Here is a 72089-nt window from a genome sequence, read left to right on the forward strand (position 1 = left end):
CCTTCAGATGCAGGAAGGCGGAGATGTCTTGGGTCACATCCAAAGGTTCGACCAGATGTGCAACGAGTTGCTGAACATCGGGGTGAAGATGGAGGAGAAAGATAGATCTCTATTATTGCTATGCTCGCTGCCCCCTTCCTATGATCCATTGGTGACGACGCTATTATATGGCAAAGAGACTCTGGAGTATGAAGACATGGTCTCAGTGCTACGCTCCAATGAACAGCAGAAAAAGATGACCAAGGATGGAGCTCCCTAGGAGGGCTTGGTCGTGGGAGAGAGGTCAGAAAGAGGAATAGAAAGAGGAAAGTCAAAGGAACAATCAAAGTCTCAGAAGAGCAAAAGCAAGAAAGAGGCTCGGTGCTATAAGTGCAATGAGATCGGACACTTCAAGCGAGATTGCTCGCAGTGGAAGAGCAAGAAAGGAGATAAATGATGATCTAATACGCTGAGTACGGTGGCTGATCAGGAGGTGGAGGATGACCTCTTGGCGATATCTGATGGTCACAGGTGATACACCGATGTATGGATCCTGGATTCAGCCTGTTCACATCACTATACCCCAAACCGGTCTTGGTTTGTGATATACACCAAGATTGATGAGGGGACCATGACACTTGGAGATGATCACCTATGCAAGGTTGCTGGTATAGGAAGCATTCGGGTGAGGATGTTTGATAGGATGGTGCAGACTCTCACAAATGTGAAGCACGCCCCAGATTTGAAGAAGAATCTGGTGTCACTGGACTATTTGGAGCGGAGCGGCTTCAACTTCAGTAGTCGTGCCAGAAGTAGAGTCTTGAACATCTCAAATGGAGCCATGATGGTGATGAGAGGTAGAAGGATGGAGAATAACCTCTATAGGTTGAAAGAATCTGTGGTGACTGGAGAATCTGATGCAGCAGCTGCAGCATAGGATCAGTAGGAGGCTCATCGATTGTGACACTACCACCTAGGCCACATGGATGATCATGGGATGAAGGAGCTGAGCAATTATGATCTGATTTCAGATCTGAATGGAGGTATTTCAGAGGTATGTGAGCCATGTCAGATGAAAAAATAGAGGAGAGTATAGTTTGCCAGCAGTTTAGCCCACAGTGCAGCTCCACTGGAACTAGTTCACACTGATGTATGGGGATCGGTCCTGATTTCAGTCAGAAATGGAGTAAGATACTTCTTGACCTTTATAGATAATTTCTTAAGGAAGGTATGGGTTTACTTCATGAAAAAAAAATCAGAAGTCTTTACCAAATTCAAGGTGTGGAAAGTTGAGGTAGAGAAGGAGACAGGTTGGAGCTTGAAGTATCTACGGTCCGACAATGGCAGAGAGTACACCAGCAAAGAGTTTCATATTTTTTGTGAGGAGTGTGGTATCAAAAAGTATTTTTTTATGAGAGGGACTCCTCAGCAAAATGGGATGGCTAAGAGGATCAACAAAACCCTTTTAGAAAAGGCACGGTGCATAAAGCTGCAGGCAAGGCTTCTTAAGGCATTCTGGATTGATACAGTGGATGCAGCCTGCTATTTGATGAATCAATCACCCCACACAAGATTAGATGATGGCATTCTAGAGAAGAAATGGTCTGGAAGGAGGATTGCACTGAGTCATCTAAGGGCGATTGGGTGCACAGCATATGTGCACATCGGTGCTGGTGAGCGGACCAAGTTGGATGCCAGGTCATGAAAGATGGTGTTCTTGGAGTATCCATGAGGAATTAAGGGATATTAGTTGTGGGATCCCTTGGAGAAGAAGGTCGTCATCAATAGGGATGTCACATTTGATAAAAATTTAGTTCTCCAAAGGCGAGATAGCATGGAGGAGCAGCAAGAGCAGTAGGAGGTCCAACAGGACAGCACTGGATAATTTACATCCTATTCTCTTTTGCCTCTTGCAGGTGCATCAAGAGAACTTGGTATTCAAGTGGAGCACTCTTCAGATGTGTCTCCACAGGTGGAGAGAGCTCGGACAGGTGATAGAAGCCAAGAGGTCCAGCAGGAGCAAGCTGGACCTAGGATGGACATTGGGGTTGCACTGCACAAGCCCAAAAGAAACGTCAGGCAATCGAAACGATATGGATTCGAGAAGACATTGTCATATACCCTGGTGACAGTGAATGGGGACCCCTACACCTATGAGGAGGCCATGGAGTGCCATGACAGAGAGAGGTAGGTCCAAGCAATGTTCGAGGAGATGCAGTCTCTCCACAAGAATGAGATGTGGTGATTGGTGTAGTTGCCACAAGGGAAGAAATCCATTGGTTGCAAATGGGTTTACCAATGTAAGAAGAGGCCTTCGGAGTAGGAAGATATCAGGTACAAGATGAGGCTAGTGGCCAAAGAATACTCCCAAAATGAAGGCATCGACTTCAACAAGGTTTTCTCTCCTATCGTCAGACATACTTCCATCAGGATGTTGCTGAGCATCGTAGCAGCTCAGGACTTGGAGCTGGAGTAGATGGATGTTAAGATGGTGTTCCTCCATGGGCATCTAGAGGAGAGCATCTATATGGAGCAGCCATCGGAGCTTTAAGAGTCAGGAGCAAAAGGGAAGGTCTGGTTGCTGCAAAAATCGCTGTACAGGCTGAAGCAGTCATCGAGGCAATGGTACAAGTGATTTGATTCCTATGTGAAAAGCATCGAGCTTTTCAGGTACGAGTATGACTTTTGTATTTATGTTTGATCTTTAGAGGATGGGTCTAGGATGTTTCTACTCTTGTATGTGGATGACATGCTTATAGCATGTAAAAGTAGAAAGGTTGTGCAGGAACTGAAGGCAGCCTTATCTCGAGAGTTCGAGATGAAGGATTTGGAGCCTGCGAGGAAGATCTTAGGCATAAAAATTTTCAGATATCAAGCCAAGAAAGTATTGTATTTATCTCAAGGAGGCTACATCAAGGTCTTGGAGAGGTTCAGGATGAAGGAAGTAAAATCGATGGAGCTGCCACTTACCGAGTACTTCAGACTCTCGAAGATGATGTCGCCACAGACTGAGATGGAGGCTCAGGAGATAGAGAGAGTACTGTATGCCTCTAGTATGAAAATTTTTATGTATGTCATGGTGTGTTGTAGGTCGGATATCGCCCACGCAGTGAGCCAAGTCAGTAGGTTTGTGGCACAGCCTGGCAGGGAGCATTGGCGAGCACTGAAGAGGATTTTCAGGTACTTGGTGGGTACTATTGGAGTCAGCATCTACTACGGATAGTGAGGAGGTGCTGAAGGACTCTCCAACATGTCCAAGGAGGCTCGAGGGCTGATAGGAGGGTTTGTAGATGCTGATTTTGGTGGAGATGTGGACACTCGACGATCTACGACAGATTTTGTATTCAACCTGTTTGGAAGTCCAGTTTCGTAGAGATCATGCTTGTAGCCCATCACAGCCTTATCAACCACTAAGGCGGAGTATATTGGCATTACGAAAGTAGTGAAAGAGACTCTATGGCTGAAGGATTTGGCATTAGAGATGGACCTTGCACAGGAGGCCGTCAGGATGCACTATGACAGTCAGAGTGCACTATTATTTGCATAAAACTCTGTCTACCATACGAGGATGAAGCACATCGATATTAGATATCATCATATCAGAGAGCTTATGGAAGAAGGTGAGGTGGAGTTGGTGAAGGTCCATACCAAGGAGAATCCAGCGGATGCACTGACGAAGGTTTTTCCATAGGACAGCTTTTAAAGATGTGTGACACTGATATGCTTGATGGACAGGATGGAGTTGGCTGAGGCCTTGAGGCATCAAGGTAAAGATTGTTAGGCCTCATGTGGTGCTCTCAAGGCTCAGGAGACCAAGGCTAAGGCCAAGGTCCAAAGTCCATGAGGTGCTCATGAGGTTTCTAGGACTAGTTTGGGTCCTAAGATGAAAGGCTATCAGTCTTTCAAGTCTTGAGATTCAGGAGACTTGAGCCTTGATAAGTGGTAATTTTTATATTTATTATAGATATTTTTAATAATTTATGGTGTTAACATCTTCTTAAAAACCTAATTTCATGAATTTATTAATTTTTTTAAAAAAATAAATAATTTTAGAAAAAAAATATGAAATTAGATATATTTATGAAAAAAAGATGTTAATTTAATTGAGCAATTTAAGCATCAAAATGAAGAAAAATTTTTGATAAATTTAATGTATATTTTTTTTAATTTTTTAGGTAAAAATCGAAGCAAAAACAGAGCCAAAATATCTAAAAAAAAACCTAAAAATAGCCTCCGATGCATAGTGGACCGACCGATCGGTCCACAGAGTCAAGGTGCGGTCCACCAGAAATAATACGTGATCCACAAGCATGGTTTACGGGCGGTGGAAGCCTCTTTTGCGTGATCTAACAGCTGACATCCATCTCGATCCAGATCCGACGGTCCACGTTTGCTGTCAGTTTATAAGAGAAGATATATGGCGCGATCCGATAGCCCAGAACTAATCTAAATCCAAATCGAACGGTTAGAATCGAATCCGACCCTGATAAGGAGTAAAAGATTGATTTTTGGACTGATCTGAGCAGTCCAATCCAGATCCGACGGCCAGGAATATTTCTAGGAGATCAATATATTTTCTAAGTATTTTAGGACTCCTTTTGTGATCAGAAAAATATGAAAAAATCATCTATAAATAGGAGGTCTAGGAATAAGCTTGACGAGGAGAAAAAAATAAAAAAAAAGCAAGAAAAAAATAGAAAAAAAAAATCAAAGAGCTTTAGGGATCAATTATTGGGAGATTATGGAGCTAGAGAGCTTGATGCGAGGCTAAATCCCTTCAATCCAGAAATATGATGAAGCTTGTAAATGGATTTTTATTTTTTTTTTATATTTAATTTTTATGTAATAAAATCTTGCTTTTATTTTATATCTTTTTACTTTTTTCTGAGGTATTGATCCAGCCTACACGGTCTATACCTTCTCTTGACGTACCATGATCTCTAGATACGGTACGTGCTTAGAAAAGATAGATCGTGATATGTTAGATTAAATCTTAGATCTTGTAATTGAATTTAGATAGTTTATACTCCAACAGGACGAGCTGTGATCTACAAATACAGTTCGTATCCCTTAGAGATAAACTATACTAATACCATAATTATAAGAATTAAATATTATAATATAAAAAAAAATCTCTTTGCATGGTGGATTCAAAATTTTTGAGTTATTTCTTTAAATTATTTTCTTTCATAATTTAATTTATACTTTTGATTTCTTGCTATTCTATTTCTTGTTAATCCTTCTACAATCAATTTTATTTTTATTTTTTCTTAAAAAAAAAATGATAATCGCCCTAGATCTTCATAGAAATGATCCCTACTCATCCTATCTATATAGTTTGAGTTGATTTTTATTCTTGACCGCCTACGACAGCGATCAAGCCTCAAGGGGCTAACTTATTTTGGACTAGATTTAAGTCCTAAGTAGATGAGATTTGTTCAAATCATGGGTGTACATGGGTTTGGATTAGTACAAATCTCATATCAAGTTAGCCAAGGAAGTTTTGTGGTTGGGTCACATTGACCTGTATAAATACCTTTGTATTTAGGTTTTGTATGAAGGGGTTCAATAAATCAAATCATCTTCTCTCAGAATTCTCTCTCTTTTCCTTTCTTTTCCCCTCTCTCTCTGGTCTTCTCCATGCCCTAGAACCAAGAAACCTAGGGTTTCTTGGCCGCCAATCCAGAAAGGAAAAAAAGGAACCAGCATTGCCTCTTTTGCACGTCCCTATTTTGAGCACCCCCTCTTAGCCACCCAAGAGGAGTTTCAAGTCCTAATTTTTTTGATTTTGGAGGCTTCATCAAGTGTGCTTCCAGATCCTAAAAGATGGATTTCAGATCTGGTAGAGAAGGGATTCAAATCGAAAAAAAAAATTCTACCAACAGGATTTACAAGGCTGCTGCAATTAGAAAGGCTGTCCTTCTTCAACGTGTTTCATCCCCTTCCAGAGAGTTTTCTTTATTGATCTCCTGGTGAGAGGTACTCTACACATCTGAAAATATGACATAATACTAACAACCACCTGCACTCTCGCTCCAGTATTACTACACCGCAGACTCGAGACTCATCTGTCCGAAGGAAGCGATCCGTGCACCAGTCTATCCGGATCATTCACCATCCCCATAATGATCCTATGATTAGAAGTAATTTAGAAATTAACCATCAATGACACATGTCTCAAATTCTCAACTTTTTGAAAATATGTGTCATCATCTTGTTAATCCCTTGGATGATTCATGGACACATAAAATATGAATGGTAATATAAGTACCCATTAAGTACAAAAATATGCCCTAGTAATATGATATGCATCAGTTAAGATTGATTTCTAGAACATACATCTAACACCTTCGACACTGGACAAAACGATACCACCACAACATTATGGAAGATGATCGAGTCAAAAGGCCAACTAGTGCAAACATCACCAAGAAGCAAAAGGCATCATATGAAAGGTAAACATTATGAAAATATATTTTTCATTAACTAAAGAGTTTATTAAGAATTCTGTCAAAAAGAAGGCACCAAAAATAAATACAAAAAGGGAGAAAAGCTAGTCTTCATCTGAAAAAAAATCCTGACTTCTTCATCACTATTCTTGAGGCAAAAGAAGTCTCAAGTCCAGCTTCGGGACCATGCGCTACAAGTGTGCCTTGTAGCCCTAGAAGCCTAGGATGAAAGCGATCGAAGATACATCGACAATCTCATCCTCAAAATCCGCCAAAGCCTTATATAATTATACTCCTCAGTGCATTGGAGCCTGACCTTGGTGAGAATATCTACTACAGTCTCAGCAAACCCCTCTCTACCTCTGGGCAGAGAAAGATTCACTCCGAGCCTCACTGATCCACTTGACATTTTGGAGGGAGGCAGGGTCTGACCCGAAAACAAAGGAGCCCAAAGTGACCCTGACACAATCGATTCATCCCCGCTTCCCACCAAGTATTGCAACAAACTAGGAGCAGGAAGCTTTGGCTAGATGCTCCTCACCCTCTTGGATGAGGACTCTCCACTCGAGGAGCTCATCTTCTTCTCTACAGCCAACTTAATTGATGACAGTAATAGCTTCATTACTTTAGGACAAGAAAAAAAGAATCTTCTTCCAATGACTACGGTGACAAAAGAGTAACTAGTAGTTGGATGGAAAAAAATCCTACTAAATGGGTGGTCCATTTATACAAACCATCAATAGTGTGGATTTGGTCATCAAATCATCAGATCTTCTTCATCGCATCCTTATCTAATCGAGCCGCATGAGATAACTCACAAAGCATACCTCAAAACTTATCATGACTTGCCACATGGTAGGTCAAGGCAAGTTCATGGGCAATCTTTGGATTTCTTCTCTCAAAAGCATTGTCTTGCGACCCGTCTAGCTCTCCCAAATAAAGATAAGACAGGTTGGTAAATAACGTATCATTAATCCCCAAGAGTTTTTCTCCCAAGAGCAGTAATGCGAATGCATCCAAGAGGGAACCAGGTTGGTGGTTCAATTACCAAGACAATTACTTCCTTCGCTCGAAGCAAAAAAATCACTTTGATCTTGGAAGTGGGGGCACATGTTACGAGAGAAACCTATGGATCGAAATCAATCCTCTATTAGAGTGCATCTAAGATGACATGATGAAGCCACTCCAGCTGTGGATTTAGGCCCGCCAATTCGACTAGCCACTGCACCTGACATCTATGATTAACAACCTCGATTTAGAGAAAGTGGGAGAGATTCCTTCCTCAACAAAAGGTTAGAATATAGCCTAACGACCTGTAGAGCTAGATCTCACAAACCTACAGATTTTGACTAATAGCCAATGGGCTCAACTTCCATACAAAAGAGATACGAAGGGGATTCTTAAGTAAAAAAGCAAGCAAACATAAGCAGCCGAGAGAAAGGCAAGCCCAAAAGGGAGCAGGAAGGAGAACTCTCTCCGTTCTTTCGGTTCTCACTTTCTTTTGTCTCTACTATTCTCAAAGCTCTAACTAACTTAAGCATTACAGAGTCCTCTGCTGGAATATCCTTGGTGAGTATGAACTTTATTTGCAAGTATTCTTCGACATTGTGGATTTTAGACAGCGTCCGGCTCCAGCCACATCAACTCCTCCCTAGAGTATTGTGGCAACACTAGGTGTTGCGGATTATAACTAACAAATTTGCCTCTATGGCATACAAATAGTTTAGTAGCACAAAAGACAATTCAAATTATTTCCATCAATTTTTATGTTATTAATTAAGGTTATATCAAGGATTTGACTCAATCATCAATCATAGGAGGGCATGCATTTAGAAAAGTTGTTTTTTAACAAATATAGGATGCATTCCTTCTACATTCTCCATAATGATGCTGTTACATTTAGTAAAACCAATGGACGTTGAAGTCTTCACAATATGGAATTGAAATTTCTAATCTATCCAAACTTTGTTTAAATTCCAAAAGTAGAATCCTTTATTTCTAATCTAAGCCAAAGATCAAAAACTGCAAAAGATCTTTCTTTCTATACAAAATTTTTGACGTCGGTTTCATGATCCTTTTATATTTTATAGATTTTCCCATTAATTCTTTTACTACTAAATAATGATGAGACACCAAAAATGTAGTAGGCCAACCTATCATATAATAAATATATGTTAGGTATTTTTTTTTTTAGTTTTAAGCTATAATTTCAGTATGTCCCAAGTTTTGAATTTAGTTAATTGTTGGTTAGAAAAAAAGAATTTATCCTATTTTCTTTTTTTCTATTTTGAGTTTGATTTTCAGAAGTCTAGACTTCACAAGAACTCTATGGACCGAATTGCGCAAGGCTAATGGAGGATTCTAGAGTTATCTATAAGAATTGAAGATATCGACCATTCTAGATATTTATCCAAATTATTATGGGACTTAGATACTTTATCAACCAAACTTTCTCTTTTAGATTAGTTAGATTACAAGCTTTAGAAATACGGCTTATATATGAATCAGGTTAGGTTTAAAACAAGATTTGTCTGGAGTGGTTTCACACATTTAAAGTAACTAATTGTGTGTAGATGGCCCTACCATGGATGGATCCAAATAAAGTTCGATAAAGAATGTTACACATATTCAACATATAAAAGAATTACACTAACATATCTTGGCTCATAACCCAGCTCTACCTAGTCCCAAGTATGACAACTATTTTGATGAATCAATGATTTGAATTCAATTCAATTGATTGATGCAGAAGTACATATTGTAATTAAACCTTGAGAGATGATTATACTGTCTTGCCATTAGGATATTTTGATTTTGAAGTTGAGCCCTCAAATTGGTGCCAACCAACAGAGCTAATACCTGTTGTAACTATAGAAGATAAAAATAACAAGAGACCTAAAAAAACCATATATTGCTATTATTACGAATGGAAGTATGATTTCCTATCGGCAGCAAGAACATTTGATTGAGCAAACCAAGCTTATTCTTTCTCAACAAAATCCACACCAAGCAAACTATTAAAGTTCTTTTCTGAGTCAAATTGACCTGCAGGAACCAATTCAGGGTTAAGCTGCTTAATATCTCCACCACAACATCCTCTTGGCAGGGTCTACCCTCTCGCAATGGTAATTAAATTAGCCAAGGGCATTTAAGACATTCGACTAGAAGGTGATGTGGGATTGGGTGGAGGACATACTCCACTTAATGGTTTGAAGCCGGACTGGAATGCCCATCCCAATGATATGGACCCGGAAAAAGGATTGAAAAGGGCGGGAGGGAACGTCACCTCCATAATAACGTTTCATGGTCATATTATGTGAAGAAATTTTTGGCCATGTTATGATCTATTGTTCAAGATTCAAATGGTGCTGCAACTAGTTCACTTGTTTCTAGCCGGTTATTATCCCTCATAATTGCTTTTGTCCCCCTCCCAATGATTTCCAAAGGTTCCTCTCTCTCTCTCTCTAAATTATATCCTATGCATGAACGGCTATGACTAGCGGCATTTACGATCATATGATGCATACAGTATCGGGTATAATTTCTTCACTCTATCTCAAGATTTGATCATGACATCTCATGGGTTTCAGTTTGGCAGCCCTTGTGAAAACGTGGGTACTTCATCTTTGTTGTGGGGCAATCATAGACTATGACGACAAATGCATATGTGAAGGAGAGAGATTCCTCATGAAGCCGGCGCAGTTAGCGGCAATGACGGTAGGCTGAGGCTGGGGGACAGGAAATCACGGGTAGATGAGAATTGCTGCTACCGACCTCTCCAGCCTTATCTTCTTCTAAGATCGATTGTTTTCTGGAAAATGTCCATTCTCTTTCCCAGGATCAAATGCTTGCATATGCCATCAAAGAATCATGGGATTGAAGGTGCCAAGTACTAAATTGACATGATTTTTTTTTTTTTTTGTTGATATTGCAAAATCTAGAACCAAATTTTTATTAAAAATTTATTTAAAAATTTCATCCAAAAAGAAAAAATCTAGAACCAAATCCGTGGCTCTACCCCTAATATTCAAATCTCAGTATGGTAGATTTACTTTAAAAATTAGTTTTTTAAATATATCTTTTTATCTTATTGGTTCTTCAAAAATATCTCATTTAGCAAATTCAATTTCGATTTCAGTCATAAATTAAATATTTCAAAATCGATTTTGATGTTGAATCTAGTCACGAACCAAATACACTAAGGTATATGATAATTATAATTCATTTTTCTAATCCATTACGATTCAGATTTCAGTCGTAGACCAAGTATGCCCTAGAGGGAGGATTGCCCAATTCTGTAATCTAGTGCCTATAGATCATTTCTATAAATAAAAATAATAATAAATAAATACTAATTGCAACACCACTGAACTATTGAAAGGGAAGAACATGCATCATGATGTCACACAAATTTTCCTTTCAACATCTTTTAATTTCTAAGGGGTTAAATAGAATTTCACAAAAGTTTTTGGGGCACTTATTACCCACAAACTAGATAAAATTAGTTTACCAAACAGGCAAACTATATATGCCCCTCTTTAGCCCCACTTTTTTTCTAAACCTCCATTTATTTCTCAAACCTTTTTAACCTGGACAAAACTATTCTCCAACAAAAGTCCACAGCAAATCCAACTTATGTTTTGTACTCCCATTACACATTAGGAAAAGGGATGGCTATTGTAATGCAGCTGGCATGTGATAGCAGGCACTTTGTTGTTCCACTCACGCTGAGGACAGACAAGCTTCATGGTCACATGATTTGTCCTTGCTGTGCATGCCAATGTTATTTCTACAAACCGGTTTCCTCCCTCCCTCTCTCTCTCTCTTCATTGGCTGCTGTCAGTGAGGAGAAAGGGGGAGAACAGGGTTGATCGGGGGGGCAAAAAAAAAAAAATCGAATTTAAATTCTCTAAAATATTTTCCATGCAATCTTTTTTATATGAACAAGAGAAAGGAAGAACATAGAAGAAAAATAAAATGAAAATCTTTGATCATCCAATAGATATGAATTTTAGAATGTGTGGATCATAATCAATAAAGTAGATTTAAAACTTATATTGGTCTCTGTTTGCCTATCATTTGATTTTTTTTTTTTTTTTCCTTTGGTAGATCTTGATAATTGATGCTTAGCCCTTATACTAAATGCGGTCAATACCATAAAATAAGGATAAATATAAATACCAATCGAAGATGAGCCTGCGCGCGCACACATGCTAGCATACTAACATAATCCTGTGGAGTTATCTTGAATATATATATATATATATATTCTAGATGTATTGTCTACCCAATACCATCCATTTTTGTCCGCCTTATGCGCAAATTTAAGATCTCTCTAAAATATATGAATTTTTTATTTCTAGATATTTTAAATTGTTGATCTAAATAATAGCATGAATTTTCAGTTTGAGCGACCACCCCGCATTTGTTCTGAAATGTTTAAATATTTTATCAAAGATGGACCATTTAACATTTAACCCATATATATTTAATGAAAGAGAACAAATACAAAGAAAAATGGAAGCATAGGATATGAAGCAAATATTAGTAGATTATAGACAAGGATCAATCGTAAATTCAGCATGCTAATTCTTCATATACTCCTAGTCTCATCATCCAATCACCATGCAGGTTTCGAGCATATTCATCTCTTATTAAATCCAAGTTAATTACAACAAGTCTCCACCAGTGAAAACTATCTTCTTATTTTTTAATTTGATATATTATAGGAATGTTGATCAGAAAGATTGAATACACTCAGAATATTTAGTATCAAAACAAGGCATCTTCATCCCTGGAACAACTTTAAAGAGAGAGATTATGATGGTCATTATCAGCAGAAGCAACCACCCAACATAAATAATGATTCCCTATATTTGCAGACAAGCATCATCAAAACAATCTACTCATAGATGGATCACCATTTCACTCTGCTTCTCCAAGAACTGATCCAAAATCCAAATCTGGTAAAGCATCTTGTCGGCAACTCCAACACGTAAATCCTTGATTATGTCCAGATTTCCATCACGAGCCCAAAAATCCCACAACCTAAATACCAACATAGTATAAGTCTACCATAACTAGTCTCCCTTTACCCTCTTGAGAACTTTTCCAACTCCCCAGACTTCCTTCAAGTCAGTGGGCCATGCAGAGTTTAACTCAAAACCAGAAGGAAACATTTTGAAAGTGATCACCACTATCAACTCTGTTAATCCAATTGCTCTGAAAGAGGCCCTTCCTATTGCTCTGAAAGAGGCCCTTCCTACAATACCATTGCACTCAAAGATCAGAACCAACATTGTCAGCATCATATCAATCATCATGCCTTTGAATATTGAAGGATGGAGTTTTGAAGCAGGAGCACACAGGAGACTAGGACCACTTCCATCACAACACAAAAAAGGTTAGTCAACAGGGATATGAAACATCCCTCCCAATACCTCTGGGTGCTTCAAGTGGCTTTCTTTGATGTCTTAATACACCGTTGACGTAGCTCCCATGTACTCATTGCTCCTATTGCAATGTCACAATTCATGCCTCATAAGGTCCACTCTCGCGCATTGATCCAACCGCACGCGCAAGGCATTATCTCAAGCAATCAATTACTCTCTAAGACAGGGAATGCTCCATTATCACAACAATCATCACCAATACGTAGATATCCAAGTACTCACCACTACTTGCATACCACCCTTCTCTTACGCGTTCATTGTAGACCCTGTATCACACTTTGTATAACAGCCGACTGGCATAACAAAAGATAAATAAAAGGAGATCTGCAGAGGAAAGAAAACTCAAACCACAAGAAACCAACTTCACACTCGATAAACCATATAACATGCTCATTGCATGACCAAAAGCAACATTGAACAGCTCCTGGCTTTCATAAAAATCAGAATAAAGCATTCCCCAGTCTCTGTCAAGGCAAAACCAGCTAGCAATAACTGCATACCAATATATGAAACCACTAGAGACTGTTAACCTGCAGTCTCTATGACTAACAAATAGAGTAGAAATGTCATACAGAAAGCAGCAATGTCCAATTTCATTTTGTATCTAGGTTCCACATCAAGGGGGGGAAAAACACCATCAAGGGGGAAAAAAACCTAGATACAAAAGATTCATTTTGGAGCAGCAATGTCATACAGAAAGCAGCATCAGGACAGCAACCAAGATAATTAAACTACTACATGACAAATTGCCATTGAACTGATAAAACAAGTATTCAACAATGTCAATAGTAGAAAACTATGATAAGTGCATTACTGCCAAATACTTCGACCAGAAAGTGTATGTCTAATTCTTGGTCAAAAAAAATGCAGCAACAGGATCACCAGGCTCAAAAAGATGTTCAAACAGCCACGTCAATCATATTGACAGATAGGCCATACAAAGCACTCCAAAACTGGCTTTTCCCTTGAAGGAAATGCAGCTTGCACCCCATGAGTTTTGATCCCTTTCCTCTTGCTCATAATTTGATTTCCAGCATCTTGCACTAGCACAGTCAAATGATTCGTACACATACCAGACACCCAGCCTCGTGGGCACAAACTTGGGCTGTTTTCAGTCAGTCATCTTGAAGGTGACATGGTAGAAGATGAGAAATCAAGTTATAACTTCTTAAGGATACCTGACAGATTAGTATGCCAATGCTTACTTCAAGTTTAACAACTAAACTCAACACATTTTCAATGAAGAAGTCTTTGGCCATTTCAAAACTTGAATTCATAATTAGCAAGAATTTGGTTGCATAGTAAACCATGATAAGGTACTTCAGATGGTTAAGGCCAAGTCATTGGACACCTTGAAAAAGTTTAAATAATCTCTCTCTCATGTTCATACTCGTTAAGTAATCAACCATCTAAAAACATCTGAATCGTGAAACTTCAAAAACAGTTAAATGAAAGAAAAATGACAAACATGATTATACTGAGAAATTGGTGCCTTGGCACAAAAATAAACAAATAAATAAAAAGGAAAACAAGTGAGAGAAAAAAAAAAAAGCTCCTCCCCGTCCTTTTGTCCATCTGTTATAAAAAAAAAAAAAAGGAAGTTTCCCACATACACTTCCATAGGGAAATGCTAAACTTGGGGTGAGGTTAACTAGGTAAGCATGCAATGACTTAGGTGCGTGGAGTTTAAGTATAGGAAGCTACGCCCATTTTCCAAAGCTCACTTGATGTTCTATTCTCTATCTCAGTCAAATCATTTTGGCTTGGCTCAGCTATGTCCAGTTAGGTTGTGTACTTATGGGCAGTGTGTTTTGTCAAGCCATTTTTTGGTAGCAGTAATCTAAAATACTTGAAGACCTACATATTTTTATCAGTAAAGAGATTAGTAATGGTCATCAACTATGCAGAAAACAAAAGAAAAACAGCATAACTCTCATACAATTGTTGTTTTATTGAAAGCAGATAGAGAATTGTGACAACGTGTTGAAAAAGACCTAAGAACTTTTGGAGGCTTCTTGAGATGCTTTGAATATGCGAAATGCAGCAATGCACATAGTTATGTTACCAATAACCGTTAGTGCAGCCTGAAGAGCCACCAATATCTACAAAAAAAATAATGTTCTCATGTGACCATGCATATTAAACTCAAAATGCCAACAATCACATAGAAAAAGGATAAAAGAGGTGATTATCCAAAAACCCAATCTACCTTACAAAAATGCATATGTGTGTCCATGCAAAACATGAAATTAAATCATTCAGTAAGTGTAAAGTGCTGATTAGTGCAATATTAGATGAAATCCTTTGGAGATTAAGATCTATTACTTCTCTCGCCATTTTCTTGATTTAATCAATGTTTGCTGTAATACAAAATTAACATATTTAATATTTGAGTTTTTTCTTTTTTTTGCATTTAAAAGTTTCTATTTTGATCTAGAACCAAAAATTTGAAACTTTTGCTAAAGTTGAAAACTTTGACCTTTTATTCTAAAGGAATCTAGAGTTCTATTTTTGTTGAACTTAAATGGGGAATAGTTCAGTATTTACATGTAATTTTAAAAAATCACTAGAAATAAAATCAAAATCTAAAAGAGGCATTTATCTAAACAAGTGTGTCTTGAGTAGTCCACCTTTTTCTTAGTATGCTTGCAGAATCTGAGGGTTAAACTGATCCACCATAGTAACTGACCGATCTCAACCAACGAACCTACCTGACCACCTAGAGGAAAGTGAGCTACTTAAATGAATCAATTTTCTTAACCTATAAATCTGGGCTAAGGAGAGCAAGCTATGGATGAAAATGGAAATGTGCATGGGCTTCTGAGGAAGAGGTTCAGGAAGGGAATCTTGGGAAAGGATTCATGGTTTCTTTGAAGTAAGTTTCCCATGCATCCAAATTTTAAGGTTTGCTTGGTTTTTCTAGTGAGTATCAATATTATTTGCTGCTTTGAAAGTCTACACCATAAGGTCATTTCTAAAACCTAGGGATTTCTTTGCAAAGCTTTCAATTGTGCATTATGTTTTTAACTTGTATTGTTTTGTTGAACCTATGCCATAATACTCAATTTCCAAAGCCAAGGGTTCATTATGAAATTTTGGACTCTACAATCATATTCAATTTGAAAGCTATTCTAAATTTTGAAATCTACAATTAGCTGCAAATAGATCTGCACATCCTCTGGCCGGGTCTAGGCATGGTATTGATAGTTCAGGTCCTAGCTCAAACCCAGCTGGCCTGACCTCAAGTCCAACAAACCCAGCCGAAGCTTGGGCCAATCCCTAGAACCAAGGCCAGAGATTGATCCTGGCCCAGCCAAACAAGGAGCTAGGGCATGCCCCTGGCTATGATTGAGAGAAGGGAAGAGCAGCATGGGACATTATGACCTATGGATGAGGTGCCGATGGCAAGGGGAAGAGAGGGTGGATGGAGTGAGGGAAGGATACGAGCATGTTGGGCTTAGACAAATAACAAGTTGGGAAGGTCAGACTAGGATTAAGCCAATCCAAATTACACACATAAAAGAAATACTTGCATATAAGTTATCGATGTGTAACATCGCAAAATGGGACTCCATATATATATCTCATGTGTAAGGGAATTATCAATTAATCACCTTCATCATATGATTTCAAAAATAGAATATATTCATCAAAATTTGACTTAAAGTTTGGACATGATATATGTAACATGTCTCTAGGATTTGAAATGGGCCCAAGACAAGCTGACTTCAAGTCAAGTTGACAAGGTTCGATCATGGCCGGAGAGAGTTCAAGCTTGGGTTGTAGAGTCCAAACAAAAATGCATCCAAACCACAGCCCAGCCTAAAGCCCAACCCAGCTCCACTTGCCCCCAAATATTTTAACCCCACATCCTTCCAACTTCCATGCCTCTCTCCCTTCTCCCTTCCACGCAATCTCTCTCCTCTCTCCATTGCTCTCTTCTCCTACCTCTTTCTCTCGCCCCCCTCCCAGCATTTTATTCCCAACTTCTCTCTCTCTTGATCACCTCTCTCCCGCACTCTCCTCTCCCCATCTCTCACTCAATCTTCTCCCTCTCCCTCTTGAACTCTCCCCTCTCTCTATAATCTGTCTCACTCGATCTTTATCTCCTCCCCCACTCTCTCTTAATCTCTCTAAGCTCTATTCTCTTCTTTCTCCTCTATCCTGGTGTCTCTCTCTCTCTCTCTCTCTCTCTCTCTCTTTTTGCATAATCCATAGGAAGCATGGCAAAAGGCAATGTGGCTCATAGTGGTGATTGTTTCAATGTTTTGGTAAAGGGGTTTAGGATTTGGGATTCAAGCTAGGCCAAGCCTTTTGGCCTGGTCAAGCTTGACGGGCTCAATTAAGTCAAAACCATCTAGACTTCAATCTAGGCTCGAGTTGGTTTCAAGCTAGAGCTTGGTAAAACTTTTCAGGGCTAGGCCCAACAAGAAGCTCAAAGTTCTTTTCCAAGTCAGGCTTGGGTAGCATGAAAACCTAATCCTGCTCAGCCCATTTCCAATCCTATATTCCTATTAAACATATAGTTGGACAGTTACCATGAAGTGCATAAAAGATTCCCTATTTGAAGAACACATCCCAAAGACAATTAGTCAAATTTAAATGGAAAGAAAAGGGTGTAACTTTAACGATTAGAGCTTATTATGAATAGGGTTATCCAAGTTCATAGTATCACAAAGATAAACAAGATGAAAAGAAGCTAAAATAAATAGCAGAGAATGAGTAGAAGAGAATTTTAAGTGAAAAGTTAATGGTAGAAAGAGAGTAGCTTAGCTTTATTGCTAGACGATGTTGTCTAATTATAGAGTGTTTATTTAATGTTACCTAAACACTTGACATGGACACCGAGATGGGATACCATCCCATCTGTCGAGACAAGGCCGTCTCGCTAGCATCCCAGTATTCCAATCGGAATGTCTCAGGACATCCCTTATCCCAAGTGTCAGGATGAGGTGGGATGGCAGCACGTCCTGTTCCATAAAAAAATTGGGACAGCCCCATCCCACAGAATTTAAAATCTTGTTCCAAGTGTCTAAGAGTCCTCAAGTGTTTGCTACAGCAACCTCCAAAATCTAGGCATAGGGACACAATACGCAAACATAGATATATACATATAAATAGTTTACACATCTTGTGATTACATATGTATATGTATTGTGTGCGTCTTTTGATGCTTATTCAAAAAACAATGAGACAGTTAAAAATTAACTTTAACAAATAAATTAATGAAATAGTCACAAGATTGCAAGTTGTTTAATTTATTTTGAGTTCCATTTAAGATCTATTAATATGCTTAGAATGAAAATTAACCATGATATATTAATATTTAAAACATAATGGCATTTTGCTTAAACTGCTCATATAAATATCATAATTTTATATCTAAAATATAATGATGCATTGCTTAAAATGTGCATAAAATCTTATAACTTTATATTAAAAGCATAACAACAAGTTGCTTGAAGTGTCTAGAAAAACTAAAGGACTCTTCACTACGGAGCTGTTTCAAATTCTGCAACTGGAGTTGTATGCAGCTCAACCTGCAAGTGTGGGCCAGCCCGCTTATCTGGATGCCTGTAACTCAAGTTGCATAGTAAGTTGAGTTACTCCTCAGGGTTATCCTACGGTAGGTTGAATTATGGTCAAAATGGCCGCAAAACAAGTTGGAATTGCTCGAGTAGGTATCTTAACTATAACAAGAAAGTCTCTCTCCCTTCTCCCCCCTTCCCCTCTCTTCCCCCACACTTACTCCCAAGTCCCTCCTTGTCACCACCCTTGATGCTCCCGCCAGCTCCGCCACCTCCGAGAGCCTACAACCACTTCTTTCATCTCGAACTTCACCGACGAACACCTCTTATCCTCCCCTTGCTCTCTCCTACCATGCCCTGCTCTTAAGTCTCTCATCACCGCCCTTGATGCCGCCTTCGGGAAATCCATGACCACCTTCTCCACCTCAAACTTCATCGCAGTGCACTTCTCCTCTGCTACTGTCCACCCCCTTCCCCCTCGCCTTCACCTTATCCGTCCTCCTCAAGGCTTGCGCCACCACCTACTCCCTCCCCATGGACACACAAGTCTACACCCAAGCTCTCTCCACTAGCGGCTTCAACATCAGCCCCTTCATCTAGAATACACTCATCTCCTTGTATGTTAAGTGCTCCGACCTAGCATCCAATCGTAAGCCCTCCAACAGGACATTTGCCAAAGATGCCCCTCTTTTCTTCAAACTCTCCTCCAAACACAAGTGATCTTTCATGTAAGTCAACTATCACAACTTAAGTTGAAAAGCAAATTGAGTAGCAGCTTCAACTACATGGCTCCAAACAGCCCTAGAGGTATCTAGCACTTAAAACAATATCCCCTGCATGACACTTCAACTAAAAAGTCGAATACTTTTTCAAATGTCAACAGAACATTTCAAAGTGGAGTGCATAGCCATGTCGTATCATGTCTTGCCACGTCCAAGTGTCCAGAAGTATCCACACTTCTAGAAAGCTCCAAAATGGAGGGTCCAACTAACACGATAGACCTCAAACAAGGAAAAGTGATGGCATAAATTTACAACTAATAAGTGCCTCATTAGGTACATAGTACTAGTGTTGCCATGCCACTCCAAACCACTCGGCTTAAGTGTATCATATCGTACCAAGTCAATATCAATATAACAACACTATTCAGATTGTTACAGGCCATGTATCAACATGTACCAACCCATACTGAGACATACCTAGACATATTGAGATGAATCAGGATGCTTACCAACCTCCGCCTAGTTTCTGGCAGTATCATGATAAAAAGTGAGAAAAATAGCTCAAAAGCTGTATAGCTATGTGATACATGCCATACCCAACCAATCCGTAACAAAACCAAATCGGTAATGTACTAGTACAGTACTTGATAATGAGATTGCGGATCTTGGTACATACTATATATAATCCAGTTGATATAAACTTCTATATTAGAACTTGGTTACAATCAAATATGTATGACAACGAATCAACACTCATATCCAATATATCTTGTAGAATATTCTCTAGTACTTTTATGATCCACTATATAACATAGTCTTCACAATATTTTTAAATCTTCTAACTAATCATAACTATAATATGAATGGTAATAATGCTAAAATTAATAGGAGAGATATATAGTTCATAATAGTAAGATAAAATTTGAAAACAAAACCTTGCATAAGCCTATAATTTTCAACTATACTAACATGACATCGAGAGAGAGAGAGAGAGAGAGAGAGAGAACTGTAATCTGCAATTTGTGTACATATATGCATATCTTTGTGTCCTCTTAAACGTCTACCTTTACATGCAAGTATTAAGAAAGCATTGTGTATGAACAATATGTAATCTTACCTCCAAAGACTCTGAGTTATAAAAGAAATGCCACGTGCATGCACACAATGCTCCACCAAGAAGAGGGACCTGCGATAGAAATTGAGAGAAATAAGTCATTGAAACTCAATTTTCAACACAAGTTCTAATTATAAAATTTCCTAAGCCACAAAACTTTGTGACCCATATTGGAACTCTCACTACAAGCAATAATGGATCATTATATAGCAACAAGGTTTAAAAAATAGAACTAAAATATGCTTATTTTACATATGCAAATGAAAAAATACTATGAAAAAAGATATATGAAGAAAAAATCATATAGGTATAGCCAATTGGAGGATCAAGACCCAAAATCAAGTTGCTTCTAAAAGAAAATACAATCTCATGTAGCTCATTTGAGGATACAACCAAAGCAAATTAAAATATTAAAAGGAGAAAAAAGGGACCAAGACGTACAAATAGACCATATCTCTCAATCATGAGGGCTAATTTCATGCCATAAATTCGGGATATAATACAACCATGTTACCATGGGATACCGCCCATAATAACACAAAGCCAACAACAGTAACCTGTATAAAAATCCAACTCATATGAAACATAATCTCCCATCAATTAACAAGTTGCTAGTATAGAGCCTCTAAACCCAAAGTTCAAATGTATAGAATTCTATAATTTTTTCATAAAATCATCAAATACGTCAATAATCAACTAATAAACTAAAATTCTGCTAAAAAAGTTTCTTAGAACAAGTTCCGAGCTGGATCATTCCCCACCCTTAGCAACCTTATCATCTGAAGAAGTTAGAAAATAAGATATTTGAGCTATACAGCTCAATAAGTATACCTTACCCTATCTTACTTAGATCAAGAATAAGTTTCTAGATGAATCAATGCATTATTTAGAGAAAATAACAATTATTGTAAAATAAAATAATTATTCACTGTACCATATAATAAAGCAAATCATGCATACATAAATCATAAAGATTTCATAAATATGGTTTCAACCATGGTTTGCCAAACCAGCACGAAATCGGAATGGCTCAGTCCTGACTTTCAAAACAGAGACCGAACTGCTCTGAACCAGGTTGAACCATCTGGTTCGGTACAGTTCGGCCCTGTTCTCCTTTTTTTTAGTGGTACTACAGTGTCGGTGGCTGAGGGAGTTTAAACGAAGTTACCTCCTCTTTCACCATCAAAATCCATTTTCTTTCCCTATCTACAGTGCAAACAACAAGCAAAATGAGAAAAACTCATCAATTAGAGGTATGTAAGCAAGCTTATCTCATCTTTCGTTTCTCCTCTTCCTCCCTTTTTATAAAAAATCAACTTTAAAATCCATAAAAATTGAAAACATAAAAAAAATCATGCCAAAATTTTTGATTTTGGTATTATTTCATTATATACTGTAGATCTATGGATGATCTACACAATGACACTGAAATCATTAATTTTCAATAAGTATATAATTTTTTAAATTAAAAATATATTTTAAAATAAAAAATTATTAAAATTTAAAATTTAAAAATTAATTATTAAATTAAAATATTGTTTAGGGGCATGTAAGCTACTCTCTACATAAATTTGGTATTCATTTATCAAAGTTTTGATGCATCCTATGCATAGTGGTCTTCGCCTAAATTTGAATGAAATTAAAAAATAACTAGCATTTCATACATACTCACAGCTTTAGAAAAATATATATGGCATCCATGATAAGATTTTACATAAATCTAAGGCCAAATTTATTTATTTTTCATAATTTTTAAGTTTTTTTATTTTTGTAATTTAAAAATATTTAAAAAAATAAATTAATTAAAAAATTAGGAGAATAAAATTTTACTACTTTTACATAATTATTGAACTGCAGTGATTGTTCAACCTTCAGGAATGGATCCGTCAAGAAAGAAGAAAGAGCTGGAGCGTGACATTGGTTGGGACCACAGGCATACGCTCTCAGATCGGCACCATTGGAAATATAATTGGTGCAACATAGAGTTCAAAGGAGGAGAGATAACTAGATTGAAGCAACACTTGGCTAGCAGTTATCCTGATGTAGCTATGTCGAAAGTGCCCACAAGATGTCCGTCAACTAATGAAGAAGTACTTCGCTAATTTTAAAGTAACGAAGGAGAGGACTTCGAAGAAGAAGGTGGAGATAGACTGCCAAACCACGCAGCCATCTTCATATCACTCTAGAGAGTCAAAGAAAGTGTATGCCCCAGATGAGGCATAGATTGATGCTGCCATTGATGTGAGCTTGGAAGATCAGTGACAGCTTGAGTTGGCCAAGCACAGAGCTCAGTTTGGACCTCAGTTTATGAGTCGAAGTCGGACTCTACGCACACTACAGCAGAGTTAAGAGTTTAGGAGGGCCTCAGTTAGAGAGCCCATCAATAGAGGCACAAGCCGTATTACCTCTATGTTGGAAACTTTTAACAGTAAGAGAAAATCTTCTAAAGAGATTCCAACTGGAGCCATTATCCATGACTTAGATTCATACGCTTTCTCCAACAGGGATTCCAAGCAACAGAGGGTTGATACTGTGTTGAAGAAGGATAAGAAAAAAAATGTGGCAAGCTATTGGATCATGATTTCACTTTAACCACATCCCAGCGCATGCAGCAAGCAATCCATATTATCGCTCTGCCATTACATCTATATAGACTATCAATCCAGATGTAAATCCTCCAGGATCCAAGGATATTTATAGTGAGCTTCTTGACAACAATAAGGAGAACTACCAAAATAGATTGCATCATATCAAAGTAATTGGCCGGTGTATGGAATTACGGTAATGGATGATGGTTGGATTGGTCCCACTAAACGAAGTATCATCAACTTTCTGACATATTGCGATAGAAAAATATTTTTTCAGAAGTCCATTGATGCTTCAGATCAGATGCACAATACTGCATATATTCTAAAATTAATGGATGTGATCGATCAGATCGGAAAGCAAAATATTGTGCAGATTATCACCAATAATGGGCCACAATATAGGGCCGTAGGGGAGATCCTAATCTAGAGGTTATCACCAATAATGGGCCACAATATAGGGCCGTAAGGGAGATCCTAATGTAATGGTGACTAATATATTCTGAACACCATATACTGAATCCTTACTAGGGAAGGTGTGTGAATTTAAGTCATAAATGGTGTCTCCAAGCGAAATCTTTCTAAAGGATTTCTTCCTATTGCCAAAAACCTCCAGCATAGATGTCATACAACCACCGCCCTTACCGACAGCCTCCCTAATTGAGGTCTTTCTTGTTACATATGTGCCCTAGAAGCCAATTGTTAGCCGACACATTTTGTAATTCCATGATTTAATTTTGTACTTATTATATTTTTATTATGAATTAAAGGCTTTTTCATTCCAATCGTGTTTATGTGTCCATGATTTGTCTTAAAAATTAACAAAAATAATTTTTATATATTCTCAAGATGTTGAGAATTTGAGACATACATTAATTAGTGGTTAGTTTCTAAATGCTCCCGATCAAAAGATCGACATGGAGGATAGTGATCAATCCATTCGAAATCGGTGCACAGTTCACCTCTCTTGTAGGCAAATGAGTCTCGGATCTGCAGTGTACGGACCTGAAGTAAGGGTGCGGATGGTTGTTAGAGAACTTGTACTAAATGTGACCAACACGAGAAACCACTTGGATATCTACTCATCAGTGATTGACTCGATGCTGTAGTGGTGTGAGTGATCCTTTAACCTGCAGTATCATCGGCTATTCACAGCGAGGCTACTGAGTTTGACTGTACGTTCCCTTAATCCCTAACCATTCGGACCCTTACTGTATATGTTGACTACAGTAGGTTCAGATTCACTGTTAGAAGTAGAATCCATCTAGATGAAATCTATCGACCTTGATAGAAAAAGAGAAGTCCTATATGATTTGTGAGACTAAGTTCATAAAATCTTTGACCAAAGTAAGTGTGAATACTGAAAAAGAGTTTCCACGAAATTTACAAATGAACTCGAGTCGAGCCAATCTTGCATATGACTGACAATGGGATCTGATGAGTTCTTTATGACCTCCGTCAAGTTGGAACTCATGATAGAAAGACTGAATCATACGATAACTGCACCTAGGGGTTCACACTTTCATTCTACTGGGTTGCCACTACATATTGCTAGGTATCGCTGGTAGATTGTGGGCCTCATCGAACGTCATCTTGATGATCGATGATCCTTGAAGGGTAGAGCTGGAATTGTTTCAACCTATCAAAAAGAATTTCAATAATATTGTGATGGAGATCACAATATATCTCACTACCAGATAGAATGAAATCTATGGGATCACACATTAAGATATTTAATCTTGAATTTATCAATTGGACTTGTGAAGTTCTAATTGGATTAGGATTTATTGAAATCCTATTGGGTTTAAGAGAACTTTGCTAGCACATGGTTAAATCCAATTCTTCTTTGAACTTCGATTGGATCAAGTCCATAGCCTTGAACCTAATCTAAATCCATTTGAGTTTAGCTAGGCATCTAATTGTGAGCCCAAGAGGATTAGATCATGTCAATGAGTTGACAATCTAATCTCCTCTTTTTCTCCCTTGATATTTTCTTTTGAAACGAAGAATTGATGGAAAGAAGAGAGCAGGCGCAAGCCTCCCTTTTTGGCAAGACCAAGGGGCGCCAACCCCTTAAATGGCGTGAGGATGTGAGAGGCCCCCTCTTTTTGGCTTGGCGTGGAAGGAGAGAGAGGGGCCACACCCCCTCTTGTGTCAAAAACCCTAAAAGGGGCGCCAAGGGTTGGCGCCCCAACTACCTACCTCTTTAGACGAGGGGCGCCCACTCATTCGCCTTGTTTGCTATGGGGCACCCCATCTGCTTGCCAAAAGAGGTGAAAACCCTACCAAATAAGTCTGATTTTAATGAAAAATAATCAGATTAAAAAGGTAGAAATCCTTATGAGATAAAGACTAGTCTTTTTAGGTTGATTGGTTCTTGATTTGGAATCAAGAAAGGGTCTATATAAAGAGAGTCTCTTAGGGTTTCAATTAATTATTTTATTGATTAAAAATCAGATCTTTCTCTCCTCTCCACACCTCACCCTCTCTCCCTCTTCCCTTTCCAACGCCCAAGGGTTAGGCGTCCATCATCCCACACGCCTAGTTGAGAGATATCTCTTCTACAGCAAGAAACGAGAAGAAAAAGACTACAGTTCAAGGGTTGAGGCTGCAGTCAAGATCAACTGTTGATCAAGGTTCAAAGAGGCAGAGATCCTACGTGGAGAAGAAGGATCTACTACGAGAAAAAGGATTCAAAATTGATCCCGATGGATATCTGTAGAGGCCGGACACGTGTGCGGCTCAAGGACCTTTAGATCTAAGATCATCAGTAGCAGTATATTTCAACCCGCGCAAAGGTATTGAGATTTGATCTCTTTTTTATTTTAATTTTTAGATTATATGTATATATTTATTTCTGAGCTCGGGTAGGATTAGATGAAATCTAATGTATGTAGGATTAAAGAGTTTAACCTGATTCATTTCCGCTGCTCCTCAAAAGATTTTTGAAATCTATGCATGCAACCCCACCCGATATTCTAACAGTGGTATCGAGCCACTGATTTTGAGACATGTATAATCTGATTTATGTCTTAAATCTAAAGGTTTAGATGATTTAAAATTAATCTTGTGCTGGTATAAGGTTGTCCGGGTATAGGGTTTACCCCCTATATTGAAAAGATTGTCCTAGCACAAGATTGATCGATTTTAAAAACTATTTTCGAAATGATTAAATCAATCTTTTAGATCTAAAAATTAACATATATGATATGTCTTATTTCATGTTTAGATCTAAAATTAGAATGATTAAATATTCGCATCGAACTGATATAAGATTATCCTGATATAGAGTTTACCCCCTGTATTAAAAAGATTGTCCTAGTTTGATACGAATTAATTTTTTGAAAAATATTTTTAAAATATTTTAATCATTATTTTAGATCCGATTATACATATATTTGATATATATATTTTAATTTTAGATCTGAAATTAATGTATATATATATATGATATATGTTTATAGTTTAGATCTAAAACTGCATATATGTGACATGACATTAGGTTTAGATTTGAAATTGTTTCAAGATCATAAACCACTAATGCATGCAATGAATCATAATCTAAAATTATTTTTAGAATCTAAAATTATGTTTTGCATGTGGGTCTGGGTTGAACAAATTAGATTTAGTAATCAAATTACAATTAGGGTCAAATTGATTAGATCAGGCTAGAACCCGTTGTCGATTTTGAGCAGTTGATTGAATCTGATCAATGGTTGATTAGGATTAGGTCAAAGGAGCTCAAAGTTGAGTTTAGTTGTAGTTGATCACATCGATTCACATTTTAATGTAAATTGATTGACTCAAGACCAAATGTGGCTCAGTAGTTCGGGTCCATTTCAATAGGTTAATCTGATCGATTCTAATTGACCAATTTGGTATCTAAGGAAAGTATCTAGATGGTGATTACTTAATTGGTTCCGTTGTCTGACTTGATCAATTTGATTAGTGTCTAAGGAAAGCAATGAGAGGACCCCCACTCATTTTAACTTATCTAGCCATATTTGGAATTCCGTTTCGCATTAGATTGCTTGTTGACTCGAGTTCACCCATGCCGACTAGGCTGATCAGACATGTAAATGTGCTGACCTGAATTTGATCAGCTGGATATCAGATCTGCTGATTTAGAAGAGACCTAAACCTAAATCTCCGCACTAAATATTAAGTCTAGAGGTCTTCCGTCATTGTAGAGATGAGGGTGCCTTCCTGGCATTGATCGTTCTCAACTGGTTATAATGGTTCGATTGCATCGGAAAGGTACAACCACTCCATTGGCATTTGATGCCCCGAGATAAAGATGGGATTGGACCCAACAACTGTTAGGTGAGGGTCATAATGACGGTTTTACATCTCCTGGTGAACAATGAATCTAACTTAACTAAAAAATATACCAATAACTGTTAGGTGAGGTCATAGGACTTAAAGACCAAGCCCGCTGCATCTTGCTTAATGAAGCAATGGACAAGGTGTTGTCCACTCATTGGTCTATGCTCACCAATAACTATCAGGTGAGGTGTGTATAGATTAATGGGACCGCAGTACCCACTTGAAATCGATCACGTATAGATTTTCGTTTCTCCACTCGAGGAGTGTGAAAAATTCAAGAAAATAGTGGAAGCCTTTTTGTTTATTTTTAAAAGTCCTTAGAACAAATATTTTATAAGTACAAACATCTAACTAGAAACTGCTCTCTCTGCAGATAACTATGTCGAGTGCAAATCTCTTAGCTCGTATCCTCGATACCCATAGGTTGACTGGTACAAACTACAATGACTGGCTCCAGAATTTGAGAATCATTCTTAGTTCCGAGAAACTTACCCATGTCCTTGATCAGGATGCGCCTGTATTACCAGCTCGTCCATCTTCTGATCAACGACCCATACTTGAGAAGTGGATGAACGAGGATAACAAGGCGAAATATTATATTTCAGCATCTATGTCCAATGATCTTCGGCAACAGCATGAAAATATGAGGACTGCCAAAAAGATGCTAACTCACCTGTAAGAGTTGTACGGTGAGCAGAGTCGCACAGCTCGCTTTGAGGTCTTCCGAAGACTATTTAGAGCGAAAATGCATGATGGACAGTCTGTCAATGATCATTGTTTGACAATGATCAAGGATATCGAGGAGCTTCAGAAGCTTAGCATGAACATGGACAAAGAATTGTAGGTGGATTTGATCCTCTAGTCTCTTCCTGATTTGTATGAGTAGTTCATGATGAACAACCATATGAATAAAATTGATAGTATTTTGCCCGAATTACTGAACATGATGGTAATAACAGAGGACACGTTGAAAAATTCAATGAGTACAATTTTGACTGTGGAGCGGGCTTCCTCTAAGAGAAAATCTTCTTTCAAGAAGAAAAAAAAGCCTGCGAAGAAGCAAAAGAACGAGACCAAGCCCAAATAGGTTACGAAGAAGGCTGACGACAAAAGAAGGTATTTCCATTGCAACGTCGATTGCAACATCGAAAGCCACTGGAGAAGAAACTGTCCGACCTACCTGGCGACTGTTAAGAATAGGAAGAAGGATGGACCTTCTGAAGGTACATCTGATATGCTCGTAATTGAAACTAATCTAACGGTTTCCTCTTCTTCTAGTTGGGTTCTAGATTCTGATTCAAGTACTCATTTGTGCACTTCTATGCAGGGTCTTGAAGAAGTAAGAGGGCTGAGGGAAGACGAGATCGCTCTGTGGATCGGCAATGGAGCAAGGGTTGCTGCTGTAGCCGTCGGAACCTACCTTCTGTGATTACCATTAGGGATTAGTTTAATTTTGAAAGACTGTTGTTGATGCAAAAATCCGCCGGCGTCGGAGAAGCTGGAGTCGAGGGAGTCGCAGTCGCCGCCGGGACCTGCAAAGAAAGTCTAAACCAGAGTTGGGGGTGCTCCGACAAGATCCTCCGATGCTCAAGTCAGTTCTCTGCCTCAACAAGAATGGAGTGCTCGAACGAAAATTTTAGCAGAGTTTTTAGATAGAGATTAGAGCTTAGAGAATAATATATCTGGGGATCCCCTTTTTATAGGCGGAAGGCGTAACAGATTGACAGTGACGTCTGTAACCGCATGGTGGTGGGCCATTCGAGGCCATGAGGAGTTTGTTACGGAGAGTAGTGGAGTGGAGTCGTGGCCATCGCCATGGCCTGCCACGTGGAGCCCGTTGTGGAGAGTGGAGTGATGTCCGTTGTCGTGACTTGCCAGAGCATGATGGAGCCGCATGGGATCCATTATAAGAAGTGGAGCAGAGTCGCGGCCATTACTGTGGCCTGCCAGGGAGTCCAGGCCTGTCGGCCGAAGCTCGGTTGGGGTGTTTGGTGGAGAGAGGTAGCTCTCCGTCTGAGAGGAGCTCGAATGTTGCTGGCGAGCTTTCTACCATTGGGTGCCTTGGGCGCTAGTACTGCAGGTGAAGGTCATCTACTGTAGAAGCTCGGTCAGGGACTTTTCGTGGACGAAGTTCAGTTTCACGTAGAATCCGACAGAAGATCGACCGACAGTGCATGTCGGATGGCGCTGGAGAGGTTCACCCGCTGGAGGGGTTCAGCTGCTGGAGCCCGTGCGTCGTAGGAGTTCGTCCGAAATCTGTCCGCTACAGAAGTTCGATCGGAGTCTGGTTCCCGTAGAAGTCCGGATGGGGATCATTTGTTGAGGAAGCTCGGCCGAAGCCTGCCTGCAATAGAAGTCCGGAAGAAATTCGTTCACAAGGGAAGCTCGGATGGAGGCTTACAGTAGAAATCCGACGCGGACCGCTCGTAGTAGAAATTTGAAGTAGACCGCTCGTAGTAGTAGCTCGGAGTAGATCGCTTGTAACAGAAGCTCGGAGTAGATCGCTTGTAGCAGAAGCTCGATGTAGATCGCTTGTGGTGGGGGCTCGATGTCCGGCCTTTGTAAGAATTCAGATGAGGTCTACCTGCAATGGGAGCTCAGGGCTGAAGTCCGGCTCCCGTAGGAGCTTGGACGAAGTCTACCTGCAGTAGGAGTTCGGAGAAGAAGTCCGGCTCCCGTAGGAGCCCGGATGAAACCCAGAAGGCGGTCGACCGCCGTAGAAACTTGGATGGAGCCCGTCCGTCATGGAGATCTGCTGTTGGGAAAGTTCGGCCACTGACGAACTGACGTAGTTCTGGAAGAAATTCGAATTGGAGTCGATCGAATCCTGTCGGAAAAGATCCGAACGGGGTCCGGAGAACGATTGACCCTTGTAGGAGATCGGTCGATGGTAGAATCCAGAGAGCACTTGGAGCAGCCTGATGGACAACCGAAGAAGCTTATTGCGGAGAAGCCCGGGAGATGCGGCAGGAGTTCGTCCGTCGGGAAAACCCGATCGACACTTGTGGAAGAAGCTGTGGGAGTTTATCCGTCGGCAGAACTTGGGAATATTGCGGAAGCTCGGCCGCCGGAGAGGTTCAGAAAGATGTCGCCCAAGGTTGGACGTCGGCAGAATCCCGAGAGGGTCACTCCTGGTACGAACTTCGGCTGAGGGGGTATTTTATACCCAACACCAGTCCTCCTACTTCCGAGTTCGAGTTTCGAATGAAGTATGGAGAAATTTTTACAGCCGAAGTTGCCCCCTTGAATTCTGCGCGCGACTGCCCTCAGAAATCCTGGCATTTAATGCGCGCATGCCGGAGTCTTTTTCTAATCGGGGCGATCCGAAGAGACTTTTCGGAATTTCCGCTGGGACGCAGTCCCAAGTGCCACGCCATAATGGCCCCGCCAGCAGTCAACCGTACGCCATGGTGAGTGGGACACGTGGCGGGCATTGGTCGGCCTAAGGATATCCGCCGTCATGACTGTGCCAGGCCCTGTTGTCTATTTAAACCCACTCCTTCCTTCCAGGGACTTCACTTCGCCTGAGAGTCCAGTCGGCGCCTTTCTTCTATCTGAGAGTTCTGCCGCCCATCGGCGCCCTTTTCGACCCTAAGCGTTCTTTGCGTTAATCCCCGCCATCTCCGCCGGCTCCCCGCCTACATCAGGCCAATCTAGGTTGGTCCCGAAACTTCTCTTGTCATTGCTGTTGTTCCTTTCTCTTCTTGCTTTGTTTGTTCAGCTTCCGAGGGTTTATTCGCAATCTTTCCCGATCTTTCGGGATTTCCTTCTTTCTTTTCTCTTGTTGCAGGCACGGACGTAGGAGTTGCCCGGGCGGCCCTCGCCGTCGACGTCCCTTACGACGCCGAGCCTTCAGTCCCCCGAGCCCTTTCGAGTTCTCCCGCCGGGGCTTCTGCCCCGGAGGTCCATCTCAAGGGGATGCTACGGATCGAGAGGAGGAGAAGGAAAACAGTGGCCCGTAAGTTCAGCGGCTGCCAAGCTGCCACTGAAGGCTCCCACAGTTTCGAAGGGGACTCGAGGGAGAATTCCTTTAACAACAGGGATTTAATAACGGAACTGGCCGGTGAATGCGTCCTGCCCGAGAATTTTGAAGTAGTTGAACGGGGCGACACCGGTCAAGAGGGTAGAGTTGCCATCACAAGCTGTGGCGGGCTTCTTGACGTCGTCGGGGTCGAGGGACCAAAGGCGGTCGGCGCTGACGGCGGAACAGTAGAACTTGTTGCGGGGGCGGTGGAAGTAGCGCATGCTGACCTCGTCGAAGTACCTAGGATGGTAATTGTCGGAGAGAACATGGTGGTGGTGCATGCCTCCGGCGTTACCACGGCCACCGGGGTACTTCCGGTTCTTCTTGATGCGGGTCGTCGTTGCCGCCGCCGTCGCCGCCGCCGCCCCTTGAGTTCTATCCCCCCTTTTTCCCCTTAGGGTTAGGGTTTCGGCAATGGGGCGGAACGAGGCGGAGGGTGAGAGTCGATGGGTTCATCATACGTACTGGAAAATACTGCTGAGAAAGATGGAACTGGAAGGAGAAGTCGAAAGCTTGAAGCGGTCTCTAATGTATTCTTTTCAGGTCTTGTAGTATTGTTCTTCTTTCCTTGGCCTTCAGGGCTTTGTAACGTATACCTTGTTAATCAAAAATGAAAAAGAGATTTTTTGTTACCTTGTCCGCACTTTGCGTCAAATTGTCGTCCACCAAACTTCTTTTATTTATTTTTTTTTCTTTGTCTTGTTCGATGTCGATGTTATCTGAAGGTTCCTGATCGTTGCCACGTTGGCTTGCTTTTCTTGTCATCTTTCTTTTTCGGCCTTAAGGGCTTTGTAATGCATACTTAGTTAATGAAATGAAAAGAAAATTTTTCATTACCTATTCTACTCATGTGTTGAGTTGTCGTTTGCCGAACTTCTTTCGGTTTTTGCCTTGCTCGATATCGATGTCATTCGAAGGTACCCAATCGTCGTTGCATTGACCTGTCCCTTTTGTTTATGGCCGCAGATTTGTCCGAGGCCACTCGAGTTTGACGCTTCCTTTCGGAGTTCGAGCTCGGGGGTCTAAACTTCTCGTAGCCTTGAGGAAGCCGTCTTATCCTTGGCCTGTGTTGAGAGCCCTCTTGGAGACTGGGGATTTTTGATAAGAACCCCCGTCCTCGCTGAGACGAGGTCCTCTGTATCTTTGATGTAATTTGTTTTTCATTTGTCGCTGGTGTAGTTCGTCGCTTTTCTTTTTAACTTCCCTCCTTTTTTCTTTTTCTTTTCTCGAGTGAAAATTTTCCCTCTGCTCTTAGCGGGGTCGCGGGAGCGCGGAGGGGCCGTCGAGAAGGTTTTCTTTTTCTTATCTGATCTTGAATGACTGGATCTTAGTTGGCGTCAAGACGAGGTTCTCCTCCTATTCCTGATGTAGTCGATTTCAGCTCAGGTTAGGACGAGGTTCTCCTCCTGTTCCTAACAGGGCTGTGGAGGCACATATGGGCCGTTGTGAGAGCCTCTCCCTCCATCCAGTCTGAAAATAATCGAGCCTTCGACTTTGCTCATGTTAGGACGAGATTCTCCTCCTGTCCCTAACATGGCTGTGAGGGCACATAAGGGCGTTGCAGGGCCTCTCCCCCCATCCGGTCTAAGGAGAACCGAGCCTTCGACTTTGCTCATGTTAGGCGAGGTTCTCCTCCTGTCCCTAACAGGGCTGTGGGGGCACATAAGGGCGTTGTAGGGCCTCTCGCCCCATCCGGTCTAAAAAATAACCGGACCTTCAACCTTGCTCATGTTAGGGCGAGGTTCTCCTCCTGTCCCTAACATGACTGTGGGGGCACATAAGGGCGTTGTAGGGCTTCTCCCCCCATCTGGTCTAAGGAGAACCGGGCCTTCGACTTTGCTCATGTTAGGGCGAGGTTCTCCTCCTGTCCCTAACATGGCTGTAGGGGCACATAAGGGCGTTGTAGGGCCTCTCCTCCCATCCGGTCTAAAAATAATCAGGCTTTCGACCTTGATTATGTTAGGGCGAGGTTCTCCTCCTGTCCCTAACATGGCTGTAGGGGCACATAAGGGCGTTGTAAGGCCTCTCCCCCCATCCGGTCTAAGGAGAATCGGGCCTTCGATTGTGTCGAGACGAGGTTCTCCTCCTGTTCCCGACACGGTTAGTTTCGATTGTCCTGTCGATATAAACTCATGCCAAGAGAGAAGACATGTGGATATAAAACTTTTATTTAAAGTAAAGTTATCGGTAATACATTAGTAAATTTTCCGAGCTCCGTGGTCGCGGGAGGTCTGCTCCTCCGAGTTCTCTGAGGTAGTAAGTTCCGGACCGGACTACCTTCTTGACTTCGTACGGGCCTTCCCAGTTTGGAGCAAGCTTCCCTTGATCCTGAGGTTGCGAGACAGCGGCTCGTCGAAGCACTAGGTCTTCTGCTCTAAAGACTTTGTTTTTGACCCGGGAGTTGCAGTAGCGGACGACTTTCTGTCTGTAAGCTGCCATCCGAACTTGAGCTGCCTCCCGTTTTTCTTCTAACAAATCGAGGTTGGCTTTGAGACCCTGCGAATTGTGATGCTCGTTGAATGCCACGACTCGTGCTGACGGGAGTTTGAGCTCAATTGGGATAACAGCCTCCGTTCCAAAGGCTAAAGCAAAAGGGGGTCTCCCCCGTGGGCAGTCTTTGGGTAGTTCGGTACGCCCACAACACATGATAAAGTTCGTCTGCCCAAGTTCCCTTCGCTTTTTCGAGCCTTGTCTTGATTCCTTGCAGCAGAATTCTGTTGGTCACTTCAGCTTCGCCGTTGGCCTGAGGATGGGCTACCAATGTGAAGTTATGGGAGATATTTAGGTCCTCACAAAATCCAGCAAACCTCACTCCCGCAAATTATCACCCATTATCAGTAATTAGGGTTCTTGGTAGGCCGAACCTGCAAACGATTGACTTCCAGACGAAGTCTTGCACTTTAGCTTCTGTGATTTTTGCCAACGGTTCGGCTTCAACCCACTTGGTGAAATAGTCAATTGCTATCAGGAGGAACTTCCTCTGCCCTGACGCCACGGGAAAAGGTCCAAGGATATCCATTCCCCATTGTGCGAACGGTCATGGGGCGCTCAAGGGTGTAAGTTCGGAGGCGGACTGTCTTTGGATATTAGCATATCTCTGACATCGGTCACACTTTCTGACGTATTCAATGGAGTCACGGTACATTGTCGGCCAGTAATACCTTTGTCGGAGCAACTTGTGGGATAAGGATCTAGCCCCCAGATGGCTTCCGCAGATTCCTTCGTGCACCTCCCATAAGGCGTAGTCAGCTTCCGAAGGCAGGAGACATTTTAAAAGGGGCAGAGTATGACCTCTTGTACAATGTCCTCATAAAGGATATATCGTGAGGCTTGATTTCTGAGCTTCCGAGCTTCTTTTGTATCATGAGGAAGAACCCCGTCTCTAAGATATGCCACCAGTGGGTCGATCCAACTAGGTTCATGGCCAATTTCCATCACGGGCCGCGATTCTTCCGTACTTGAGCACTTCAGAACTTCAAAGAGGACTTCCTTGGGTAGTTCAGCCGGAGCCAGTGTAACCAACTTGGAGAGGAGATCGGCCCTGGTATTTTTCGTTCTTGGAATCTGCTTGATGTTGAAGCTACTAAAGGCGGGGACGATCTCCTTTACCTTTTCAAGATATTTGGCCATGCTGTCCTCCCGTGCTTCGTAGTTTCCGCTGACTTGTCCCACTACCACTTGGGAGTCACTATAAATTTGGAGTCGATCTACTCCTAATTCTTTGGCGATCCTCAATCCTGCGATCAGAGCTTCATATTCCGCTCCATTATTCATTGCGGGGAATTCGAAGCACAGCACGTACTCCGCAACGATCCCCTCCGGACTGATCAAGATCAGGCCCGCGCCTGCGCCCGATATGTTGGAGGATCCGTCCACATAGAGGGCCCAAAAGCAATCAGGGAGGTCTGTTTCTTCTTCAGAGGAGTTCGGTCGGGACTTCAGGCCATCAGTTTCACCTTGTTCAGGTTCGGCCTCCTTCGAGATAATGCATTCCACTATAAAGTCTGCCAATATCTGGGCTATTACTGTCAGCCGAGATTGATAGTTGATGTCGAATTCTGTGAGCTCGATCGTCCATTTCGCTATCCTCCCGGAAGCATCCGTCCGGTGTAGAATCGCCTTAATCGGCTGGTCGGTGAGTAACATTACGGTGTGCCCTTGAAAGTAAGGTCGGAGCCTCCGGACTGCAATCAACGGGGCGTAAGTTAGTTTCTCTAATTTAGTATACCTGGTTTCGACGTCTCTCAATGCGCGACTGATGTAGTAGATCGACCGTTGAATTTTTGTTTCTTCCTTAACAAGAACTGTTGCGAGAGCCATAAGGGAGACCGCCAGGTACAAGAACAACTCCTCCCCGAGCTCGGGCTTCGCCAATAGCGGAGGCGAGCCGAGGTAGTTCTTTAGTTCTTCGAACGCCTGTTGACATTCAATAGTCCAACAAAAGTTCTTCGACTGCTTGAGGGTTTGGAAGAAGGGTAAGCATCGTTCGGCCGACCTCGCAACGAAGCAATTCAGGACTGCCACCCTCCCTGTAAGGCGCTGAACTTCTTTTATCGACTTCGGGGCGGCCATCTCCTGAATGGCGCGAATCTTCTCCGGATTGACTTCAATTCTGCACCCCGATACCATGAAGCCCAGGAATTTTCCCGAGGTCACTCCGAAAACACACTTAGTTGGGTTCAGCTTCATCTTATATTTCCAGAGGGCGCCGAAGGTCTCCTCGAGGTCGGCGACGTGGTTCGTTGAGGATTTGCTTTTCACAAGCATGTCGTCCACGTAGACCTCCATGTTGCGGTCGATCTGCTCTTTGAAGATTTTGTTCACCAGCCGCTGATAGGTCGCACCTGCATTTTTTAGGCCGAAAGGCATGACCCTGTAACAGTAAAGACCACGGTTAGTAATGAAAGCAGTCTTTTCTTCATCTTTTGGTGCCATTCTGATTTGATTATAGCCGGAGAATGCGTCCATGAAGGTGAGAAGCTCATGGCCCGAGGTTGCATCCACCAGTTGATCAATTCTCGGCAGAGGGTAGCTGTCCTTTGGGCAGGCTTTATTCAACTTTTTGAAGTCTATACACATCCTCCACTTGCCGTTTGCCTTTTTGACGAGGACCACGTTGGAAATCCAGTCAGGATAGTTGACTTCTCTAATGAATCCGGCCTTCAGGAGTTTATCCACTTCCTCGGCTATCGCCTTTTGCCTTTCCGGTGCATGACCTCGAATTTTTTCTTTCATCGGCCGATGCTTTGGATCAACGGCCAGACGATGTTCCATGACCTCTGCGTCGATCCCCAGCATGTCCGTCGGAACCCAAGCGAAAACATCCGCATTCTTTTGTAGGAAATCAATGAGCTGCGCCCGCACCTCTTCCCCCAGGTTGGAGCCGATCTTCACCACATGCTCTTTATTCCCATCATTCAAAGGAATCGAAACAAGATCTTCAATTGGCCCGCCCCTTTCCTCAGTGAGGTCGTCGCGGGCATCCAATCCATCAACCGGACAGAGATCAGATCGGTCACTTCTTTGCAAGGCCATGCTGTAGCAGTGTCTCGCCAAGGCTTGATCTCCTCTGACCTCTCCAACCCCGACCCGTAGGAAATTTTAACTTTAAATGGTAGGTCGACACCACAGCTCGGAGGGCGTTAAGGCCGGGCCGGCCGAGTATTGCGTTATAGGCGGACGGTGCCTTTACCACCAAGAAGTCCACTCGCGCCCTGGATTGTTTCGGAAATCGACCTGCAACCACAGTCAGGGTTATCATTCCTTCCACGGGCATGGCATCACCCGTGAACCCTACCAGTGGGGAGTTCACCGGCCCTAAATGATCATCTAGAATGGATATTTTCGAGAACGCATCGTAGAACAAAATATCGGCCGAACTTTCATTGTCGACAAGAATGCGGCGAACATCGTAATTAGCTATATTTAAAGAAACTACAACCGCATCGTTATGAGGAAATTGAACTCCCCGAGCATCTTCCTCAATAAAGGTTATGGATTCCTCAATCCTTTGTCGCTTAGGAGGTCCGGCCAATACACCGGTTGTTCCCCGCCAGGATTCCCCTGAGATGGTGTTGGTGAAACCGGTCGTAGGCCGATTATCGGGCTGCTCCATGCCGACTGCCGTCGCCGGAGGAAGAGGAGCCTGGGAATCTGGAGATGAGGCCGGGGCTTGCAGAGCTCGCTAAGATCTGGCCGCGAGGGCCGTTGACCGCCTGGTGGATGCCCTTCGGGGAGGCATCAGGTGGAGATCAGACAGGCAACCAGAGGAGGAGATGTCGGAGAAGATGACCGGAGGTGGTACCGTTGAGCGCTCCTTTAAGAACAAGGGTACTGCGAAGACACACCCCTTCCTCTAGCACCAATCCTGTTGATGCAAAAATCCACCGACGTCGGAGAAGCTGAAGTTGAGAGAGTCGCGGTCGCCGCCAGGACCTGCAAAGAAAGTCTAAACCGGAGTTGGGGGCGCTCCGGCAAGACCCTCCGACGCTCAAGTCAGTTCTCTGCCTCAACGAGAATGGAGTGCTCGAACGAAAATTTTAACAGAGTTTTTACATAGAGATTAGAGCTTAGATAATAACATATCTGGAGGTCCCCTTTTTATAGACGGAGGGCGTAACAGATTGACAGTGACGTCTGTAACTGCCTAGTGGTGGGCCGTTCGGGGCCATGAGGAGTTTGTTACGGAGAGTAGTAGAGTGGAGTCGTGGCCATCGCCGTGGCCTGCCACGTGAAGCCTGTTGTGGAGAGTGGAGTGATGTCCATTGTCGTGACTTGCCAGAGCATGATGGAGCCACGTGGGATCCGTTATAGGAAGTGGAGCAGAGTCGCGGCCATTACTGTGGCCTGCCAGGGAGTCCAGGCTTGTCGGCCGAAGCTCGGTTAGGGTGTCTGGTGGAGAGAGGTAGCTCTCCGTCTGAAAGGAGCTCGGATGTTGCTGGCGAGCTTTCTACCGTTGGGTGCCTTGGGCGCTAGTACTGCAGGTGAAGGTCATCTGCTGTAGAAGCTCGGTCAGGGGCTTTCCATGGACGAAATTCAGTTTCATGCAAAATCCGACAGAAGATCGACCGGTAATGGATGTCGGATGGCGCTGGAGAGGTTCACCCACTGGAGGGGTTCGGCTGCTGGAGCCCGTGCGTCGTAGGAGTTCGTCCGGAATCTGTCCGCTACCGAAGTTCGGTCGGAGTCTGGTTCCTGTAGAAGTCCGAATGGGGATCATTTGTTGAGGAAGCTCGGCCGAAACCTGCCTGCAATAGAAGTCCGGAAGGAATTCATTCACAAGGGAAGCTCAGGTGGAGGCTTACAGTAGAAATCCGACGCGGACCGCTCGTAGTAGAAATTTGAAGTAGACCGCTTGTAATAGTAGCTCGGAGTAGATCGCTTGTAGCAGAAGCTCGGTATAGATCGCTTCTGGTGGGGGCTCGAAGTCCAGCCTTTGTAAGAATTCGGATGAGGTCTACCTACAATGGGAGCTCAGGACTGAAGTCCGGCTCCCGTGGGAGCTCGGACGAAGTCTACCTGCAGTAGGAGTTCGGAGAAGAAGTCCGGCTCCCGTAAAAGCCCGGATGAAACCCAGAAGGCGGTCGACCGTCGTAGAAACTTGGATGGAACCCGTCCGTCGTGGAGATCTGCTATTGGGAAAGTTCGGCCACTGACGAACTGACGTAGTTCTGGAAGAAATTCGGATTGGAGTCGATCGAATCCCGTCGGAAAAGATCCGGACGGGGTCCGGAGAACGATTGACCCTTGTAGGAGATCAGCCGATGGTAGAATCCAAAGAGCACTTGGAGCAGCCTGATGGATAACCGAAGAAGCTTATCGCTGGAGAAGCCCAGGAGATGCGGCAGGAGTTCGTCCGTCGGAGAAACCCGGTCGACACTTGTGGAAGAAGCTGTGGGAGTTTATCCGTCGGCAGAACTTGAGAATATTGCGGAAGCTCGACCGTCGGAGAGGTTCGAAAAGATGTCGCCCAAGGTTGGACGTCGGTAAAGTCCCGGGAGGGTCCTCCTGGTACGAACTTCGGCTGGGGGGTATTTTATACCCAATAACTGCTATTATATACCTGAAGCCAGTAGGAATTTGATTTCCATATCTATGCTGACACAGAATAACTATAATTTTCATTTTAATAAATATATGCGTTCAATTTATTTTAAAAATAAAATTATTACACGTGCTTTCTTGATTGACGGTTTTTATCATTTACATATGGATGCGAGTGTAATATTAACGAACAAACTGTGAATGCCATAGAATCTAAGAGACTTAGAGATAAGATTAGCCAAAAGTATCTGTGGCACCTTAGGCTAGGCCCTATTGGAGAGGACAGACTCAACAAACTGGAGAAAGATGATCTTCTCAGGCCATTAACTTTCGAATCTTATCCGGTTTGTGAGTCCTATCTTCAAGAAAAAATGGCTAAACTATCTTTTATGGGACAAAAAAAAAAGCCAATGAGATACTAGCCCTGGTACACACTGACGTGTGTGGTCCATTCGATGTATAAGCCGAGGATGGGTATGTCTACTTCATAACTTTTATCGATGATTATTTACGGTATGGGTTTGTGTATTTGATGCATCGTAAGCCTGAAGCCTTTGAAAAGTTCATAGAGTTCAAACATGAAGTAGAAAAACAGACCAAAAAATCCATAACAATTCTTCGATCAAATCAAGGAGGGAAATATCTTAGTAAAAAATTTCGGACCTATCTCAAGGATAATGGCATAGTCTCACAGTGGACACCTCCAGGGACACCTCAGCTCAACAGAGTATCCGAAAGGAGGAATCAGATCCTATTAGATATGATCTGATCCATGATGAGCTTTACAGACCTTTTTGTCTTTCTTTGGAGACATGCATTACTTTCTGCGATTCATCTTTTGAATCGGATTCCCTCTAAATCTATTCCTATCACACCATTTGAGTTATGGCATGATAAGAAGCCAACTCTTGGGTACCTCGAGATCTGGAGATGTCCGACCCATGTCCAGCGACAGCAGACGGACAAGTTAGAGGCTAGGTATTTTAGGCTCGCTTCATAAAATATCCTAAAAAAATCATGAGATACTACTTCTATCTTCCTAAGGATCACAATGTGATTGTGAGCCGTCATGCCGTCTTCTTAGAAAAAGAGTTTATCCAAAATAGAGACAGTGGAAGAAAGATTGAGCTCGAAGAAAAAATCTCTAAAGAACATCGAGTCTAAAAACCTGAACCCAGTAGTGAGCCAGTAGATATGGTACCTCCACCTCGTAGATCAAGTAGGATCTCCCATCCTCCTGAACGGTACTTGATATTCTTACAAAGAATTTAGAGGAAGCATTCTTTGTGGGAGATAGGAACATTAAGAATGATCCCAAGACCTATGATGAGACAATGTTAGATATTTGACTCCGAAAAATGGATGGAAGCAATGAAGTCAGAAATTGACTCTATGCATTTCAACAAAGTTTGGTCCTTAGTAGATCCACCTAAAGATATCGTACCTATTGAGTGTAAATGGATTTATAAAAAAAAATTGGATCGGATAGTAAGGTAGAGACCTATAAGGCAAGACTAGTTGCGAAAGGTTACAGTCAACCTCAAAGGTATTGACTATAATGAAACTTTTTCACCCGTGGCCATGCTGAAGTCAATCCGCACTCTACTTGCGATTACAACTTGCATGATTATGAAATTTGACAGATGAATATGAAAACTACCTTCCTAAATGGATATCTTGAGAAAGATATCTATATAAAGCAACCTTTGGGTTTCACATCCAGTAATAGTGATCACAAGGTCTGCAAACTGCAAAGATCCAGACTCAAGAAAGCATCTCTGAGTTGGAATACTCACTTTAATAATGTGATCAAAACGTTTAATTTTATTAAAAACAAGAAGCCGTGTGTAGAAAAGATCAGTGGGAGCACTGTCACATTCTTCATATTGTACATGGATGACATCCTCCTAATTGGGAATGATATTCCCATGCTGACATCGGTCAAAGTATGGTTATCAAAAGAATTCGCCATGAATGACCTAGGAGAAGCTTCCTACATTCTTGGTATAAAAATCTATAGGGATAGATCTAAGAGAATGATAGGACTCACAGCGAATGTACATAACGGAGGTGCTGAAAAGGTTCGACATAAAAAACTTTAAGAGAGGTCTTTTGCCCCTTAGACATGATATTCATCTCTCCAAGAAGATGTGTCCTGACACACCTGAGGAGATCCAGTGCATGAGCAAGATCCCTTATGCTTCGGTAATAGGGAGCCTCATGTATGCCATGTTATATATACGACCTGATATAGCCCTTGCCGTAGTATCATGAGCAGATATCAGGCAAATCTAGGTGAAGAACACTGGATTGCTATAAAAAACATCCTTAAGTACTTGAGAAAGACTAAGGATTTGTTGTTAGTCTTTGATGGAGGGAGCTAAAAGTTGAGGGATACATCAATTCAGACTTTATGACTGATGTCGATGATAGAAAGTCTGCATCGGGATGTATCTTCTTGTATAATGATGGTATGGTTAGCTGAAAAAATTTCAAACAGTCAATCATTGCAAATTCGACCATGAAAGCCAAGTACATCGCCATCTCTGAAACTACTAAGCCTTTTGATTCAAAAAAATCATTGCGGAGCTGGGTGTGATACTATCAAATGCTATTGCACTACACTGCGACAACAACGATGCCATAGCCCTCGCTAAGGAGCCCAAGTCTCATCAGAAGTCCAAACATATAGAGCGGCGGTTTCACATCATACGCGAATACCTCGAGAAGAAGTTCGTCGAGGTGCAGAGAGTCGACTCCATGCACAATGTGGCGAACTCGCTGACCAAGCCTCTCAGCCAGTAGAAGATTGAAGCTCACTTTGAGAAGATGGGTCTTTGGTATATGACCAATTGGCTCTAAATCAAATGGGAGTTTGTTAGATATATGTCCTAGAAGCCAATTGTTGGCTGACGGATATTGTAATTCCAAGACTTAATTTTATATTTGTAATATTTTTATTATGAATAAAAAAAAATTTTATTCCAATCATGTTTATGTGTCCATGATTTGTCTTAGAAATTAACAAAGATGATGTTTATATATTCTCAAGGTGTTGAGAATTTGAAACATACATTAATTAGTGGTTAGTTTCTAAATGCTCCCGATCAAAAGATCGTCATGGAGGACAGTGATCAATCCATTCGAGGTCGGTGCACAGTTCACCTTTCTTGTGGGCAGATGAGTCTTGAGTCTGCAGTGTAGGGACACTGAGGTGAGGGTGCGGATGGTTGTTAGAGAATAACTTATACTGAGCGTGACCAACATGAGAAATCATTTGGATATCTAGTCACTCATCAGTGGTTGACTCAATGCTGCAGTAGTGTGAGTGGTCCTTTAACTTGTGGTGTCATCGGCTATTCGTAGTGAGGCTACTGAGTTTGACTGCACGTTCCCTTGATCTCTAGCCATTCGGGCTCTTGCTGTGTATGTTGGCTACAATAGGTTCAAATTCACTGTTAGAAATAAGATACACCTAGATAGAATCTATCGATCTTGATAAAAAAGAAGAAATCCTATGCGATTTGCGAAATTAAGTTCAGAAAGTCTTTGGCCAAAGGAAATGTAAATACTAAAAAAGAGTTTTCACGAGATTCACAAATGAATTCGAGTTAAGCTAATTTTGCATATGACTAATGATGGGGTCTGACGAGTTCTCCATGACCTCCATCAAATTGAGACTCACAATAGAAGGACTGAATCATACGATAACTGCATCTAGAAATTCACACTTTCATTCTACTGGATTATCACTACATACTGTTAAGTGTCACTGGTGGATTATGGAATTTATCGGATGTCGTCTTGATGATCGATGATCCTTGAAGGATAGAACTAGAATTATTTCAATCCATCGAAAAGAGTTTCGATGATATTGTGATGGAGATCACAATATATCTCGTTATCAGATAGAATAGAACCTATGGGATCACACATTAAGGGATTTAATCTTAAATTTATCAATTGGACTTGTGAAGTTCTAATTAGATTAGGATTTATTGAAATCCTATTGGGTTTAAGAGAACCTTACTAGTACATGGTTAAATCCAATTCTTCTTTGGACTTCGATTGGATCAAGTCCATAGCTTTGAACCTAACCTAAATCCATTTGAATTTAGCTGGACAAGAATTAGATCATGTCAACGAGTTGGCAACCTAATCTCCTCTTTTTCTCTCTTGATATTCCTTTTGAAGCGAAAAATTGATGGAAAGAAGAGAGAAGGCGCAAGCTTTCCTTTTTGGCAGGACCAAAGGGCACCAACCCCTTGAATTGCATGAGGATGAGAGGGGCCACGACCCCTCTCTTGTGTCAAAAATCCTAGAAGGGGCACCAAGGGTTGGCGTGCCAACTACCTGTCTTTTTAGATGAGGGGTGCCCACTCAGTCTACCTTGTTTGCTGTGGGGTGCCCCATCTGCTTACTAAAAGAGGTGAAGATCCTACCAATTAAGTCTGATTTTAATGAAAAATAATCAGATTAAAAAGATAGAAATCTTTATGAGATAAGGACTAGTCTTTTTAGATTGATTGATTCTTGATTTAGAATCAAGAAAGGGTCTATATAAAGATATAGTCTTTTAGGGTTTCAATTAATTATTTTATTGATTAAAAACCAGATCTCTCTCTCCTCTCCATGCCTCACCCTCTCTCCGTCTTTTCTTTCCAACGCCCAAGGGTTGGGCATCCATCATCCCACATACCTAGTTGAAAAGTATCTCTTCTACAGCAAGGAACGAGGAGAAAAAAGCTACAGTTCAAGGATTGAGGTTACAGTTAAGATCAACTGTTGATCAAGGTTCAAAAAGGCTGAGATCCTACTTGGAGAAGAAGGATCTACCACGAGAAGAAGAATTCAAGATTGATTCTGGTGGATACCTGTAGAGATCGAACACGTGTGCAGCTCAAGGACCTTCGGATCTAAGATCATCAATAGCAGTGTATTTCAACCCATACAAAGGTATTAAGATTTGATCTCTTCTTTATTTTAATTTTCAGATTATATGCTTGTCTTTATTCCTGGGTTCAGATAGGATTAGATGAAATCTAATGCATGTGGGGTTAAAGAGTTTAATCCGATTCATTTTCACTACTCTTCAAAAGATTTTTGAAATCTATGCATGCAACCCCACCCGATATTCTAACACTTCTAAACTTTGACCCTGCCTTACTGGTTACAGAACCAGAGTTCAAGTCATAATATGGTGGTCTAAATTGAGCCCCATGCATAACCACCTCATCCTATTACCACTAATCATCCAAACTTATCTGAATCGTAGTCTGGATCTATGCCTCGACATCTTGGATCTGTGCCTCCTCGTCATCTAGAGTAGAGGTCTCATCTAACTTCCTAAAGTGATAGAAAGATGGCTCTACCGCTTCGTGGTCTACCTCCGCCTTCTTGACAACCAACAAATTATTTTTTTATTAGTCATCGAACCTCCTATGGGTATTTTCAATATATAGATACATCAGAGAAACTACTAACTGTTGCTTCAACCTGATTACCCCTCCTTTTTTAAACTTTATGTTGCACCAATTTCATCTTCAATGGTACCAATCCGAGAGCATCTATCCATGGTCCCAACCAATATCATATTTTGGATCCTTTTCCTCGACGATTTACAAATTTAACAAGCACATCAATTTATTAATTATTTAAAAATCATAAAAATTTGTTATCATAAAAAATACTTCTTGCTTCACAAAATACTTCGGAATTATGTAATACATAGTTCTAATTTTCATATTTTTATGTTTGCTCAAAGTTTTTAATAATTTTTCAATTAAGTATAATTTTAAATATCATAAATTCAGATAAATATGATTTCTACTTTAAAAAATACTTCTTAATTATCTAATATCCAACACTTAATTTTCATATTTTTAAAATTATTATAATTTTAATATTTTAAATTAAACAAAAATTTAAATCCAAAAATTTCAAAAAATTAATGTGCTCGGATCCATGTAACCCTACCATGGATGCTACACATTTTTATAAGCCCATGGGCATGCATCAAAAACTATTTATCTCTTAATTTTATTTAAATTTAGGCCAAGACCGCTATGCATATGATTGCATGCAAACTTGAATGCATGGATACCAAATTTAGGTTGAAAATAGCTTACACGCTCCTAAACGACATTCTAATTTTATAGTTATATTCTGAATTTTATTTTATTTTTAATTTTTTTAATCCAAAAGTATATTTTTTAATTTCAAAAATTTATAGATTTAACAAAAAATAAAGATTTTAGTCTTATTATATAGATCATCCATAGATCTACAACATATCATGAAATCATTCAAAAATCAAAAATTTTGGGTTGACCACCTCTATGTTTTTGATTTTTTGCCAATTTTCAACCTCAAGAAAGAAAAAACAAAGAACATGAGCTAGGGATGGTGGGATTACCTTGAATCTAATGTTTTCTTGTTGAAATCACATATTTTGGAGGATTGAGCGGGTATGGCATCATTTTTGAAGGAGAGTGAGAAGCAATGAGCTTCTTATAACCCATCCCTTCTATTATTTGAGTGGAGAGGCCGGTTCACCCATCCAAACCAGTGTGAGCTGACCAATTTAGGCCAATTCCACTCCAAACCGCTTGGTTCAGAGCAGTTTGCACCTGTTCAGTGCCCGTCCCATTTTAACCACCCAAACCATGCCATTTTCCAATGCACCCCAAGCCACCCAATTCGGGCCGATTTGGTGCATCATACTCTCCATGATATCTGCATTCTACTTCCAAAAGCATTAACAACCATAATACTCAAACCTGAATAATATTTCATGACATAAATATATTCTTAAATGATACGTGCCTACTATTAAATTTTTGTTTCTCAAACTTCTTTTGACCAATAACAAGATGTAATCTTCATAAAGCATAAAATAACAAAATGTTGTTTAACCAAGTAATATTTCTCTCAAAAAGAGTCTAAGCATTGGCATAATCCTGATCATATGTATTAAACCTAGACCCAGCGTCTAAGAGCTTCTTGATAAAGAGGGAAATTTATTACAGCTCAACATGATAACTATAACCTTAAATCAGCATACGGCAATGCATGTCATATAGGCACCTACCATGCAAAGCCTGGCCATGCACAAGACAAGTATGTGCCGAGGTACCAACTGAACCTGGCCGATACTAGCTTGACCCAATTGGCATGAACAGGCACTGATGGGCACCAGGTTGGAAGACTTCTAAAGCCTTTTCTTTTTCCTCTTGCCATTTCAAAAGAGATGGAAATAAGAAGCTTGATCCTGAGAGCAGCAAACCTACAGAGAAGTGCCTATTCAATTATCACAATGTCAAGCTAGATTGACATCAAATCCAGCCCTGGGACTCAGTAATAGCCCATTCTTTGTTTCCATTTTCTTAAAAGAAAATTTGGTTTTACCATATTTTTAAAAATGAAAATTAGGGAATGTACAAATTATGTTTGAGGATTTTAGTTGATTTAATCATCACTGAGTTGGAAATGGATGGTCTATGGGAGGAATCGCTCCTATAAGAAATCCTTAGAAGACAAACTCACAAGAGATCCAAAAAATAAATGACTCCATAATCTGTAAGGGTTGGCTTTTGGATATGTTGTTGAGTAGGAGCCATTCAAAGAACCGATTAACAAGAATTTTAAATTCATCCTCACATTAGACTTGTAAAATTATTATTTCAATTAAGAAATATTTAAAATTGTGGAAAAAAAAATTTCTAAGAAAAAAATGTGACAAGACATCTACAAGCCCACTTGGCACTTATGTGGGATTAAGACGAGGGTGTAAAACATGCATTATGACATTTGTGTTATTAATGTTGCTAAGGCATAACCTAGTGCTTAAATAGTACGTTGCAATCTGTGCAGCATGCAAAAGTCTTTTTCTTATTGTAGGTTGCATTTTCCTGGTGTCGGTTCTTCATTTTTTCCACAAAACAATACCTAACTTCATTATTTATAAGTTTACAATAGTTTAAATTTAATTTTTTAAAAAAAAGATATACCTCCCCATGCCCATATGGGCCAGAGAAATTGTCTGGATGCCCACAACATGCATATATGCCAAGCACTAGCATGGCATAGCATGTTACACACACCAAACTAGTGCTAGGTTGGCATGGTACTAGTGTGACACTTAAATTCTTGTTTGTAACAATAGCTAAGATCATATTCCACCTCAAATAGTTTCATAAAACTCAAGCAAGAATTCATACATAACAATTTTCTCTTTCATATGTCTCTAACTAACTACTTTTGTCCACCAAATCTGTTCACCTCAAAAAGGTTATCTTTGGTTATGAATGAAATAAACTTGTTAATAAACATGCCAATGATATAGAAACTCCAAAGTCATCACCATAGGTAGGCATAGGTGATATCTCGTGAACTCGCAACAAAATTTCATACAACTGGTCACAATATTATAAACTGATACTTCATGTATACATAATGGTTGATCTTTATTTAGGATTTGCCAAGACCAGCAATTGATGTTCTACATGACTCTCATTAATAGAAGTTTGATGAGAATATGACTACCATCCTGCCAAGAGTTTCACCAGGCACATCACTTCAAAAAAAGCACATGAAGTACTAGGAAACTGGCAAGAGTTCTAGCCATCAACAATCCCACCATCTTGAAGAAATCCTTCAATTCATCACTACATCAATTTTTGATCTTTTGAAACCACTATATAGATTAATGATAGAATACATGAGCTCCACTAGACATATCTAACATATCATCTAATAGTGATTTTGTTAATCACCTCACAGTCAAGAAATATTCACCATGCATCACCTGCATGAAATTATAGACTTCTCTACAGCCTAGTAATCCATGCCTCCATCTTCTATAGACTCAACATGCCTCTTTGGGGCCATGAGTTGGTAAAGGAATTCAGCATGGGAATCACATGGAAGACCATCTAAAATGAGATCAAGCATGACATGTCTAAACTCTTTGAAAATTGCTCAAACATTATAAAAAAAAAGGTGTCCTGATGCACAAGGGTCCTGCCACCATGGAGTCTGGGGAGGATCAGATGTATGCAACCTTAGCTCCACGTATTCAAAGGCTATTTCCATGTTTTGGACCAGTGATACCTATATGCCAAGGCCCACCCTATTCGATATTATGCAATATATAAACCTCACCACCATTCCATTCCTTCAAAATGATGTATGAACCATTGCTACATCTTTTGGCACTTCCACAGATTATAGAATGATTAAACATGTTTCATCCCCCTTTAAAGTACATTCTGTCAATAGACAGCAAGCTTCTCCAAACATGATTAAAACTCATCTCCATAACTTATGCAATCTAACATAAAACTATGAAGTGATGAACATACTTTACTTATCCACCATATGTGAAAAGAAAAACATACTTTACTTGTCTATTAAGTTTTTGGCCTCTCCTCCAACCCTTCACTTGAAAAAATATTTAAAAATAAAACAAGAGTTGGAGCCTCTATTTCATTTTGAAGTAGGGGCTCCACCACTATTATGCCATGGCAGAAGGAGAGGGGCTCGAAAGACCACCCTATCCCTTCCTCTCCTTTCCTCTCTTTCTTTCTGTTCCCCCCCACCTTCAACATCTGAACTGAGGGGAGGAGCCGTGCCAATCCAATCCTGATATGTCTCACTACACCCCTCACTGGATGGTTCAAGATAGTACTGCGAACCATGCTTTCCATATCATTGGCTGAAAAAATTGGCTATGGAGTAATTAAGCATGACTCAAGCTAATGCCTAGAAAATCCTAATGAAAAGGAAATTCTACACCATGACAATTAACATGTATTGAGATGCATTACAAAAATCAAGCATATTTCCAAGAAAAAATCTAGTACGTTGATGCCCATGATAAAGTAAGGTATTTTCTACCTAAATATGAACGATCCCCTTCTTGTTATCCTTTCACATGACTTGCTTCTCACAAACTTTTCTTTGCCTCTTTGCAAGGTGTTTCAAACATCATTAAGTTCTTGACAAGACATTTTTTTTCCTCTATTCACATTCCCTTCCTTTCGAAGAAACAAGTGTTTACACCACATCTCAATAATATAGCCAGCAAATAGACACAAGCCCTGCATGTCTACATGGATAAAGTTTGGTAAAATCAAAACAGATAAGAATCATGTGACTCTTGCCAAGAATGGATAGAGTTCGGCTGTGAAATCACACACGGGTGGAGACTTAGGCCGAATAGATAGAATCTGGTCATAGGGCAGAAAATTATGCTGAAAGTTAGTCCTAAGTCATTGTCTGATAGAAGACCAACGCAATCATACCAATCTCAAATTTCCAAGAACAGAAGACTATATCCCAGTTTAAGTAAGAGGAGACAGCCAGCACAAGCTATGTCAAGACAAGTTAAAGGCCAATAAGATATGGCTATTGGTCCAGCAGTTATAACATGGTCATGCTTGTGTATACATGCGTAGTGAAAAAATAGTTCGCAGCAGTTATCAAAACCACTAGAAGTGGAGATCAGATGTGAGAAACAACTATCAAAATGGACAGTTATAATGTTTGTAAGAAGTAATTATGTATTAGTATAAATAAATAAAATTGTACTCTATAAGAGACCCTTTGACAATTAATCCAATCAGTTTATCTTTATCTTTACCTTTATCTTATTTATTTATCCTAAGAATAGGCATAACTTAGCTTTCTACCTAGCTCAATGCTACATCCCTACCGCAGTCCAATGCTACATCCTTCTACTGTAGCCCAACACTATAGTCCCCATCCATCTCTATCTTCTTCGAATGATAGTGTGAAAATGGCAAAAGTCCTTGAAGGTCATAACACATGGATCCATACTATTCTCTATCCTCCATTCTAACACACATTTATCACTCGCCCAACATTAGTAACATGCTGGCGAACACATCCCGACCTCACCTGATCAAACTTAATGGGCCGCCCTCTACCTCGACCAACCAAGCTCTTAGGAGATCCCAAGTTTCTTGGCTTGTCCGAAATGGAATGGAAAAGATAGGAATAAGCTTTCTGGAATATGTGCTAGGACAATATATAGTCATCATCACATTGTCCGATGAGATGTTGCATAGTCATTTTCATGTTGTTTCTGATAGGACAACTACGTAGATGTCATCTAGGAAGCACAGATACGATATCGGACATGGATACGATACAATACGGACACGGAGATACGACAAATTCTTAAAAATATAGGAGACATTTTGCTCTACGGATACGAGATACGGTATGATACGGATACACATCCGACACTGGTACGGTAGCCATTTTGTCGTATCCATGCTTCCCAGGATGTCATCATACCACTAACAAAAAAATCCAAGAAGATAGCTATAGAGAAATTACTATGGTAGGTCCACTTTTGAAATAGTATGCAACAAGATTTTAAATCCTATAGATCGAGGCTATCCCAGTGTTCCCATGGAGTGGGACACACCACCGTCCCACCCCGTCCTGATACTTGGAAAAGAAAATGTCCCAAGATGTCCCGATTGAAATACTGGGATGTTAGTGAGATGTCCCATCCCAACATATGGGATGGTACCCCGTCCCGATGTCCCACGGGATGTCCTGTTGGGATCTGAATCCTTGGTATGCAATATCTTTGACTCTCACAATGAGATGGTTTGAAAGACTTGTTTCCATAGTTGAAAGATGATTTATGAATGAGTTGTTCCATAGTGGAAAGATGATTCACAAAGCCACAGTATGTTTTAATCAGTCCTATGGTGATGACAACTGAGTCCATCCTTGTGATGGGCGAATTGACTTATCGACCGACATGTGAAAGTAGTGCAGTGCACAAGAAACCAGAGTTACAGAGATTCAGATCATCAGGAGGCAACAACCAAATATACCATGGAGACCTTGAAATCTACTGGTCGAGGTATCATGGAAGTTATGTTAGCAAAGTTGCAGCAGTCCGAACCATCAAGGGTTATTTTGGTTAGTATTTGGCTAAAACCAAAGAATGTCATTCATAAAGAAGCTCAAAGAAACACTGGTAGAAGAGAAAGGTTTAAGAAGAGATACAAGCAAATTGCCAAAAGCAAATACTGAGGTAAAAAAGCAACCTTCAACAAGCAGATCCAAAATATAATGGCGAGTCTTTTATTCTACAAGTATCAAGGAGGTAGTAATGGACATCCTATCAGTCTCATGATCCTCGACCAACAAGATATGGAAAGCACTGTTTACACATCTCGACAATATAGCTGGCAACCAGAGGCAAGCACCATATGGATGAAGTTTGAATCGAAGCGAGTGAGAATCACATGACTCTTGCTAAGGCAGAAGAGAGTTCGATTATGAAATCACATATGGATGGAGTCCCAAGTCAAATAGATAGAGTTCGATTATGAGGTAGGAAACTAGATCCAAAGATTAAGTCTTGATTTGTTGTCTGGCAGAACGTCTTGAAAACTATAGCAGTCTCAAATTTCCAAAAACAAAAGACTATATTGTAGGTTGAGTAAGGGGAGACGGCCAGCACAAGCTATGTTAGGATAAGTTAAAGATCAATAAGGCATGGCTATGGTCCAATAGTTACAAAATGATGGTGCTTGTGAACATGCATAGCAGGAAAATGGTTGACAGCAGTCAGTAGTACTGCTGAAGTGGAAACCAAATATGAGAAAAACCATAAGAGTAGACAGTTATAACTTTTAAGGATACTATTATGCATTAGTATCAAGATTTTACGTCCCAGCAGGACGAGGAGAATCCCGACCGTCCTGCCGCATTCCTATGAGAAAATAGGATCGAGACGGATTTGAGACTACAAAATCCATCCACATAGGGAGAGAAAAAGAAAGAGGAAAGAAGGAAAGGAACTATACTCTATAAGAGACCTTTTGACAATTAATTCAATCAATTTATTTTTATTTTTAGCTTTATATTTTTTGTTTATCCTAAGAATAGGCATAACTTAGCTTTCTACCATAGTAGCCTAGCGCTACACCCATACCATAGCCCAATACTACATCCTTCTACTATAGCCCAATGCTACATCCCCTATCTATTTCCATCTCCTTCGAATGATAGTGTAACGATGGCAAAAGTCCTTGAAGATCAAGGCATCTGGACCTACTCTACTCTCTATCCGCCATTCGCCCTGCACCTTTCCAACTAACCGAACACCGGTGACACACCCCCACACAACCAGAATCGTCCAATCAAGCTTGGCAGGCTGTCCTCTCCTCGATCAACCGAGCTCTTCGAGGATCCTAAGTTCCCTAGCTCACCCAGAATGGGACAAGAAAGACACCAACAATAGGTTAGTTATAATGCCATTTCCTTTCTCTCATGCACTGGGTTGATTTCACAATCTTCTTTTCAAAATTTAAAAAAAAAATCATGATTTATATTACTCTCTATGTCCAAATTCATTAAAAAAGATATTTTTTATAAAAAAATGATTTCCTTTACTTCCATCCAAGCCCTCTAAGGGCAATGGCAAGGTTCGTTGTACCGATACCGCAGCTGAGACCAATCATTCGACCATATGATTCGACACGCCTCCATGTCATTCCATACTGGGCCCAAATTGATACAAACAAAGAAAGGAGTGTGGGAGGAAGAGAGAGGGGGGAGGGAAGGATAAGGACAGAGAGAATGGGCCTCCAAAGGCCATCAGAGGCCACCAAAGGGCAGTCAAGCTTGTTGCACACAATGGAAACCGGAGGAGGGAAGAGGGAAGGAGAGGGAGAGAGAGAGGGAGAGGAGGCCTTCGAATGTTGTCGAGGCTGATGAAGGCCGGAGGAGGGGCTCCATCCTCTTGATTGAAATGGTGGCTTCAACCCATGTTTCCATTTTTCACAAATCATTAGGTAAAGTCAGCAACATAATTGACAACTGCCAACTTCAACTGAAAATCTCAACAAATAAAAAAGAACAGTGAAGTCAGTAACTATGTCACCGACTTCACAATAAATCACAAAACATTCATTGGCCTCGACAATAACGAGGCAGTCTTGCAGCTCTTTAGAGGTCTCCAACGGCCTCCTCTCCCTCTCCCTCTTCTTCCCTCCCTCTGCCCTTCTCTGGCTTCCACCATGTGCAACAAGCTCAACAGCCCTCCGGTGGCCTCTCGAGCCCCCTCTTTCTCTCCCTTTCCTTCCCTCCCTCCTCCCTCTTCCTCTCTCTCCTTCTCCCTCTCCCCCTCCTCGTCGGTATCCTATTTCAAAGGTCAGAACCATCCCGATTGACCATCGGTTCGATTCGACATGCCCCAAACTAGGCGGTTCAATGAACCATGGACAATGGTTTGAATCGGTTTACCGAGCCCAAATTGCTATGATGGGTGGATCATGAGTTATCATTTGACTCAACATCGATAGCAGGTTAACCCATCTTGGTCTCTATTCTTTACAAAATTTCTACACTTCCTCTTCTCCCAAAAGCCTAACCCACTCAATCCCCTTATCTTCCACCATTATTCACCAATTCAAGCCCTGATCTTTCTAAAGCCTCATCCTCCACCTAACCTCCCAACTTTATTCACTAATTTAAGCCTCTAAATTAGTTAGAGCAGTCTTCTACCCTTACAACCTCAATTTAAGAGAAGAAAAGGAAGAAAATTAATAGGAGGAAGAAGAGAGTTTAAAGCTTCTTTTCCAGCTACCAGGCCAACTTCTAGCCCACCCCAACAAATAGGATGGCCAGCATTCCTTGTAACTTCTGACGATATTGATGTCCTTAAGATCCATGGGAGCTGCTATGGGATCTCCCTCCACATTACCAACCACCTCAGGATCAACAATCCCTAGTATATGGATTCTACCTCCGATCATTAGATCTTCTCTTTGTTGAACATAGGAGGTAGACACTACTTCATGGTAAGCTGGCAAGTGTTGACCATGGTAGCCACAGGAGAAGAAGGCAACCAAAGGGGATTAGAACATAGAATGAATAGGATTGGCCCTTCCCTTTTCTCTTTCAAATCTTCTTGCAAGTATTGACTTGTTCGAATCACTGGATCAATCAACCCAGGTAGCTCAAAACAACAAAGTTGATATTTCAAATCAATTTTTAAAAGATTCATATCTACGTACATCCTAACCGGTAAAGACCTGCAAGAAATAGGTTAGGCCAGTCAACCTGGTTGATTAGCCCCACTCTCAAAACATTGATCCAAGATGCTTTCCAACCTCTTTGTTAAAGATTGAGCGTGACAACAGGAATCCTATTTCCTATTTGGGATCCTCCAAGATAGCATAAAGTAGATAAGATGTCTTTAGTTAAAACTTTGCTTTCAAATCTTTTTCCCATTTTCAGGTATCATGACCGCCATAATTTGAGATTTTGTACTCTATTTTGACTAAATTATTGATGCTTTTGAAATTTTTTAATGAGATACATCTACTTAATGTGTTAGATGCACCAAACAGACTCATCTTGACCAACTTCACCTTGACCTGAAGTTGCAATGATGGAATTAATGGGAAACATGTGATGGTTTTTTTTCTTTTTTGGGCTTTGGTTTAATCTATAAGTTAGAACTAATATGATTATATCAATGGTTATATTGAGTCCTAGTTTCTAGTGGTTCCATTTGGACCTATATGTAGGGGTACGGATAATTTACAATTTCTGCTTTCCATCATGCTGTTAAATTATCTATTTCATCTATCTTATTAACATTTAAAATCAATGTTTCATTAGAATTTCTGCATAGATATGATATTTATTTTTTTATTTCAGCAGATATTACATGCATGAAATTAATTTCAAAATTGCAGAATTGATCATCATCACCATATATGCATCAACCCTTGGCCAAAATGGTGCATGACTGAATCCCATCAATTGCTTCACTATCAGTTTACCCTTCATCTGTGCCACTTCTGAGTATGTTTCCTGTTTCTCCAACATCAACCAACCTCTAACTGAACATCATATCTCTGCATAAGCACCCTTGTCATACTCTAACATTCTTAAAGTGGACAGCTAGAGCTGATCTGATGAGTGTTTTCATTAATTTCACTTTTAAGTCTTCCACAAATGATTGCATAACAGACCAAAAGAGTAGCTTTAGTACTTGTACCATGCAGAGCTTTCGCTTAAGTGATCCTAAACAGTCTACAGAATTGTATAACCAAACCACACTGGTGGGACAATATACTTCCGGAATGCTTGGATCAATCCTTTCTATATTGCTTTCCTTTTTCATTAAAGCATTATAGTTTGTCCAATTAAATTCATCCCTTCTCCAATGAGGCCAAGCAGCATAAAGACGAGAGGAAAAGAAAAATTAAACTTCATTATTCATATTTTGTACGTAGAATGAAAAGAGAAAGTAAAGAAATGCTTTTCTTTTTCATTAACCATTGACATGAAAGGAACCACCCCTCTTCTGCAAATACTATCAGCAAGATGCAGAGTTCATGAGCATAACATGTTTGGAGACCCACCATCTTCCTTGGTTTTAATTAATCATCCGAAATGATGCCAACTTTGAATACGGAAGTTATAGCGAATCACATTTCTAGGTTTGCCTATATAGACCAAGTTAGGTAAAAAAGGTTTCAGCCCAAAACGACCTATAAAGGTTCAACACTGCAAATAAATTGTCCACCAATCATAACATACAACCCCTAACAAAAATTGGATCATTTGCAAGAAAAGAAACTAGTGCTACAAACCATCGAGTTTTCTTAATTAAGGTCAATTTAATGGTCAAGATGTTGGGGCTGGCCATTTTTCTCTTGTTCATGTTCATAAAGAGGATTGTGAATGACTGCAAGTCGAGATCATGTACCGCTAAGAACCAACTTTTGGGTTGTCTAAACTCCCTTTACTTCACCAAAAAAAAAAATGACATAATGTCACAGATAAACTTCAGCTAGAAGTAGAAGTCTATTGGAAAGTCTGTTGGAGAGGAGTATCCAGTGATCATACCATCCTTTAAATGAAATATTAACAGCAAAATACAAATTGGCGTATCTAAACAGTGTGATATGCCAAGGAGCTGGGTTCAATCAACAGAATAAGTGAGGTTTATCCGTGCCATTGTGGTTTATAGCGTTTATATATGCACCGGAAAAAATTTAAAAAAAAAATTGCAGATAACTAACAATTAATCATCTCAAAAAGAAGATAAGATGTGAGTGATAAGATGTGAGTCCCTTATCGAATACCATCCAATTCTCAGAAACGAAGTAACAAAATATAAAGCAAGGTCGAACCTTTCTCTTACCATCCCCCAGGAAAGACCTTTCCAAGTTCGGAAACTGGATTTCTCCCCATATTCCCAAATCAACGCCATGGCCGTGATCCTTCCAGGAAGAGAACAAGCAAATACTATATAAACCGCACCAAAGAGGCAAAAAGGAGAGGGACGGAAGGCAGCGGAGTGGGAATGGAGGAGATGAGCTACCATTCGATGACGCTGGACACGTGTATGGCCCAGGTGGGCAGGGAGAGCGCGTTCGCCGGCTCCTGCAGCACAGTGAGAGCCACCGGGGGGCCGAAAGGGAGAGCTTGGGCGGAGGCCGCGAGGGCGAGGCCGGCGCCGCCAGCCAGCAGAGCTGATGAGGCAAACCTTCGGCCGCTCGCTGGTTTCGGTAAGGGCCGCCGAGAAGGCGAAGGCGAGAGCCGAGGAGGAGGAGAAGGGAGATGGGAGAAGATGAGACCCACGGAGTGCGAGTAACACGCTGCCGCTGCCGCTGCCACTGTCGCCATTGGTCGCAGGGGCGATTGGAAAGTGAAGCATTGGAGCCGACTACGTTTTAGCCCGAAGGTGAAAAATAGAATATCATTTTTTTAGTGAGGAAAAAAAATTCTTTATTGAGACGGTGACTATAAGCCAGTCAACGTGGCATGCCAAGCCACCCGATTACCGTACTACTTACCCTCCACAGTGAGAAATAATGAAAAAAAAATTATTTTAACCAATTATTCAAAGTAGATTTTGAGCAAATTTACAAATTTAATATTTATTTGAAAAAAATAATCAAAATAATATGTTTTCGAAAGTATTACTGTTCGAAACAAATTCATCCTATCAAAAGTGACTTTGTGTACTGATTCAGCATCCTTACTGCATCCCTACTACTAGCGTAAATACACAGCATGAGTCACCCTATGGTAGGATGGCTCTATAAGTCGTCCTATCATAAGATGGCTTTAAATTATAATATTATATTATAATATTATATTATAATATTATATTATATTAATATTTTATATTAATATAATATATATTATATAATATTATTATTATAAATTATATAGTAATATATTATATTAATATATAATTATATTATTTTCTTGTTGTATGTTATTATAATATAATATATTAAAATATTATATTATATTAATATTTTATTTTAATATAATATAATATATATTATATAATATTATTATGTATAATAATATAGTGTAAAATATTATAAATATGAATATATAATATATGATATTATATTATTACACATTATTGTATTATATAATATTGTATATTATATATAATATAACATTATTATATTATATATAATATATATCATATAATATTATTATATATTATATAATATTATTATATAATATAATATAGTGTAAAATATTATATATTATATATATATCATATATATCAATATTTAATATATTATATTATTATATATTATTATATTATTATAATACATTATAGTATATTATATTATATTATACTATATTATATTATATAATATATATTATTATATAATATCATATTATATTATTATATTAAATATATTTTTTTGAGATACAAATTTAAATTTCTTTAATTTTATTTATAATTAATATGACAGGATATCTTAAAAATGATAGACAATCCCAAACTCCAACCATATAACATGTATTAAGGTCAACAATTAATTTTTTGTGCAACTAACAAAAATTGTAACATGTGTTTTCAGATTAAAAAAAATTTATAACGTTAATTTCAAAATAATATAATCCCATAGTTGATGATTACAAAATATTTTGACAAAAAAAATGTACAAGTATCACAACTATCGAGAGACGTATATATCAAGATATTATTGCCTTCTCCGCATCCTGTTGCCCAGCTATGCAACCCAAGAGGGGGGGGTGAATTGGGTTTTTAAAAATTTAAACTTAACTTACAACTATGAAGATTATTTAACAATGAGCAAGATAAGTATGGAGAGTATAATTTATGCAAGGTGTAGAAGTTGGATGCAAGAATGTAAGAGGATAGAGAAATTTAAAAGGAGAGCAAGTAAGCACAACACAAACAAGAAGATTTATAGTGGTTCGGTGCCAACCTTGCACCTACATCCACTCTCCAAGCTCCTATTTGGGAATTCAAATCCTCTAAACTGTATTCAACCTGAATATAATCGTTGGAACCTCCGACTCTAGCTATCCCAAGCTAGAACACTTGTTTTTCAGATATAAGCCAACCCAATACAATCCGATTCAAGGTTCGGATCAACCTTTCCACGTTTTGGAACCCTTCCAAAACAAAAACAACAACTCAAAAAGAGTATTACAGTTTATTGCACAGAAATACAGATGAAGCTCCTTTAGTAAGCGAATAAAGCTTTAAATACACTTTACACAATTAGAAGGAAGCTCTTTCTGATTTTCTCAAGGTGGTTGGAGACTTGAATGAGCTCTTGAGGAGTTGGTGAACTTGAAATAAAAGCTTCTTTAACTCTTTTAGTGGGCTCTTGTTTAGGATTGAAATGAATGCTTGAAGACCCTTTTTCAAATCACTTTCTTATTTTTGATTTCCTCCTTTAAGTCCCTTTATACAACTTCAAATAATGGTGGAGAGTAATTTGAACTGAAAATAGAGCTGTTGGAGGACATTAAATGAGCATTAAATACAATTGAAATGGGTTAAAAACTAGCCGTTGCAGAAATTTTCCGTCACAGGGGTCGACTCATAGGATTGACTCATGCTCATGGGTCGACTCATGGGGTCAATCTCTGTGGAAAAGAGCAGAAAATGACTATTCTGTAATTTTAACCTGCAGAGCAGCAGAGGTCGACTCATAGGGTCGACTCATGCCAAGGGGTCGACCCATGGGGTCGACTCACAGAGTGTGCCAGCCAACAAATTTTGCGTGCCGTTCAGCCCTTCTAGCCATGAGTCGACTCATGGGGTCGACTCAAAAATATAAACCTGATTTTCTTACAAAATACACTTCCAAAAATATTGAAATCGCTTCCGAATCAGATCTTGATAAAATTACATTTTTGCCCTTGAAACAGAATAATTCTTTTTTCAAGTCAAAATCATTAGTAATCCCCTCAAATACTTTGTAATCATCAAAATCAATTCAAGGAGCAACAATCTTCTCATTTTTGATGATGACAAAACACTTGAGCAAAAGTATATATAAAGTATTGAACATGAATTTCAAGTTTATGAAGATGCATCACCTAAATATTATGACCAAGTATTTAAACGAAATGCATCATAAACAGTTTGAAGATAAATTTAAAATTTGCTAAAAAATTTGAAATTTGCTTATAAGTTCATTTGCTTGGAAATAAAAGCTGATGATTTTGATTCTTTGACACATGTGCCCATTTGCTTAACAATTTACTTATTGCTCATTCTTTGCTCATTCTTTATTGCTTATTGCTCAAACTTGATTTTGATTCTCTACTCTTCCTTTTTGACAGCATCAAGAAAGATTCTCTACTCTTTTTTTAAAGACATATTGTGGGAAAATTCAGTGCAGGGGTAAAATGATAATTTTAAAACTTTTCAAAATCATTATTTTATAGCTAAAATTATTAATTAATCTAATTAATTAATAAAAATTTATTCTACACTAAAATCTAAATATGATATATAGCATGCATGCATTTAAATTTGAAATTCGAATTTGAACAGTAAATACTTTACTGTAATTTGTTCAGAACACAATACCTTTGTGCGAATAGTAGATCGCCGCAATCTGATCACCGTCGGGAGAGTCTGATCGTCGCGATGCAGTCACACAGCATGTCTGGCCTCTGCGGATCATCCACACGAAGCTCCCGGTCTGATCGACTTCTCACGAGTGCTAGCTCGTTGTAGAGCCCTTTCGACGGTCGATGCTGATCGAACTCCTTCGATCGATGTCTGTCGATTCTTCGGATGCTCTGGATCGTCAGCAGACATGCTTGAGAGGATGTTGAAGATCTTCCTAAAATTTGGTGGACTCACGACACTCGTAGCTCATCTTCTCACTTCCCGAACTCCAGGCTGAAACCCTGAAGAACTCACTGAAACCCTGCACACACTTTTTCTTTCTTTTCTTTCTTTTTCTCTCGGAAGGATATAGACCTTCACCTTGCACACAAGGATTTCTCACACCCAGATTTTCTCTCCAAAATTTTTTTTGCACACGCCCCACTCTTCTCCTCCTTTTAAAATAATGTCAAACGTCTTATCCACGTGAGAGGATAAAGATGAGTAATTGCACATTTGAATTCAAATCAAATTTTGAATTCAAATGGAAACCAATTTATTCTTATCCACTAAGGGCGAGAGAAGAGGAGGGCGTGGCTTAATTTGTGTGTGAGTGATTTCATGAGAAACATTTTCTCGTGTAATAAATGGGGCGTTAAAAGAGGATAAGGTCAAGGCGCTAAGATTGGTTGCTCATTCAAATTCAAACTTTATTTTGAATTTGAATGGCCAACCAATCATCCTTATCCACTCATATGGTGCATTAAAGTAGGGCATGAGGAGGGCTTTGTGTGAGAAAAAATTCATGAGAACTTCCTTCTCGTGAATTCAAATGGGCGCAGTGGAAGTGAGGTGGCGTAGGGAGAATGGGTCAAGGTGGTTTCATTATTTAAACCAACCTAATTGAACCAAATAAATTAGGTCCAATTAGACTAATTTAAACCCAACTTAATTAAATTTAATTAAGCTCAATAAAATTCTAATCAAATCAGGAATTGATTAAGCCCAACCCCTGATCATATCAGGGACCAAACTATCTCGATGATTAGGTAAACTCTTAACCTAATCGGGTCAAACCCAACTGAATCTAATTCAATTGGACTTGATCCAAAAATAATTACTCAATCAAATTGAGTTAATTAATGATAAAATTATTAATTAAACTTTTAATAAATATTGAGTCTAAATTTGATGGGTAATCGGGCATCAAAATTCATCGATATGTAACCCTGATCGAAGAGTCCCAAACCAGTTGGACTCTTGACCCCAGTACCCAAAATGTGTGGGACTCGTGATCAGAGAATCCTGATTCTCGATCACAAAGTCCCAGACACATAGGACTCATAGTCCATGAGCATTAGGACTTTTCATCAACCATCAGATCAGATAGGAACCTCTAATGTGTGTGACCCCACAGGTTCGAACCTATGCCGGTAGCACAGGAACCAATTCCTGTACTAATCGAAGTGACCATCTAGCAATGATACCCGATGATCGGATAGATCGAATAGTCACAATTGCAACACTCAGAACCTACGTGAATATGGTTACAGTATAATTTATCTTTTTGACCTCTGTGTTTAGGACGACTTAGGATTAAACTGTCCACCCTGATTAGATCATCCGAATCGTGCTCAACTCTAACAGTCCTGTGACTCCTCACAAAGACTATCCTGGCTAAGATTTTGCTAAATTGAAACACGACTGTATACAGCTCCTAAACTGGAGTGGTCAATCCCATCTTGACACACGCATCGACAAGTCAAGTACTTGACTACACCCAACAGCCTTCCGTCACTGAATTAGAAATTCAGGTGTCCAGTGCCTAAGTGCAGTGAGTTGCTTGCAAGTCACCGTGGCGGTCTCAGATCGGAGGGATATTTATACCCATATTCCATCGAAGCAAATCTTGACAGCAGAAATAGCTCCGGAGTCGATCACTTTCAGTGCAGATATACCCTTACATCTCACCTGTATGCCATACTAGTGTCTCCACACTCATTGGTTAAGAGGATAATCAACCTATATGACACACAATGACCTATACTTGATAAACGTTGTCGTCCTTGGTAACAACGTCTCATTTGATCGCGAACAGATTTAAGGACTAAACGATAAATCCTCCTTTGTCGAGTCTAAATAGTCCTAAGGACTTCACCACAACATAGGAGTTCATTAGAAGATGAAACATTTTATGATGAAAAATATCAAAATAATTTTTATTAATTCATAATTCATATACATATATAAAAATGAGTACAACCGTCAACAGGCTGATGATTGACTTTGGAACACTATTCCCAACAATCTCCCACTTGGCCTAAAGCTAATCGATGCAGTATCTAATACCCATCTTTGACTTATAGTCGTTGAACTCCTTCACCGCAATGGCTTTAGTAAATGGGTCGGCCAAGTTCTCCTTTCCGTCGATCTTCTGAAGGTCGACGTCACCTCAATCCATAATTTCTCGGATAAGATGGTAGCGGCACAGAATATGCTTCGTCCGCTGGTGTGCCTTCGATTCCTTCACCTGAGCAATGGCTCCAGAGCTGTCACAGTAGAGCAGAACTGGACCAATAAGGGAGGGTGCTACTCCGAGCTCGATGATGAACTTCCTCAGCCACACTGCTTCTTTGGCAGCATCTGATGCAGCGACATACTCTGCCTCGCAAACTGAATCAGCCACTATGTGCTGCTCGAAACTCTTCCAGCAGATAGCCCTACCATAAAGGGTAAAAATAAATCCCGACACACTTTTGCTGTCATCATGATCAGACTGGAAACTAGAGTCTGTAAACCCTATAAGTCTCAAGTCTGATTCACCATAAACAAGCCACTAGTCCTTAGTATTTCTTAAATACTTTAGGATGGTTTTAACAACCTTCCAGTGATTCTCTCCTGGATCAGATTGGTATCTACTCACTACCCCTAGTGAGTATGCTACATCTGGTCATGTACATATCATGACGTACATGATAGATCCCACTGTCAAAGCATATGAAATTCTACCCATACGTTCTCTCTCTTGAGGTGTTGTCGGACAATCCCTCTTCGAGAGAAAAATTTCATGGCCTATCGGTAGATAGCCTTTCTTGAAATTCTCCATGCTGAACCTTTTCAGTATAGTATCAATGTACGTGGACTAGGATAAGCCAAGCAGCCTTTTAGATCTATCCCTATAGATCCTCATCCCTAGAATGTAGGAAGCTTCTCCCAGATCCTTCATGGAGAATTATGATGACAGTCAAATCTTTATTCCCTGAAATGCAGGGACATCATTCCCGATTAAGAGAATATCATCCACATACAATACAAAAAATATCACTACTGGACCATTAGCCCATTTATAAATGCAGGGCTCTTCTCCGTTCTTAACGAAGCCATACGTCTTGATCATCCTATCAAAACGTATGTTCCAACTCCGGGATGCCAGCTTAAGTCCATAAATGGATCTCTGTAGTCTGCACACCTTAGACTCATCAGTGGATGTGAATCCTTCAGGTTGTATCATATACACCTCTTCATCCAGCTCTCTGTTTAGGAAAGCTGTCTTCACATCCATCTGTCAGATTTCATAGTCCAGATGGGCACCTATTGCAAGCATAATCCGAATGGATTTGAGCATTGCCACCAGAGAAAATATCTCGTCATAGTCTATACCATAACGTTGACGATATCCCTTGGCAACCAGACAGGCTTTATAGGTTTCCACTTTTCCATCTGCGCCCCTCTTCCTCTTGAAGGCCCACTTACACCCTATGGGTTTTACTCCTTCGGGTGGGTCAACCAATGTCTACACATCGTTGACCTTCATGGACTCCATTTCGGATTTTATGGCCTCTAGCCATTTCTCAGAGTCGGGTCTCTACATTGCATCCATGTAGGTGATCGGATCCTCATCATTTTCATCAAGTTCGATAAGATCATCGTCCCGGACCAAGAAATCATAGTATTTATCCGGTTGACGTGGTATTCTACCAGATCGCCTTAAGGGTGCTTGATCAATGGGCTCCGGATCTGATCTAATCAAATCCGGTTCAGCAACTTGCGTCGGATTTTCCACCTGTCGAATTTCGTGAAGTTCGACCTTAGAGGCAACAGTCCCTTCACCAAGGAACTCTCTTTTCAAAAAGATTATCTTAAGGTTGACAAACACTTTTTGCTCATCAGCCAAGTAGAAATAATACCCTTTGGTCTCTTTTGGGTATCCTATAAAATTATACTTGTCAGACCTAGATCCTAGCTTGTCCATAATTAAACGTTTAATATAAGCCAAACACCCCCAAACCCTAAGGTGCGAGAGTACTGGCTTACGTCCTATCCATATCTCATATGGTGTTTTGGTTACAGACTTACTCGAAACTCTATTTAGAAGGTAACAAGCCGATTCGAGCGCATATCCCCAGAAGGAGATCGGCAGACCAGCAAACCCCATCATGGATTGAACCATCCAACAAGGTCCGATTCCTCCTTTCAGATACACCATTATGCTGTGGTGTTTCAGGAGGAGTCCATTGAGAGAGAATCTCATTCTCTTCAAGATATGTCAAAAACTCATTGAAAAGGTATTCACCTCCTCGATCAGATCGAAAAATTTTAATACACTTTCCACTTTATTTTTCTACCTCATTTTAGAATAGTTTGAACATTTCAAACGACTCCGACTTATGCTTCATTAAATAGACATACCCATACCTCGATAGGTCGTCTGTGAAGGTTATGAAGTAGAAATATCCACCTCTTACACTTGAGCTTATGGGTCCACATACATCAGAATGTACCAGAGCCAAGAGTTCATTGGCTCGCTCACCTTTTCTAGTAAAAGGTGACTTGGTCATTTTACCAAGAAGACAGGACTCACAGGTTGAAAGTGATTCATAATCACCTACTTCAAGAATTCCTTCTTGAGCCAACTTGTTTATCATGTTCTTATTGATATGACCTAGCCTACAGTGCCAAAGGTAGACTTCTGACACATTATCTATTCTAGGGCGTTTATCGAAGGTTTGAACCACATTAACAGGTTGTGATAAAAAGTAAATTCCATTATTAAGTTGTCCAACAAATATTGTAACATCATTCAAAATGATATTGTAAATATTTTCTTTTATTAAAAATTGATAACCGTACATGGCCAAAAGGCCTACAGAAATAATATTTAATAAAAAACTTGGACAATAGTGACATTCACTTAGAATTACATTTCGAGAATTGATTACAAGGTTCATGATTCCTAATGCTAGAACTGGAACTTTGCTTTCATCTCCAACATTCAGGAACCTCTCACCTTCATCAAATCTCCTACTGACCTGCAGACCCTGCATCGAATTACAAATATGATAAGGGCTTCCGGTATCCAATACCTAGGCAGTAGTATCACAAATGAAAAAGTTGCAAGGTGTTATCATATAAGTACCTTGCTTCTTCTTCGGTCTGTTCGGGTCCAGAGAGGCAATGTATAGAGGACAGTTTCTCTTCCAGTGCCCCTGCTTCTTGCAAAAGAAGCACTCTATCTGGCTCTGATCGGGCTTGTGCTTCTTGGTCTGACCCTGTGCAGACATCCCAGTATGCAGCTGCACCTTCTTATTCTTCTTCTTCTTCTTCTTGTTCTTCTTTCTTTTCTTAAAGGGTCGATGACCAGAAGAAGACCCTCCCACAATATTTACCGACTCCTTATGGAGCTGGTGGTCCTTCTCAAAGTTCTGCAGCAACCCCAACAAGCCGTGGTAGTTCACTGCAGGCTTTGTCATTCGAAAATGAGTAAGGAAGGGAAGGTAGGACTTGGGCAGAGAATTAAAGATCGCATCCTTACCGAGCTGCTCGTGCAGGGGAAAGCCCAGTTTACTTAGGCGCTCAATCATTTTGATCATGTACAGTACATGATCAGAGACTGAGGCTACATCCCTCATCCGAGCATTGAAAATGGCACAACTAGTTTTGTGTCTTTCAACATCGTCAGGCCTGCCAAAAGAGTCGTTCAACATTTGAAGCATCTCCTGTGGCTGGACATTCTCGAACCTGCAGATGAACTCATCATTCATTGCTGCCAGCATTATGCATCGGACGGTGGTGCGGTCGTTGAGCCACTTCTGGTAAGTATCTCGAACCGTCCCTCTAGCATTCAGGACTGGCTCCTCAGGTGTCGGATCCGTTACTACATAAAGGATCCGCTCATGCTCAAGGATGATTTTTAATTTTCGATACCAGCTATCGAAATTAGATCCCATGAGCTTGTCATTATCTAATAATGACCAGAGTGACAGGGTAGTGGCCATAGCTGCATAAAGAAAAACCAAACCTATATTAGTACATAAATTATTAATACTAAAGACTTGGACTTTAGTCTAAAGTTTCTCCCAGTATTTTTACGAATTAGTAGCCTTAACCTCCAATTCGAGAAATTACTTTAATTCCTTAGTGGATACTAGAATCCACACAGACTACACACGAGCCCAACTTTGGTTGGTCAACCCATGTGCATCTATGGGTAGGTTCATAACCAGTTGTTTCTCTAAACAACTTCTAGTAATTAATTTTGCCCCAGAACCTAATCAGTAGGCTTTGGCCTCCACTGAAAAATCTGGTTAGGTTCAACCATTAACATGATTTGATTTAGTGAATCGGACCAATAAATGATCAAGCCCGATTTTGGTCGGCCAACCTAACCACTATCAGAAAGACTCAAACCAAATTATCATACTATGAATGATAATTCCATTAGTCAATAAGCACCAGGCCTTTGGGCCTCCAATGATTATTAAACTAATAGACTCATTATCACTCACTTAATGGGAGGCTATGACTTAGTTATCAATATAACTTAATCATTTTTAGGACCTAATAATTTTTTTTTTGAGGATTTTATTAAAGAATAGATGAGAAGAAAATATCCAGCCAATTTTAATCTTCCCACTGACTTTATCAAGTCAGATTAAAAAGGATTTACTTAAAGCTGGCATTAGGAGCACCTAAATTAGTCAAACTGATTTACCTAATGACATGGGTGAGCCCTAATCACCAAGTGATCTAATCAAAATCTAATTCACCAGATTGGCCAGGTAAGTGAGATCAGTGGTGGGGATAAGCCATTAACTCGTCAGAGATCGAATCACTGCGAGTAGCTCCCGCTTAAAAACCATGGGTCAAACTGCCAAACTTACCTTAGACACCAACTGGTTCATTAGTTTTAATTTGATCAACTTAGTAAATAGGGTTCCACTGCGTAGCCATGAATTAAGTCCATCTTGGTCTAGTTAAAGACATGGACCCATTCAATTACAACTATTGGAGTTGAGTCTAGAGTATCCTTGATCTAATTTAATTCAACTTTTGATTAGATTTGACCAATTACTCTAATTTAGTCCATTTCTTTAAGCTAACCTTAGGTCTAACCCAATTATGGACCTAATCTATCTAACCCATTGATCCACAAGTTTATGCAATTATCTTAGATCTTAATTCACAATTCTAGACCTACTAGACAATACTTAATTCTTTTAATTAAGTATTTAGGCTGATAGGTCAGGGTTTGGCATTTCGAAAATAATTTTCAAATTTGAAAAGTTTTATTTTCTGTTCACCAAATATGTTGACTCATTTCATAAATATATCAACACATTTCATAAATAGCAATCTTATTGCTAATTACATAATAGAAAATAATTCAATCAAAATAAATTATGAATATTTCTTTTGCTGCTTCATCTGCATGGGATATAATCGCATCGGCACCTCTACCGCCGTAGGAGACCCCATCGAATGAGAAGAGAGGGCCTTTAAATCCTATTTTTTTTCTATAATCGGACAGTCATGGCAACCAATCTAATTCGATTACTTGCTACTTGGATCAAGTATATCTAAATATACCAATTTCAAAATTTAAATTTCAAATTTCAAATTTCAAATTTTAAATTTTGAATTTCAAATTTCAAACAAATTTCAAATTTCAAATTTTAAAATTTTGAATTTCAAATTTTGAATTTCAAATTTTAAATTTTAAATTTAAAATTTTTACCAAATTTCAAAATTCAAAATTCAAAATTTAAATTTCAAAATTTTGAATTTTGAATTTCGAATTTCAAATTTTAAAATTCAAATTTCAAAATTTTGAATTTCAAATTTTGAATTTCGAACAACTTTTAAAATTCAAATTTCAAATTTTGAATTTTAAATTTCAAATTTAAACTTTTAGATTATAACTTAATCTACGCATGCAAATATATATATCATATCTTAGAACCTGGGCTCTGATACCATTTGTGGAGAAATTCAGTGCAGGGGTAAAATGGTAATTTTAAAACTTTTTTAAAATTATTATTTTACAGTAAAAATTATTAATTAATCTAATTAATTAATAAAAATTTATCCTATACTAGGATCTAAATATGATATATAGCATGCATGCATTTAAATTTAAAATTTAAATTTGAACAGTAAATATTTTACTGTAATGTGTTCAGAACATAATACCTTTGTACGGATAGTAGATTGTCGCAATCTGATCACCATCGAAAGAGTTTGATCATCGTGATGTAGCCACACAGTGTGTCTGACCTCTGCGGATCATTCACACGAAGCTCCCAGTCTGATCGACTCCTCATGAGTGCTAGCTCATTGTAGAGTCTTTTCGACGGTCGATGCTGATCGAACTCCTTCGATCGATATCTATCGATTCTTTAGATACTCCAGATTATCAGCAGACATGCTTGAGAAGATGTTGAAGATCTTTCTAAAATTTGATGGACTCACGACACTCGTAGCTCACCTTCTCACTTTCCGAACTCCAGGCTGAAACCCTGAAGAACCCACTGAAACCCTGCGCACATTTTTTCTTTCTTTTCTTTCTTTTTTTCTCGGAAGGATATAGACCTTCACCTTACACACAAAGATTCCTCATGCCTAGATTTTCTCTTCAAAAATTTTTTTGCACACGCCCCACTCTTCTCCTCCTTTTAAAACAATGTCAAACGTCTTATCCACGTGAGAGGATAAAGATGAGTAATTGCACATTTGAATTCAAATCAAATTTTGAATTCAAATGGAAATCAATTTATTCTTATCCACTAAGGGCGTAAGAAGAGGAGGATGTGGCTTAATTTGTGCATGAGTGATTTCATGAGAAATATTTTCTCGTGTAATAAATGGGGCGTTAAAAGAGGATAAGGTCAAGGCGCTAAGATTGGTTGCTCATTCAAATTCAAACTTTATTTTGAATTTGAATGGCCAGCCAATTATCCTTATCCACTTATATGGTGCATTAAAGTAGGGCTTGAGGAGGGCTTTGTGTGAGGAAAAATTCATGAGAACTTCCTTCTCGTGAATTCAAATGGACGCAGTGGAAGTGAGGTGGCGCAGGGAGAATGGGTCAAGGTGGTTTCATTATTTAAACCAACCTAATTGAACCAAATAAGTTAGGCCCAATTAGACTAATTTAAATCCAACTTAATTAGGCTTAATTAGGCTCAATAAAATCCTAATCAAATCAAAAATTGATTAAGCCCAACCCCTGATCATATCAGGGACCAAACCATCTCGACGATTAGGTCAACTCTTAACCTAATCGGGTCAAACCCAACTGAATCCAATTCAATTGGACTTGATCCAAAAATAATTACTCAATAAAATTTAGTTAATTAGCAATCAAATCACTAATTAAATCTCTCATAAATATTGAGTCCAAATTCGATGGGTAATCGGGCATCAGAATTCATCGATATGTAACCCTGATCGAAGAGTCCCAAACCAGTGGGACTCTTGACCCCGGTACTCAAAATGTGTGGGACTCATGATCAGAGAATCCTGATTCTCGATCACAGAGTCTCAAACATGTAGGACTCATAGTCCACGAGCATTAGGACTCTTCATCAGCTATCAGATCAGATAGGAACCTCTAATGTATGTGACCCCACAGGTTCGAACCTAAGCCGGTAGCATACGAACCAATTCCTGTACTAATCGAAGTGACCATCTAGCAATGATACCCGATGATCAGATCGATCGAATAGTCATAATCACAACACTCAGAACCTACGTGAATATGGTTACTGTATAATTTATCCTTTTGACCTCTATGTTTAGGATGACTCAGGGTTAAACTGTCCACCCTGATTAGATCATCCGAATTGTGCTCAACTCTAACAGTCCTGTGACTCCTCATAAAGACTACTCTGGCCAAGATTTTGCTAAATTGAAATACGACTGTACACAGCTCCTGAACTGGAGTGCTCAAACTCATCTTGACACACGCACCGACAAGTCAAGTACTTGACTACACCCAGCAGCCTTCCGTCACTGAATTAAAAATTCAGGTAGTCCAGTGCCTAAGTACAGTGAGTTGCTTGCAAGTCACCATGACGGTCTCAGGTCGGAGAGATATTTATACCCATATTCCATCGGAGTAAATCTTGACAGCAGAAATAGCTCTGGAGTCAGTCACGTTCAGTGCAGATGTACCCTTACATCTCACCTGTATGCCATACCAGTGTCTCCACACTCATTGGTTAAAAGGATAATCAACCTATATGGCACACAATGACCTATGCTTGATAAACATTATCGTCCTTGGTAACAACGTATCATTTGATCGCGAACAGATTTAAGGACTAAACGACAAATCCTCCTTTATCGAGTTTAAATAGTCCTAAGGACTTCACCACAACATAGGAGTTCATTAAAAGATGAAATATTTTATGATGCAAAATATCAAAATAATTTTTATTAATTCATAATTCATGTATATATATAAAAATGAGCACAACCGTCAACAGACTGATGATTGGCTTTGGGATACTATTCCCAACACATATTTCCTCTATTTCCACTTTATGATGGGATCAATTTTACTTCTTTAGCTCCCTTCTTTGATTGCTTATTTCTCTATTGCTTATTATTTTACTCTTCCTCAATATAGCAAATGTAAAAGATATACCAATTTGCTCATTTAAAAGATATTGCTATTCAAGTATTTTACAGCACAAATCTCATAATTAAAAGTAATTCAATTTGATCACATTCAGAGATATTCATTGAAAGTCATATATATATATATATATATATATATATATATCCAAAAGATGACTGAATATATAGATGTTTCAATACATAAGTGTTAACTTAGAGTACAAAAGATATGGATAGAAACTATCCAAGAGTCAATCAGTCAACACATTACATAGCCCACAAGATAGATCCTAGACAAAAGAATAAAAGAAAGGACAGACTACACTGGATCTAATAAATATCATGGCTGGAAGGATCGGAGTCTGATGAATCATAGATAGGGTGAGGAGATGAAGGATCATGTCCACGAGCTCGACCTTGACCGCATCTGCCTCTGCCACGGGTAGAGGTGCCAGCACGAGAAGAGGGGTGAGAAGATCTTGAAGGCTGAGAAGCTATGGACTGAGCTACGAGTGAGAGTCTGATGGTGTCCAGAAGATTCAAGGCTCTCGAAACAGACTGTAGCAGGGCACTGAATTGAGTGGAAGCATGTTCACTAGAGCCCCCGATCTCTCTCCTCAGGAAGTCAAAACCACTCTCTAAGACTCCTTGCATTCTGGCTGCCTCCGCAGATAGGTCTGAGACCTCTGTGATATCCTCATGCGGCTGTGGATGGGCTAGAGCTAACACTTGCCCTTGCAAGTTAAGTACTCTGCCAGTTAGTCTCAATATACAACCCTCAAGCTGCTCAATGCATACTGACTGATCAGAAATCATCTGAAAAATAATAGAGATGTGAGGGATTAGTGTCTGATCAGATACATCGTGAGATGTCGATCCCTATGCAAAAGCTGAAGTACCCAACTGACGAGATAGTATGAAAGCTACACGTTGAGATATCATCTCTATCTGATCATAAGTCAATCTGATCTCTGAAGGATGTGCTCTGCTGTCCGACTACTGAACTGAAGTATGCCTCCTCGTAGACTCTGACGGGCCAGCC

The 72089-nt window shown here is 40.0% G+C and overlaps 1 protein-coding gene across 7 annotated transcripts; it reads right to left on the reverse strand.

The window, feature by feature from the left end:
• Positions 1 to 13603: 13603 nt before the first annotated feature.
• LOC105035078 (uncharacterized) lies at positions 13604 to 56976 on the reverse strand. 7 transcript variants are annotated; one of them, XR_003799230.2, is made up of 5 exons: positions 56618 to 56975; positions 56427 to 56516; positions 20248 to 20316; positions 14875 to 14982; positions 13604 to 14003 (listed from the first exon to the last, which is right to left on the reverse strand). XR_003799230.2 is itself a non-coding variant. In XM_010910479.4 (5 exons), the coding sequence occupies exons 1-4, from the start codon at positions 56920 to 56922 to the stop codon at positions 14875 to 14877; spliced, it is 561 nt and encodes a 186-aa protein (XP_010908781.1). In that variant the 5' UTR covers positions 56923 to 56972; the 3' UTR covers positions 13604 to 14003. The 7 variants fall into 7 exon arrangements, 6 of the variants coding, with proteins under 6 accessions (XP_010908781.1, XP_010908780.1, XP_010908783.1 ...); XM_010910479.4 differs by having other exon boundaries at positions 56438 to 56516; positions 56618 to 56972; XM_010910478.4 differs by having other exon boundaries at positions 13604 to 14058; positions 56438 to 56516; positions 56618 to 56972.
• Between the last annotated feature and the right edge of the window lie 15113 nt (positions 56977 to 72089).

The sequence above is a fragment of the Elaeis guineensis genome, chromosome 12 (assembly GCF_000442705.2).
Source record: "Elaeis guineensis isolate ETL-2024a chromosome 12, EG11, whole genome shotgun sequence".
NCBI classification, from domain to species: Eukaryota; Viridiplantae; Streptophyta; class Magnoliopsida; order Arecales; family Arecaceae; genus Elaeis; species Elaeis guineensis.

Excerpts from the sequence above, each read along its gene's own strand:
- LOC105035078 (XM_010910479.4), bottom strand. The coding sequence starts at position 56,922 with ATGGCGACAGTGGCAGCGGCAGCGGCAGCGTGTTACTCGCACTCCGTG. Across the intron at positions 56,517-56,617 it reads GTGTCCAGCGTCATCGAATG|GATCACGGCCATGGCGTTGA; the intron begins GTAGCTCATCTC and ends TCTTCCTGGAAG. Across the intron at positions 14,983-20,247 it reads ATAACTCAGAGTCTTTGGAG|ATATTGGTGGCTCTTCAGGC; the intron begins GTAAGATTACAT and ends TTTTTTTTGTAG.